General features: G+C 50.7%; 5 protein-coding genes across 11 annotated transcripts in view; 2 read left to right on the top strand and 3 right to left on the bottom strand.

Annotated features, from left to right (window-relative positions):
* The window catches only part of STX1B (syntaxin 1B), a 14,759-nt gene extending 5,607 nt beyond the window's left edge, over window positions 1-9,152 (bottom strand). For both annotated transcript variants that reach the window (XM_047087743.1, XM_047087745.1), the window contains exons 1-4: window positions 9,123-9,152; window positions 1,054-1,128; window positions 753-852; window positions 564-638 (exon numbers count right to left, since the gene is read on the bottom strand). In XM_047087743.1, coding sequence (XP_046943699.1) covers window positions 564-638; window positions 753-852; window positions 1,054-1,128; window positions 9,123-9,152 — 280 coding nt within the window. The remainder of the gene's footprint in view (window positions 1-563; window positions 639-752; window positions 853-1,053; window positions 1,129-9,122) is intronic.
* A 13,025-nt stretch (window positions 9,153-22,177) lies between these two features.
* On the top strand, window positions 22,178-29,191 carry STX4 (syntaxin 4). Its single transcript, XM_047087497.1, has 11 exons — window positions 22,178-22,570; window positions 22,760-22,861; window positions 22,974-23,073; window positions 23,209-23,283; window positions 23,800-23,870; window positions 25,635-25,743; window positions 25,816-25,892; window positions 26,128-26,265; window positions 27,482-27,592; window positions 27,687-27,785; window positions 27,881-29,191. The coding sequence occupies exons 1-10, from the start codon at window positions 22,541-22,543 to the stop codon at window positions 27,765-27,767; spliced, it is 894 nt and encodes a 297-aa protein (XP_046943453.1). The 5' UTR covers window positions 22,178-22,540; the 3' UTR covers window positions 27,768-27,785; window positions 27,881-29,191.
* Window positions 29,192-42,085: 12,894 nt separating this feature from the next.
* Window positions 42,086-52,188, bottom strand: ZNF668 (zinc finger protein 668). 5 transcript variants are annotated; one of them, XM_047087281.1, is made up of 4 exons: window positions 52,048-52,131; window positions 50,144-50,258; window positions 45,398-46,069; window positions 42,086-44,876 (listed from the first exon to the last, which is right to left on the bottom strand). In XM_047087281.1, exons 3-4 carry the CDS (start codon window positions 46,045-46,047, stop codon window positions 43,664-43,666), a joined length of 1,863 nt encoding a protein of 620 aa, XP_046943237.1. In that variant the 5' UTR covers window positions 46,048-46,069; window positions 50,144-50,258; window positions 52,048-52,131; the 3' UTR covers window positions 42,086-43,663. The 5 variants fall into 5 exon arrangements, with proteins under 5 accessions (XP_046943237.1, XP_046943240.1, XP_046943239.1 ...); XM_047087284.1 differs by lacking the exon at window positions 50,144-50,258 and having other exon boundaries at window positions 52,048-52,188; XM_047087283.1 differs by lacking the exon at window positions 50,144-50,258 and having other exon boundaries at window positions 45,398-46,064; window positions 52,048-52,094.
* A 48-nt stretch (window positions 52,189-52,236) lies between these two features.
* On the top strand, window positions 52,237-61,650 carry ZNF646 (zinc finger protein 646). Of its 2 annotated transcripts, XM_047087279.1 has the most exons (3): window positions 52,237-53,106; window positions 54,264-59,692; window positions 60,994-61,650. In XM_047087279.1, exons 2-3 carry the CDS (start codon window positions 54,346-54,348, stop codon window positions 61,113-61,115), a joined length of 5,469 nt encoding a protein of 1,822 aa, XP_046943235.1. In that variant the 5' UTR covers window positions 52,237-53,106; window positions 54,264-54,345; the 3' UTR covers window positions 61,116-61,650. The 2 variants fall into 2 exon arrangements, with proteins under 2 accessions (XP_046943235.1, XP_046943234.1); XM_047087278.1 differs by having other exon boundaries at window positions 52,237-59,692.
* Window positions 61,651-61,781: 131 nt separating this feature from the next.
* Window positions 61,782-66,884, bottom strand: PRSS53 (serine protease 53). Its single transcript, XM_047087285.1, has 10 exons — window positions 66,827-66,884; window positions 65,612-65,900; window positions 65,020-65,285; window positions 64,728-64,882; window positions 64,351-64,570; window positions 63,219-63,369; window positions 62,888-63,132; window positions 62,660-62,805; window positions 62,195-62,411; window positions 61,782-61,907 (listed from the first exon to the last, which is right to left on the bottom strand). Exons 1-10 carry the CDS (start codon window positions 66,882-66,884, stop codon window positions 61,888-61,890), a joined length of 1,767 nt encoding a protein of 588 aa, XP_046943241.1. The 3' UTR covers window positions 61,782-61,887.
* Between the last annotated feature and the right edge of the window lie 1,611 nt (window positions 66,885-68,495).

The raw sequence follows: 68,495 nt of genomic DNA, 5'->3' as shown, positions 1-68,495 counted from the left end.
ACGGTAACACTGCTATTCCCCTGGCACCAGCAGACAAGGAGGTTCCCAACCCACAATGCTTTGAGGGAAGGTGGTTATTACCAGCACCCAAGTCCTTAAATTAGAGCAAATACATAAGCATTTGGCAGGTCCCTCCTGAAAGCTTGCCAGCTCCTGATGTCAGCCACACAGTCCAATCTGTCCTGAGCCGACGATACCAATTCAGAAGCATTTGCTGAGCCCACCTACTGGGTGCTTAGCGCTAGGCCCGGCACCTGTTCTGGAGAAATAAGGATTTAATGAAACTAAAGCCACTCGGTAGACTGTATTTTCTGGTGGACCTTCATGCTGATGGATCCAGCAGAGTGCAGACGCAACTTGGACAAACACCCCCCCCCACTTCCTTGTCGTGTATCTTTCTCCAAAGAGTCTGGAGCAAGGAGGGGAATCTGGGGGTTTTGCGCTTTCTCACTGTTTAGGAATCTGGGTCCTGGAAATTTGTAGACGTTCCTTATAGAAAGGCATGTTTGGTCCAACGAGGGCACAGTTGTTTTCCTCCTTAGTCTGGGGATTGCATTCCTCACCTTTCAACTTGGACCGAACCTTGTTGGCAGTCTTCTTGATGTCTGCGGTGAGGTCCTCCAGCTCCTGTTTGGTCTCTGGGGACAGAGCCAGAGAGGATGACACGTATGGACGGGAGCCCAGACCCCCTACACCACTCCCCTACTTGTCTAACCCCATCCCCCTTACAGCCACCCAGAAGCAGCACTCACTCTCATCTGGGTTGGGGGCGGCCAGGATGGCACTGTGCTGTTTTTTCACTTGCTCCACATCCTCTGACAGCTTCTCAATGCAGCCCCGGATCTCTTCCACCTGGAGCAGCAAATCAGCTATACCCAGCCAAGTCGCTGAGCCAGGCAAGGGACCCCGGGGGCTCAGTCAGGGTTCAGGTAAATGGGCAAGATCTAAGGGCCAAGGGGGTGTAGAAGTGGAGAGCAGGGGCGGGAACAGGGCAAAGGAAGTTGTTGGCTGGGGGCCAGCTTCTGGGTCTGAGAGCATCGGAAGCTCAGTTACCTGTTCAAAGAACTCATCCATGAAGTGGTCCCGATCCACATGGACCACCTCCTCTTCATCATCACTGTCTTTCGCCTGGGAGGCAAGAGAGGCAGAATCCATGAACAGTCCCTACCCCGAGTCTGATGCTCCCAGCTCTAGGCTCAGAGCAGAGGTCTTAGGAGAGGTCATATGCGGGGAGGGGGGGGGGGGTAGGTCATATGCAGGTCATACGCAAGGGCACCAAGCAGTCAGAATGAACACTGGCTCTCTTGTGGAACGGGGTCCCGGAAGCCAGGTGGCCAACAGCCCAAAGGACAGGGTGGAGGGAATCAGAAAAAGGCACCCTCTCAAGGGTGGAATTGGCCCAGTCACCCTGGAGGTGGGTGACACTCAGGACAGCTGCTGTGAACCGGTATCATCTGAACTGGCTAAACGTCAGCCTTGCAACATCTGGGGTCTGGAATGGAGGCCCAGGATCCTGACCCTGTCCACCATCCCTCCCGGCCGCTCCTGCCCAGGCCTTACTTTGCTCCCCTCCAGCTTCCACCCGGCCAGCCACGTCCCCTGTGCAAGGTCACTTCACTGCCAGCTGCGGGCGCCAAGTTGAGCAAGCAGTCAAGTCCAGGGAGGGCTGGAGGAGAGCCACAGGCAGCACCCCCACCTCCCCGGCTCCCTGCGTCTTCCTCCCGCTGCCTGCGCTCACCCCCTCAGCTGCTCTGCCCCTCGTATTCACTTCTTTCATCCAGCCTCTCCCAACTTCACACCCACCTACTCTCACTTGCTTGGATTTCCCAGTTGCAACCTGCAGCTGCTCAGCCCTCCACCCCCAGGGCTCAGAGACACAAAGGGATTTACCCACCCACACCACCACCGCCACCGCCACCGTCAGACAGACCAGTGACACGGACAGAAGGGCTGACACACAAGACACACAGAAATAGGCCCACTGACACCCACACGGAGAGACGCTGACATGCTGACGTTCACCCACACACGGCAAAGCTGCCCTCTGACACGTGTGGCAACCCCAGGGACATTCGGGAGGGCCCTCTGTGCCTCTCTGACCCTCAGGTCGGCACACTCATTCAGAGCTGGGGAAGAAGAGAGGGGACAGGGTGGGCTCCCCAGTGCTACACACTCTGGGCTTGAGACTCTTCTCTGCTGGGGACAGAAGTCTGAGGACAAAAGCTGAGCCTGTCAAGCTTAATTACATGAGGAGCTCTAATCGGCCCCAGTAGAAAGTGAAACAGAGTTCACCCGGACCTCCAGAAAGAACCTAGCCAAAAGAATCTGACTACCAAAGCCTGAATGAAATCAAGACAGGATCCAAAAGTGTCCACTTGGGGTAGAGCCTGTTGGGATCTCAAGACAAGCACTCACACGGAACCTCAACAGGGTCCGAGCAGATCACAGACAGGATCTGACAGAAACCAGACAGGCTTCGACCGAACTAGACTCGGGGCAGACAGATCCCAGACAAGCTCAGATCGAACCTAGACAGAGCCAGATGGGACCTAGATGCAATCTAGGCAGCCAAGTGAACTCGGAATCAGCAGAGCCCCAGCAGCACCGGGAGGAGCCCTCCAGCTGCACACTCTCAATGCCACCCCAGCTTCCTGCCCAAATGGAACTCAAGGGATTCTCCCCACGGACGCTGGGCCCCACCCCATGTCAGAAAATGTGTTCAGCACTTACATTTAATTTCCAGACCATCCCAAACATCCCCTGGGAAAGGGAGGCTCCTCCGTCTGCCCACAGCTGCCCTCAGAAGGAGAGGTAATACCAGGCCGGGCTCGGGGACTCTCATAGGACGTCAGGCTTCTCAAGTCTCCACCAGACCAGGGCTATCCCGATAAACTTTGGCCCGGAGGGGCTCTGGGATGCTCATCTCATCTCTGAGGACCCACTGGCTTCCCCTGATACTGTGTCCTCAAGCCAGCTGCCCCACAAGGTCTCCCTCCCCTACAGCCAAAGCCATTCCTCTGCCACTTCTCTGACTTCGGCCCTCTGCCCAGCTGCCCACCGGTCATGAGGCGTGTCTCTGGCTCAGGTGCCTGGGAACTTTCCTGTTCTGTCCCTTTCCCACACTGACTTTTGATTTTCTAAAGTCTAAGTTCCCTCTCTACTGTTGTTCCCAGAGCCAGTTCCCTTAGGTTTTGCCCTGGGACATCCCTGGCTGCCTGTTTACTTGTCCTTGAGAGAGGAAGAAAGGTAGAGGCCCGAGAGCTAATAATCCTCTACAGGGTACAAACACTTTTCCATCTATAATCCCTTTTGATCCTCACCACACAGCCCTGAGAGAGAGGCTGAGCAAATATCAGTGTCCCCATTTCACAGATGAGGGAACAGGAGGTCAGAGGGGGAGAAGGGAAGTGACTTGTCCAAGGGCACCTGGGCTGAATGGGCTGGAAATCATAGGCATCTAAGACAGACCTCCCCCACAGCCCCTTCTAAGGCTTGAGACCAGGCCACCTCCTTCCACCAACTCTGCCACCACATGTTTTCTCGCTCAGGTCAGCTCCTGCTAAGGCCCAATCTGGGTGAGGCTCTGTGCCCCGAAATCCTAGGAAAATATTATCTTATAATAACACCTTCCACATAGGTCTTATATTCTTGTTATCTCATTTAATCTTTATGTAAAGTCTATAAAGATCACTGGCTAGCATAATTACAATTATGGCAAACATTTACAAAGCGTGTTAGAACGAGCTGGGCACCATTCTATGCCCTGTGTGTACACTTGTCCCTTTAATTCTCACAATAGCCTCCTGAGGTAGATATTATTATAGCCCCCTTTTATAGATGGGGAAACTGAGGCACAGAGAGGCTGAAGAACTTGCCCGGGTTAGCAGCTGCAAAGCCACATGATTTCTGCCTTCTGAGCTTCAGCCTCTGCATTCACTGAATGGCGATAACGTCTACTCCCAATGCTGGGCAGGTGGAGGCAATGAAACCAGGCAGGAAAAATGCCTAATGCTGCCAGAGAGAAGCAGTGTTTAGTGAGGGTTGGCTATTACCTGCTGCCCCTCCCATGTTATAGATGAAGAAACAGGCTCAGAGAGGTTGCCTGACCTGCCTAAGGCTTCACAGCAAATAAGGCCAGAGGTGAGACTTGACCTGCCTGGTGCTAATCCCAGGATCTGTCCCCGCAGTCCTGCTCTGCTGTGTCCCCAGTACTGCTGAACTCCTGTGGCCAGGGGAGATAACCAGTAAGGGGCCAGGCTGCAGGAAGAGCCCAGACAGGAAGCCAGGAGTTCTACCTTCCCTTGCCCTATTCTGTGATCCTAGGCAAATCTCAGCCCTTCTCTGAGCCCCAGTTCATTTGCAAAAAGGGCAGCCTGGTGCACCAAGGGCCCTCCCTGCTCTGCAGTGTGCATGTTCGCTAATGAGCATGGCCTCCATTTCTGGAAGAAGTTGGCCAGCCTAAAAGAATGCAGGCTATGGGCAGATGAGATTACCCAGAAAAAGACGATTGTATGCGCTCGATCTGCTTTACGGAGAACTCAAGCTTCAGTTTCCTCATATGCAAAATGAAGAAGATAAGAAATCTAACACATGTTTACAGATTGCAGTGAGCTGGGCCCTGTCCAAAGTGCCTTGAGTGTCTCTTATAACCACTCCATGAAGTAGATACGATTCTTATACCCATTTGACAGATGAGGAAACTGAGGCACAGAGAGATTAAGTGACTTGCTCAAGATTATCCAGTGGGTGCTGTATGGGGTGCTGACAGGGCGGCACCTGGGTTTAAACTCACAGTCGCTGCTCTTCCTACTCACCAATTCCTCAAGTGCTTGAAAGGATGAAGTGACAGAGTGCAGAGGTCCTGGGCACCTTCTGGAACCGCCTTGGGAATAGGGGGCATCAGATCCAAGTCTCTAGCTTCAGTCTTTCCCCATCAGAGATACAAGGGCCCTCGTGTACGTTGGTGTGGGGAGACCACATAGACAGATGCGTGGATGGAAGGAGGGGGACAGAGTGAGCTAGCAGGCCAGAGATCAGAGATCAGAGACAGATGGTAAGAAGGTGACTAACACAGAGGCAGAAAGAGCCTGGTGTTGGGTGACAGACAAGTCAGAGTGCGCGTGTGTGTATGTAAACACACGTGTGCCAACACGCACCGCACACACATGCTCACAGGTGCTCCTCAGGGGTGCAAACATCATTTGATCTAGAGGCAGCAGCCTCTCTCCACCGCACCCCCACTCCTGTCCATCTGTCTCCCTGACTGGGCCTCTCTGCCCTCCCAGCACCCAGCATCGCCCTCCCTCCCCCAACCTTGCCGCTCTGCCCTCCCTCCTTACCCACCTACTCCCTTCCTCATCCTCCCTGTGCCCCACTGAATCATTCATTCACCTGGCAGCTATGTATGAGCAGAGCCAAGTTCTCTAGCTGCTGCTGAGAACACAGAGGTGGACAAGACAGGAAGAAGGTCCTAGCTCCAAGGAGCTGACGTTCTATTGGAGGGAGACGAAGAATGAACAAGACGATTTCAGACTACGCTAACTGGCAAGGAGGGAGATGAACCCAGTGAGAGGGAGAAACGGCTATCAGGGGTGGCCCAGGATGGTCAGGGAGGGCCTTTCTGGGGGTGGGTGACATTTGATGACACAGAATTCAAGTCAGAGGGAATAGTGGTCCAGGCAGAGGGAAGAGCGTTCAAAACAGGGGGACCAACAGAAGGAACAGCAAGTGCAAAAGCCCTGAGGCAGGGGTGAACTTGCTGTGCTTGCACAGCAGAAATGCGCCCTGTGCAGCTGGGGGGCAGTGGTCCATCACCAGGGTTCTCCTGATCCCTGCCCTCTCACACTGGGCTGCTCTTTCACTATTTCAGGTCTACCACTGAAAGTCCTCCCTGTGCCTATCCCATACCTAAGTACTACATAGATGACTCAGTTCCTGTCCTTAGAGTGTGTGACTTGTCCTTTAACGGCCCCCATTCCCACCCGGCCTCAAATTTGAGCCTCCTTCCCTACAGGCCTCATCTTCCCCACCCCCCAGGCCTCCTGCCTTCCCACTCCACAGTCCACCATGCAACCCCACAGGCTTCTCTCCCTCCCCAATCTTCCTCTCCAACTCACTTGCTCCCGTTCTCTCCTCTTGAGCCCTGGCCCTGACCCTGGCCCTGCTCCTTGGACCCTGGGACAACAATCCAGCGGATTAACTCCCCATCATAGCCTCCACTCCAGTCCAGCACCTCCCAACTCATGCCCAAAGGTGCTTGGTGAACGGGAAAACAGAAAACCCTGGTTCAACACTAGCTCTGCCATTAACAGCTGTTTGACCTTGGTCCGGTTGCCTCTCTGGCCCTCAATCTACTCCAAAATAAATTAGGGGTCACATCCTGCCCATCCCAGGGGGCTGATATGAGGTTCAAGGGAAACAAGCAAGTCAAATGTGGAATAATAAACACTCACAGGGCCCTGCTGTGCCCAGGCCCCTTCTTGGTACTTTTTGATATTACCTAATTTCAATCCTTGGGACAATCCTGCAAACGGGTACTATTATTACTCCCAATTCAAACATGAAGAAACTGAGGACCAGAGAGGTTAAGAAACTTAACCCAAGGTGACACAGGAAGTAGCAAAGCTAGGATTTGAACCCAGACAGTCTGACTCCCAAATCTGTGCCCTCACAGGGTATTTGATAAACAGATCTGAGTTCCCAGGGGAACTCGAAAGTATTGTTGGGAAGATGATCAGGTCCCCTGAGCTGACATCCCCTCCCACTACTGCCCCCCACTACTCTCAGCATCTCAGAGACCTCTTAACCAGGCCTCCAACACCCTGCCCGGTCTCTCCTGCTTCCCAGTCTCCTCGCTCTCAACTCTGATGGGGAGACCCTTGCACTCCTTACATCTGGCAGCTTCTCCCCACCCCACCCACCCCCTCCCAAATCTCTAGTCTCTCTGAGCTGTGACTAACACCAGAGCCACCAGCACTTACCCAACTCCTTTTACCCCTCCATGCCACCCCCCCCCAACACTGCCTACCCCCTGCAGCCCCAGCAGACAGGCCTCCTTGCCTCCCTCACCTATGTGGAAGAGGACTCCATGCCCTGCCTCCCCTTCCATCCTTGTCTTGGAGCTTCCCCCCCCCACCCCTCTAATTATACCATGATTTCACCACTACCTCACCTCAACGGCTTTCCATTTCTCTGGGTTTTAGAGTGATAGAATTGTCCTGGCAGCAGGGGATCTGGGTTCAAATTCACATTCCTCACTTGATGGCTGTGTGACCTTGGGCAAGTTATTTACCCACTCTGGGCATCAGTTTCCTCAGCTTTAAAATGAGGTAGTCTCTTAGTCCACATACCTTACCAGGAGGTCAGTGAGGGTCCAATGAGGTTACAAACAGCAACCTGCTTTGAAAAGTGCATGGCGAGAGAAAGGGAGTTTAGAGCACCAGTGATGGAGCCAGCTGCTTGCCTGCCTTTTACTAGCTATGTGACTCTGATCCAGAACGCTGATCCCTGATACTTAATGTCTCTGGGCTTCAATTTCCTTATCTGTAAAATGGAATCAGACTAGTACCAGGGTTGAGGTGAGGATCAAAATGAGTAAATATGAATAAAACACTCAAAACAATATCTGGCACTAGGGGGTTAGTTGTTTTTATTATTGCCATTTTCTAGATGCCTGACCCTTACATTCAGTGGAAGTTTAATAAAGAAAACTTCAAAATTCCCTATTCAACCACCAGTTTCTTCTTCCTTCTCATTTGCCAACCCGTCCTTCCCCAGAGATGACAGTCACTTATCTTCAAGCCCCTTCCTCTTGTTTTCTGTAATCTGGTTTCCCACCCCCATATCCAGGGGCTCTCCAAAGACAGAGCTTTTTACCCCCAGTGTTCAGACTTCTGTTTCAAAGACCAAAAAAGCAGAGACACATGTCAACTTGCCAGACTGGAAACCCAGATTCCAGTCTGATCCTCCCACCCACTTGCTTGGTGACCTTGGACAAGTTCCTGCTACCTCCAAACCTCAGTCTCCTCATCTGTCAAATGGGGTAACAACCCTGGGAGCAGGGAACCACCAACAGGCTCCTCCTGAGAAAGACCCAGTGCATCAGGATACATCATGGCCGGGGCTAGTACTTTAGTAACATCACACCACAGGCCTGGAGCACAGAGTAAGCTGTCAGCTTTGCCTTCTGGGCCCCCAGGTCATTTCTACAAATCCCCCAGCATTCTCCCTACCCTAGAAACCATTCTCATCAAGCCCCCACTCCCCAGCCCCTCCAAATAGCAGCCTTCACTGCGGACATCAGTGCCGCCCTCCTCCCCCTGTCACCCAAACACATACTGCCTGGCCAGACTCCTGGAGCTAGGCCTCTTCAGGCCTGCAGACCAGGGGTCCACATCAACCTGCCCCTGACTGTTCAGAATGCCCCAATTCCCCCCAGCAAAGCAGTCCATGTCACAAAACCCAGTTCCGTGGCCCTGTGCATGGAACCTCCTCCCCCTCTCCTCTGCAGCCCCAACTCCCACCTCTGGGGTCACCCAATCTCAGGCCTTGGCCCTCTGGCTGTCTCCTGAGGCCACCACTTCCCTCCCTGCCTCTGAGAGGTGCCCCCTCCCCACAGGGAGCAACACACGCGTGCACACACAAACATCCACTTCATTCACTGCCAGGTGTTGGCATCTCTGGCCCAACCTGTGTCCTTCCCCAGAGCACCCCTCAAATCTGGGTCCCGCTAGACTCAGCCTGGCCCAGTAACCGCCCCCATCTTTCTCATTCCGCAAATCTGCCCAGGGGATGACAGACAGTACCCTCCAATTCTCTCCTGATGTTCACTCTCTCCCATCCCCAGATTTGACCCCAGGGCTCTCCTGGGAATGTGGGTATCCAAGGCCCCTGAAATCTCTCCTGCCCCCTTGAGTCTTAATGGCCTCCAACCTCTTCCAGCCGCTGTCCCCAAAATGCAGGTTCATTGGAGACATCAGGTGCCTCCAGATACTGGGGTGCCCCTACTACCAACCTCCAGTCCCATCATTTGCCCCCATGTCCCAGCACCTCCCCCACTCCACCCCCACGCGCTCCCCCAATATTGGGGTCCCGCCCCCCCATTTCCCCACCCCCAAGCTCACACTCCGCAGCTCCTGAGTCCGATCCTTCATCCTGCGACGGCTCCTCCTCCTCCTCCTCCTCGTCCTCCTGCCTCTGCTGCTGCTCCCTGCCTCCTGCCTCGGTGCTGGAGGCCGGAGTCTGGGGGCGCCGGGGGGCACCGGAGCCGCTGGGGGGGGGCCCGCGGACGGGGGCGGGGCCGGGGGTGGCGAGCCGAGGGCCGGGCAGGGGCAGGGGCCTGGGCCGGGCTCGGCTCTGCCGGGGCTGCGGTGGCGATGCGGCTGCGGCACAGGCTCGGATGGAGGGATGCGGGAGCCGAAGCGCGGGGGAGGGGGGCGGAGGGAGGTAAGGAGGAAGGGAGGGAGGGGGGAACCGGGAGGGGGCGGGGAGCAGGGGGCATGCGCAGCGCCCGGGGCTGGGGGCGCCTGGGGGTTGTAGTCCGGGGGAGGGGGACCCAGGGAGAGGGGGAGTGGAGAGGCCTAGAGGGGGGTGGGGAAGGGCAGAACCAGAGAAGCAGGGAGAGATTCGGAGAGAGGCAGAGGAGATGCGGCGGGAGGCAGCGAGCTGCTGGGTTGGGGGGGGGGGCGGTGGTGATGGCAGAAAGGGGGTAAAGGAATGAATTAAGGGAATAACCCAGGGAAGGGTTGCTGTGCATCCCTTTACACCAGGAGATATAGATAGATTTTATGTTTGGTATCTGTGAGTATCTGTGCGAGCGTGTGCACGACCACCTCTGTGTATGTGTCCCTGCAGGAGGTTCTTTGGACACTAGAAATAGCAAAACCGACCCTCTAGGTGGCTTTTGTGATGCAAGGAATCAGCCAAGCCTGGAAGGACAGGGACTTGTTTGTTTTGGGATTTATTTTGCACAGCCTTGCCTGCTCTGTGACAGCGATGGGTCTCAGAGCTCTGCTTGTCTACCTGCAAGGACAGGGGGCTCACTACCTTACCAGAACTCTTGGCCTATCTTTACATGGCTCTGAATGTTGAAAACGAAATTTGTCCTCATTGGGAGGGGAATGAAGGTACACCTGAAGGTCCAAGTACCCTGTGTCCTTCTCCTTGATGCCCACCTCTCTTCTCCCCTTCTCCATATTTTAACATCACACCAATTGTTCCACCCCTGCAGTGGAGCTTTGGCCCCTGACAGGCCTTAAACCTGCTTTTGCCAAGTTACCTGATCACCTCCTTGATGCCAAATCCATCGACCACTAGTCAGGGGCCTTACCCTTCATGATCTTTCAGTGACATAGGACCCTTATGACCTCTCTCTCTCTCTCTCTCTTTTTTAAACTTAAATCCAAGTTAGTTAACAGGAGTAGAATTTGTTGATTCATCACTTACACATAACAGCCAGTGCTCATCCCAACAGACGCCCTCCTTAATGCCCATCACCCTTTTAGCCCATCCCCCCACCCACCTCCCCTCCAGCAACCCTTAGTTTGTTCTCTGTTTTTAAGAGTCTCTTATGGTTTCCCTCCCTCTCTGGTTTTATCTTATTTTTCCTTCCCTTCCCCTATGTTCATCTGTTTTGTTTCTTAAATTCCACATGTGAGTGAAATCATATGATATTTATGTTTCTCTGACTGACTTATTTCGCTTAGGATAATACATTTGAGTTCCATCCACATTGTTGCAAATGGCAAGATTTCATTCTTTTTGATCACCGAGTAATAGCCCATCGTATATACATACCACATCTTCTCTATCCATTCATCAGTCAATGGACATTTGGGCTCTTTCCATAATTTGCCTAGACCTCTCTCTTCCTGAAACCCTCTCCTCCCTGGCTCCCAGCCTGCCTCCTGCCTCTCATGCCCAGTCCCCCCGCCCCCCAACTCTGAATATTGTTTCCCAGCCTCCTTCCAGATCCTTCCTTTCTCCCACAACCCCTCTACATCAGGGTTTCCTGGGCCCTGCTCTGGGTTCTCTTCTCTTCTTTACTCTCTTACTTCCCAGGGTCAGCGGCACCTACTTGCCTACAGTACCCACATCTATACCTGCAAGCCAGGTCCTCCTCCTCAAAGGCGGCACCTACTACAAGGCTGAGCACTGAGCTGGGCACCAAGAACACAGAGGTGAAAGATGTCATCAGAAACATGAGTAGATCCATAACTATAGTGAGTGAGGCCAGGGCTTTGATAGAACTTCCAACGCTGTGGTGGCCTTGCCTTCTCCTCCCAAAGTGCCGCTTCCTGTATTCTCCATCAGAGATGGCATCTCCATCAGCCAGTTACTCAAAGCAGACTAAAAGCTGACCTTAGTTCCCTCCCCTGTCCTTATAATGCTGCTGTGTTCTGAGCATGCACTATGTCCTAGGTGCCACGCTTAGTAGCTCCTAGAATCTTCCCAACCAGGTAGTTGCTACTGCCATTATTCCAAGTGTACAGATCAGGAAACTGAGGCTCAGATGTTAAATAATGGATCTAAGTTCACAAGGTTCGTAAAGGACAGAGCTGGGGCTCTTGCATGCTGGGGCTTTGGATTACAAAGCCTATTCTTGTAAAACCACAATGTTACAGCTCCTCCCTCAACTGCCAAACCCAGAGCTGTCTCCTGGGTCCTTTCCCTCCTCACTCCTTCCACCTCCTCAGGTCAGTCTAGGCCCTCATTGGCTTTCACCTGGACCATCCTAACACCCCCTCTCTGGTCTTCCCACCTGTAGCCCCTTCCCTGCATATCCAATTTTCTCCCCAGGTGTTAGTGCAATTATCCCCTAAACAAATGTGATAGTATCAGTCTCCTGCACCAACAACTCCACCACCCATCATGGCCTCCCGGATTTCACTTAGTAGCTACCCTGGCATTTGAATCCCACCACCATCACCTCATCTCTCCTACCACTTCCCTCCCTGGGCCACAGACCCCAAGCCTTAATCACGCAAAGGGATCAGGGACCCCAGGCACCCTGGAGTCTTTCACTGTGCCACTTCCTCTGCCCAGTACTCTGTTTTGTCCCTTCCTGAATAGTCAGACTTCCCATCCTTCCAAGCCTCTCCCAGAAGTCTAGGCAAACAACCTCATGAGGTGTGGGCTGAGTCAGCTTCCCCACTAGACCAGACTGGGCCTGACTCATGTCTACTTCTCCCCGGCAACCAAGGTCAGGCACAAAGCAGATGTTCACTAAAAATTTGAATGAATGAATGAATGAATGAATGGTATATGCCTTCACTCCCTTACCTGGGCATAAAGACAAAGAAAGTAAGTTCCATGAAGGCAGGGACTTTTGTTTGTTTTGTTCATTGCTGGTTCTCCAGTGGCACTATGGCACCCAGCACATAAAAAGGTGCCCAAGTATTTAAGTAAATGAAGGGGTGAAAGGTGTTCATCTCAAATCTGGCTGTGGCACTAAAGATGGACACAGGAATATGTGATGTGATAACAGTTGTAGTTCTTCTTATTGTTCAGTGATTCTTAAAGTCATCCCAATATCCCAGGTGAGGTGGGTCACGTGCACCATGCCCCAGCCTCCTATGCAGTCTCCCTGCCTGACTGGCCTTTCTAAAGTATCGGTATAAGCCGGCCATCCCCTGCTTCCCCACTGTTGGTGAGATAAAGCTCAGACTTCCTCACCTGACTTCCCACTTCAGCACATACCATCGTGGCTCATGTACCTGATTCCAGTCCCAAGCCATCCCCTGCATTTTTCCCACCTCATGCTTTTCCTCATGTTCCTCCTAACCTCTGGAACACCCTTCCCTTTCATATGCCCAAGCCCCACTCCTATCCTTCCTTGGACTTTAGCTGCTCAGTCTTTCTTGACCCTTCTGAAGATGAAGGGAAAGCCTGTTAAATATGCAGATTACCAGGATGCGTCCCTGGAAATTCTGATTCAGTAGATCTGTGTGGCGGCCCAGGAATCTGGGTTTTTAGCCACTACCTCTAGAAATGCTTATTTTTAGTCAAGTTTGGGAACAATAGTATATCTAGGCAACGCCAAGGCTAGGTTAGGCTATGTAACAAACTTCCCCCAAATCTCAGTGATTTAATACAACAAAGGCTTATTTTTGCAGTGGGCTTGGGTTACTTCCTGTCCTTCAAGGCTCAGTACTTCAGGTGGAGAAATTTATTCATAGCTTATCAACCCACTGGACTCTGAGTGCATGTTTAAAGACCCCATCTTGGGGCGCCTGGGTGGCGCAGTCGGTTAAGCGTCCGACTTCAGCCAGGTCACGATCTCGCGGTCCGTGAGTTCGAGCCCCGCGTCGGGCTCTGGGCTGATGGCTCAGAGCCTGGAGCCTGTTTCCGATTCTGTCTCCCTCTCTCTCTGCCCCTCCCCCGTTCATGCTCTGTCTCTCTCTGTCCCAAAAATAAATAAACGTTGAAAAAAAAAATAAAGACCCCATCTGATTAATCTCTGCCTCCCCATGGTAACTGGCACAGGGCCTGTCTATCACACCTGCTGTGCTTAGCATCAAAAGAATGAATATCCATTTGACTTATTCATCTATTAACCAGTAGGTATTTTTTGAGGCCCTACTCTGTGCCAGGACTATGCTGTGGTGCTAGATGTACCGTGGCAAGCAAAATAAACATCAACCTGCCCATTTCCCTGGAGGTAATTTCTCTAAGCCCTAGGTCCAAAACTCTGTAAAATGGACTGTAATACTCACCCCCCCCCCCCGGGCACAGTGAGGATTTACTGAGAAAACAAGCATAGGAGCCATTTGTAACTAAAAAATCTCAATTCCAGGGGCACCTGACTGGCTCAGCCGGTTAAGTGTCTGACTTCAGCTCAGGTCATGATCCAGTGGTTCATGAGCTTGAGCCCGGCATCAGACTCTACTGTCAGCACAGAGCTTGCTTTGGATCTCTGTCCCTCTCTCTCTGCCCCTCCCCCCTTGCACTCTCGGTCTCTTTCACAATAAGCTTAAAAAAAAAAAAAGAAAATCTCAGTTCAGGCAGATGCGAAAGAGCATTGTTATCCTGTTCTTCCATCCCTCACATCCAACTTTCAGGTCTTATGCATTAGGCCCCTGGAATTTAGTTGCACATCCCTCTCCCTCACTATTTCCACTGCCCATTCAAACCATCATGAACCTGTAAAGTGAATATAATGTTAATAACCTTGATAATAGTAGTGATAGTAATAGCTAATTCTTACATAGTGCTTATCATGTGTCAAGCTCTGTTTTAAGTGTTTTATTTGTATTATTCAATCTTCACAACAACCATCCGAGGCTACTGCTATTATCTCTATTTACAGACAAGGAAACACAAGCACAAAGAGTTTAAGTAATTTATTCAAGGCAAGAGCTGGGATCCAATCCAGGAAGAAATTTTTGACTATCGAAACATTCCCTTAGCCAATTGGTATCTGGCTCCCCACTGAGTCACGCCAGCCCTTCTGTCCTTCAAAACCAGAGTCAACGTCATGCAGCAGAGACACTGGATCATGGTGCTGACTTTGTAGATATATTTTGGAAGAACTGATGTCATTACAGTATTGAGTCTTCCTATTCATTTACATGGTATATCTATCCATCGGTTTTGGATTTCTTTAAAATCTGATAAAATTTTAAATGTTCTGTCACAAAAAATATTAACATATTTTAAAAAGGTTTACTTAGGCACTATATATTTCTATAAATGGTACTTTTACATGTTCTAATAGTCTATTGCTGTGATTTATAAAGGTAATTTATTTGAAATACTTTCTCTTATTCCAAAAAACTTGTCTCCACATACAGCAAGAGCCAAATATCCAGAAGTGATCTAGGACCCTCCTACTCCCTCACCAATTTTCCCAATCTGCAACCATGTCTGATAGACTCTGTTAATGGAGGTTCCATCCCCACTTCCAGGCCTCATTATTTTTGGCCTGAGGTGATTCCTGATTTCCCAATCAACCTTCACGTAACCAGGACTATTGCCAACCCTTACTGCACCTGTGTGCAAATAGAAACAGGTTTGCCTTCCTCATGACACTCTACTTCCATCTGTCAGACAACTGTAATAAACATTGATATCTACGATGTGGTTGGTGCCTCTCTCATGTGATAGCTCCCATAGTGCCCACAGGCACAGCCATCTGTGGTGGCCACCAGCAGGACCCTTGTAAAATGAAAGTTTGATCAGAGTATTCTGTTACGGGCTGAATGTCTGAAATCCCCCCCCCCCCCGCGTTCATTTGTTGAAGCCATAACCTCCACTGTAATGGTATCAGGAGGTGGGGCCTTTGGGAGGTAATTAGGTTCAGATAAGGTCACAAGGGTAGAGACCCTGATCGGATTAGCGCCCTTTTAAGAAAAGGAAGAGACACCAGAGCTTCTTCTTTCTTCCATGCTGAAGATGGAGAGAGGCAGGAAGAGACCCCTCACCAAGAACCAAATCTGCTGGCACCTTGATCTTGCACTTCCAGCCTCCAGAAATGTGAGAAATAAATGTCTATTGTTTAAGCTGGCCAGTCTATGGTGTTTTGTTAGATCAGCCCAAGCTGACTAAGACAGATATATTCCTTCATTTGAAATTATTCAAAGGTACCTTCTTTCTTTGATACAATTATTTAAAATAGGTAATACTTCCATATGGTTCAAAAAATCTAAATAATATAAAAGGTTTACAGTGAAAATTCTTACTCTTGACATTGGTGCTTACCACCTTGTTCTCAAGAAACATCCGTAGGGAACAACTTTTATTAGTTTCTTATGTAACTTTCCAGGATTTCTCTGAGGATATAAGTATACACACACATACACACACACATACATGCACACACACATTTTTTTCTTATACCACGTTAGCATGATATCCTCATTCTACACCTTGATATCTGACTAACATAATGAGCATCCTCATCCTTTTTGACAGCTGCTTACCCACTGATGGACAAACCCACAAACAATATCCAATGAATAACACTGACGTATATGTCATTTCATACATGGTAGATAGAGTGAAATAAAATTCCATTTCTCCCCCCTTTGCAGCTGGCATGGACTTGTGACTTGCTTGGACTAACTGGATATGCCACAATGTTGCACAACTTCTGAACTGGGCCTCAAGAGACTCTGAAGCTTCTATTCCCACCCTTTTGGAACCATGAGGACACTATGCTATGAAGAAACTCAAGATGGGGGCACCTGGTGGGCTCAGTCAGTAGAACATGCAACTCTTGATCTCGGGGTTGTGAGTTTAGGCTGTATGTTGGGTGTAGAACTTACTTAGAACACACACACACACACACACACACACACACACACACACACTCAGGGTGAAGTACTACAAGGAGAGAGTGGCTCAGCCATCCCAGCTGACCAAGCCATCAGAGCTAAGGTCTCAGACTAGTGTGATAGCCATCACAGGCCATCCAGCCCCAGCTGTGGTGTCAGCTGACTGCCACCACTTGAGTAATCTAAGGTAAGATCAGCAGAAAAACCACCTGACCATCCTTAGAATCTGGAGAAACAATAAATCGTTGTTGTTTGATGCCAGTAAATATTAAGGTGATTTCTTCAGAAGCAATAGCTAACTGATACAGGTAGATTTTCAGATAGATTTTCAAAAGTGAGAATGCTGGTTCAAAGTGTATGTACATTTAGAATTTTGATAAATATTGTCTGGGTTGTATCATTTTTCATTCCTACCAACAATGGGTGAAAGTCCCTGTTTCCTCACAGTCTTGCCAAAAAAGTGTTTTTGTTTGTTTTTGTGGGTTTTTTTTGTTTGTTTGTTTTTTTGGTCAGACATATGGGTTATTGCTAATGCAATAAAAGAACAAAATGGTTTTTCATTGTCTTTTCATTTTCCTCATTACGTGTGAAGTTGAACATCTGCATGTGTTTAAGGCCTTATGTATTTTCTTTTTTGTGATCTGTCATGTTCTTCGACCATTTTTTTATTGAACTGTTGGGCTTTCTTATCAACATGTGGAAGCTCTTTAAACAGTAGAGAGAAAAAATATGTTACCTGTTGTATATGATAAGAATTACAAATACTTTTCCTAGTTTATTGTCTTTTGATTTTGCTTTGATGTGTTTTTTTTTTTTTGCCATGCAGAATTTTTTCCATGTAAACAAATGTATTAATCTTTTATAGCTTCTAAATTTTGAGTTGGAGTTGGAAAGGCCTTCCTCACTCCTAGAGTTATAAAGGATTTTTGCCCGTATTTTCTTCTAGTATTTTTAGGGAGCTTAATTGTGTGATCCATCACTTTTAGAATGAAGTTCAAGACGAGGATTATGGCACACGTGACCATGTGTAACCCACAAGGAGAGGAAACAGGAGGAATAGAAGCTAGTTTAGGAGATTTCCAAGGGGAGACAATGCATCCTGTTTGGAACACGTTGAATTTAAGGTATCTATGTTCCTTAAATCCAGGAGGGGATGTTCTGGAGGGGACCTCTAGAAGTGGATTCAGAGATCTGGCACTCAGGAGAAAATTTGGGGCTGGAGACATGGATCTGGGAGCCAGCATATCCATGCCAGTTAAAGCCACAAGAGTGTGTGTAGCATCTGAAGAGAGGTTCTCAGATGGAACTCTAGGGAGTGGTCAAGGTCAGACCACAAACACACTCATGAAGAGAGAGCTGTGGGGGCTTCATCTCTGGGGGCCTTGGCACAAAAACAGCCTCAGAGACATTGGCAGGATAAACAGAAGCCCTTTATGTGAAACAGGCATGGATATCTTTGGCTCCTGGGGACACAGCAAACAGGGAGATGGAAGAGGACAAACAACCTCCCCAGCAGTCAGCCCCACCCAGCAGGTGTGGAAGAGAGACCCTGTGACAGAGGAGTGGAGAAGGCTCAGTCTTGCAGGCAAAGTCAGCCCCCCTCTCCCTACAGATGATCTAAAACAGGGCATCTGTAGGTGGCAGCAAGTTCCCAAAGGTAGATGGAACCCAAGGAGCCTCCCCTGGCCCGCATCTTCCTTGGATCATAGTGGAGTGGATAAGAGCACAGAACCTAGACCTCCACTCTCTGGCTTCAAATCTTGACTCTCTCATGCACTAGTGAGCAAACCTGGGCACCTAATACCTCTTTGTCTCAGTTTCCTCCTCTGTAAAATGAGGACAAGAACAGTTACCTATCTCATAGAACTGCTATGAAGATTGAGTTAATATTTACAAAGTGCTTATATTGGTGCCTGGCACATAGTAAATGCTATATAAATATTACATTAAAAATAATAATTTCATTCATTCATGAATATTCCTTGACCAGCTACCACATGCCAGGCACTGTGCTGTTGTAGGTGCTGGGGACACAGCAGTGAATACAGCAGGTGAAAATCCTTGCCCTCATGGAGCTTACATTCTGGTAGATGGAGAGGAGGGGTGAAGACAGACAATATATAGAATAAATGGAAACAATGTAAATAATATCAAATGAAATATATGTTATGTCAGAGCCAAGTGGAGACATGAGAGATGTGCAGAAGCTGGTAAGGCTGCTAGCCTAGTACCTGATGCAGAGTGGGCACAGGAGATGGAAAGCAGGAGGATACCCTGGAAGAGCAGCAGAGTGGAATCCCCGGCAGAGACACTAGGGCTGCTGACCCCCTCAGGGTAACAATCATCATCATCACTGTCATATAATAGCAGCAAGCATTTATATAGCACTTATTCCATACCAGGCCCTGTTCTATTCACTTTTCATATATCATCTCATTTAATCCTTTTGGCAGTCCTATGAGGTTGGTACTGTTATCGTTTCCATTTTTCAAGTGAGGGAACTGAGGCATAGCAGGGTTATGTAACTTGGCTTAGAGCGTTGTACAGTAGGTGAATGAGCTGGGATTCCAGCCCAGGTCATCTGGCTTCAGTGTAGGTAGGATGTTGGTAGGATGGACCTGCAGGTGGAGGGGACAGGACAGTCTGCCACGCCTCAGGACTGGGCAGGGACTGACCTTCACACAGACTGGAAGGAACACACACATCCCTAATACCTACACAGCCAAGACCCCATATACTTAACACACACTTCAAGACTGTTCAGGGGCCCCTGGGTGGTTCAGTAGGTTAAGCATCTGACTTCAGCTCAGGTCATGATCTCGTGGTCCGTGAGTTCGAGCCCCATGTCGGGCTCTGTGCTGACAGCTCAGAGCCTGGAGCCTGCGTCAGATTCTGTGTCTCCCTCTTTCTCTGCCCCTCATCTGCTCATGCTCTCTCTCTCTTGTCTCTCAAAAATAAACAAAACAAAAAAGACTGTTCAGAGGGCCCAGAAGGAATAACCCAAAAACCATGAAATAGAGATAAAGGCTCAGCTTTAGAGAGTTCCAACCCCAGAGCTATTTTCCCTATATGGCCCCTGCTCCCCACCCCCTCCACATTCCACTCCATGAGGCTCTGAGCCCAGCCTCCTGTGACCTTAAGTCACCATTCCAAAGCCCTGTGATCCCACCCAGAGACCACAAATAAAATAATGAGTATCACAATCCTGGGAAGTTTAACAAAGGCACCAACAACTACAGATCACAGCAGGAACCAAGAAGGCAAACCATCAAGAGGCTAACAAACAGACAGGTGGGACCGGTGGTCCTAGAAAGAGCTGGAACCTGTGGTCATAAAAGCCCACAGAGGAGGGGCACCTGGGTGGCTCAGTTGGTTAAGCGTCTGGTTCTTTTTGTTTTGTTTTTTTTCAATTTTTTAGTGTTTATTTATTATTGAGAGAGAGAGAGAGAGAGACAGAGCATGAGTGGGGAGGGGCAGAGAGAGAGGGAGACACAGAATCTGAAACAGGCTCTAGGCTCTGAGCTGTCAGCACAGAACCCAAAGCGGGGCTCGAACTCACGGACAGTGAGATCATGACCTGCGCCGAAGTCGGATGCTTAACCGACTGAGCCACCCAGGCAGCCTAAGTGTCTGATTCTTGATTTCAGCTCAGGTCATGATCTCACAGTTCATGAGTTTGAGCCCTACATCAGGCTCCATGCTGACAGTGTGGAACCTGCTTGGGATTCTTTCTCTCTCTGCTCATCCCCTGCTCTCTCTCTCTCAAAATACATAAATAAACTTAAAAAAATAAAACCCCACAAAGGGGCAACTCTCAACAGTTCACAAGACCCCTCCATAGTCTTTCTAACCTAACAGTCTTTCTAACTGTTCAATTCTTACCTTAGGCAAGACAAAAATTACCAGACCAATTTGTCAAATGGAGAAATTAAGTCCCAGAGAGGAGCAATGAGTTATCCCAGATCACATGCAGGACTAGGAGTCAGGTGTCCAAAAGCCCTTCCACTGTCGCACTGAGAGAGAGAGAGAGAGAGAGAGAGAGAGAGAGAGAGAGAAGGGAAGGGGAGGGAAGGGAGGCAGAGGATGACACAGAAGACCTAAGAGTGGAGAAATCCTTCCTCATGATCTCCAGGGGACCCCATGGGACAAGGCTTCGCCTCCTGAAAAATTCTCCAATGCTTCATTCCTCCTGTCAGTTGATTAGTGCAGCACCATCTTCACTCCTTCATTCCCAGCCCCAGGTGAGCTGGGTTCTGAAGGGAAGAGAAGGATCAAAGCCCTTCCAGTAGAATCAGAGCGTATTTTACAGTTTCCAACCTCATAATCAATGAACTTTAGAGCAGGGAATACCCATAGAGATTATCTCCCCATCCCTCTATGCCACCCATTGTACAGATGGGAGACTGAAGCCCAGAGACAAGAAGTGACTTTCCAGAACTCCGCACAACTCGGTCACAGGACTCTAGATTTCCTTACCAGGGCATACTAGAGAGAGGTCATTCTTCCTTTGCTTGAACCTTCATGTCAATTGCCTGTAAAGAGGGGCACCTGGGTGGCTCAGTCGGTTGAGTGTCTGACTTCAGCTCAGGTCATGATCTCACGGTTCACGAGTTCGAGCCCCGTGTCGGGCTCTGTGCTGACAGCTCAGAGCCTGGAGCCTGCTTCTGATCCTGTGCCTCCCTCTCTCTCTGTCCCTCTCCCCCTCACACTCTCTCTAAAAAATAAACGTTAAAAAGATTAAATTCCCTGGAATCCAGGAGACCTGACTTTTATTCTGGCTATGCTGAGACTCACTGAATAGCCCTGCGGACGACTCCTACATAATATAAGGTCCACAAGTGAAAGGATTTTTGTCTGTTAGGCCCTGATTTATCTCCAGCCCCTAGAACAGTCTCTGGCCCATAAGTGCCCAATAAATATGCATTGCATGAATACCGTCTAGAGGGTTAGGTAAGTGTCATCATGAGAGGCTAAAGTCTGAAACACAAGAACCACCAGCTTTATCTTTAGGTTCATGAAAGGCTAAAGGTCTGTCCACAGATATTTACTGAGGGCCCATACCGAACTAGGCACTGGAGATTCACGTACGAACAAGACTGTCATGCCCTGACCTCAAGAGCTCACAGTCCACTATAATGTGGAATGAGTGCAGATTTTTTTGTGGGCTTCAGAGGGTAGACCCTGATGAGAGAGATGTAAATGGCAGACTGCTCAATATAATACAGACACTTTTCTCAGCTTTAGTTGCCCTGAAATGGTCTCATGCTCGGAAGGTGGTGAGTGCAGCGGAACTGCAGTGTTCAAGCAGGGCGCCAGCCGCCCACCTGTGAGGCTGAGCCAGGAGCATGCGGGAGATTTGTCTTGGGTGAGGTCACTTTCCACCCCCAGATTCTCTGTCTACAAAACCCTGCAATTCTCTGACGCTGGATCTTATTATTTCCTGAATTTCAAGGTCCCATGATGCTAACAGCTCCGAATTTTAAGTTCTCTGCCCACGCCCCTGGGCGCAAAAGAAAGAATTCAGCAAGGGTCCTACCACCCACTGCCTCAAAGGGTCTCTGAGGATAGTCAGCAGACCCCTCCCCGCCTCGTGGAGGCTGGAGGGGCGTAGTTTCGGCGCCGGGGTGCCGAGGACTTCGTAGGGAGGAAGGGTATTCCAGCGATGGAGCCTACAGCGCCGAGACACGTGACAACCAAAGCGTCACGTTCTGTGGTCTTCGAGGGTGGGACCGAGCCGGTCATGTGACGCGGGGGGGGGGAGGGGCACCATGGCGTGATATGAGATGCAGGGCCTCTCAGATTACGTACCAATGACGCATTCCCACCCGGTTTGGCAACTAGATTTCCGTTGGAAGATGCGACGGTTCCGGCAAAGGGGGAGGGTTCTCACGTCCGGGCAGCTTTGCTTCCGTTCGGGGCGCTACAGCTTCCGACCTCCGCCTCTCCCTCTGGCGAGGAAGAGACGCGACCCCACGCGCATGCCCCGATCATCCCAGAGGGGCGGGGCCGAGGCTAAGGGAGAGGGAGGGGGGGAAAGAAAAGGGAATTCCAACCTGTGGAATCTTGGGGGTACCCAAGGTCGGCTTCTTCGCATTGACTGTGGATGGTACCTGGCACAGAGCCTCTGGTGGCTCGTGGGGAGCTTGGGGGTCCGCAGGGTGAGGGCGGAGGGGAGTGTCAGTGTCAGAGTGTGAGTGGGGTACGGGAGTTCTAAACTTAGTCTTGAGGCCCTCGGGTCTCCCGTGCCGGGGAAGGGAGCTCGGGCCGCCATGCGCGACAGGACCCACGAACTGAGGCAGGTGAGAAGTAGCGGCTGCAGAGTTGGGGACGGGCGGACGGGATGGGGTCTGGCTGGAATACAGGACTCCTGGTCTTAGGGGTAGGGAGGGGTGGCTGAGGGCTAGGAAAGGAAAGACCCGGAAGTCCGTGAGTCCTGCGGGGAGAGAGCAACAGCAGGGAACTGATGCCAGCAACCCCGGCCCTGGCAGGGGGATGACAGTTCGGACGATGAGGACAAGGAGCGGGTCGCGCTGGTGGTACACCCGGGCACAGTACGGCTGGGGAGCCCGGACGATGAGTTCTTCCAAAAGGTAAGAGGCTGGGGTCTCGGCCTGTCTTCACGAGGGGGCTGGATGACCCAAGGAGCAGCGCAGTCTGGAGTACCCCCGTATCTCCTTCAGCCCTCTTGGTCACCTTCCCCAGGTCCGGACAATTCGACAGACTATTGTCAAGCTGGAGAATAAAGTCCGAGAGTTGGAGAAGCAGCAGGTCACCATCCTGGCCACGCCCCTTCCCGAGGAGAGTGAGTGAAACCCGAAGCGCCAACGCATGTTCAGCCAGAGGGATTGTGGGGATTGTAGTATGATGCAGGTGGTGGCTAGGGAGGTTTGTTGAGATGGGGGCTACTGTTTGGGAGTCATGGCTTTCTCTTGTTCAGGTATGAAGCAGGACCTGCAGAACCTGCGTGATGAGATCAAACAGCTGGGGAGGGAGATTCGAGCGCAGCTGAAGGGTGAGCTCCTAAGACCTCAGACATCCTTCCCTGTGGTCCTGCCCAGCTCCTGGTATATCTGGGGAGTATGTGGCCCAGAGAGGCCAGTGATGTATCCAGGTCACACAGCAGGCCTAGGCCTAGAATCTTTGTCTCTTGGCTTCCAGTCCATAGTACTTTCCACAGCACATGCCTGCCTCTTGAGCTCCTTTATTTATAAGGAAACCACTTACTCCTACAATTCTTGCTGCCCAATGTGCACTCTTTGGACAGGCAGATGGGAGTTTGTCAAGAGGCCTCTGCATACCTGTGGGAATTCTCTGATGTATTGTGAAGAAAAATATGCTTTCTCCCATCAGAGGCTCAGAATTAGTCATTTATGATAAATTATAATTCCCAAAAGAATCTTGTAGAGATAAGCACCTTTCTATTGTATGGATGGGGTATGGTCCTGGCCCTGTGTCCTGGTCCCCACATGATTTTCCGAAGCTACAGGTCAAACCCCCTTCCCCACCAATACCCTGTGTCTTCCCACAGCCATAGAGCCCCAGAAGGAGGAAGCTGATGAGAATTATAACTCAGTCAACACAAGGATGAAAAAAACCCAGGTAGGTTTGTTATTCCCAGAGCTCAGACACTTTGCAAGTGTTCCTAGATCATTCGGTGGCAGAAATAAGAAGGAAGGACCCTTAGAGATCATCAAGTTCAACCTGATGACTTTCAAATGGGGAAACTGAGACTAAGAGAAAGAAAAAATTCACCCAAGGTCAAGACCCAAGGTCTCCTGACTCCCAATCTATCTAATATCCTGCTCTGGCTTCTCCATTCAAGTTTCAGGGTCCCCAGATCATGCCCAAGGACATGTTGGCTGCAGAAGCCATGCTTTCTAGAAACCAAGATGGGGAGTCAAACTTGAATAGGTGGCAAAGACATTATTCAGGTAGGGTTTGGTAGCTAATATCCCTGCCCAGGGAAGAAGAGGATATAGTCATAAATGAGTGGGAGGTTTCCTGCCCACGGGGCAGAGGATATCCCTGTCACATGGGACATCCTCTGCCCCATGGACAGAATTCAAGAAGTCAGGAAGAGGAACTTCCTTGGAAGGGGAAAGTCACTGAATCAATATCTTATTAACTCCTAAGATTTGAGGCGATCTAGCTGCCTCCCTCTGGGTACCCAATGAGGAGTGGTTTGGAGTTCCTGGAGGTCAGAGTTGGAGTAGGTGGGCCCAGAGCTCAGCACGGACCCCAGATTGAAGATAGAGTGGTTTGGGCATCTTGCAAGGGTGCAGCTGAAGGTTGGAGAGCAGATATGTTTCTGAGGAAGGAGCTCCAAGGAATGAGCACATGGAAGACAGCAGGGGAATGGACAAGGTGAGAGGACATTTCAGGAGGAGGCTGTGGTGGTCATTAGTGTGAGAGGCTGAGGGCCCAGCTGGACCTGTAAAGTCTGGGCCATAGGCTGACTTCCAGGTATACCAGCACACCTTTAGTCTAAGCAGTCAGGCTGGTGTTCAGCAAGCATTCACAGGTATGTATTGAGTGTCTACTGTGTGCTAGACTCTTTTCTAGCTGTTTGAGATGTAGCAGTGAGCCAAAGATCCCTATCCTCCGGGGCGCCTGGGTGGCGCAGTCGGTTAAGCATCCGACTTCAGCCAGGTCACGATCTCGCAGTCCGTGAATTCGAGCCCCGCGTCAGGCTCTGGGCTGATGGCTCAGAGCCTGGAGCCTGCTTCCAATTCTGTGTCTCCCTCTCTCTCTGCCCCTCCCCCGTTCATGCTCTGTCTCTCTCTGTCCCAAAAATAAATAAAACGTTGAAAAAAAAAAAATTAAAAAAAAAAAAAAAAAAAAAAAGATCCCTATCCTCCTGGAGCTCACATTCTGGTGGGGAGAGACAAACATCATAATAAAGCAGTACACTATTTTAGAATATAGTTAAGGGAAAAATTGAGGAGAAAAGGGATTGAGAGTGCCGGCAGAAAGCAGGTTGGTTTTAATAAGGTAAGAAAACTTTGTTCAGAAGGTGATACTGGAACAAAGATTTAAAGGCTCCTGTGGGGCACAAACATTCTAGGACCAAGGAGCAGTGAGTGCAAAGGCCTGAGGTAGAAGTGGCTTTGGTGGGAGAGGGTAAAGAGCCCACTGTGGTTGGAGGGAGTGAGTGAGGGAACAGCTGGGAAGATAAGGTCAGAGGGGAAATGGGGGAAGGGAAGGTCATATAGGGCCTTATAAGCCCTGGTAAGGGTTTTGGCTTTTGAGAGAAGGGTGGTTAAGGGGGCAGGCACTTGTACTTATGCTGTTTGCTCACTCTACCCGTGGGGATGCTGAGGCCAAATCCTCCTGGGGTGCCCAGCCTATATTCTCCATCCTTAGCATGGGGTCCTGTCCCAGCAATTCGTGGAGCTCATCAACAAGTGCAACTTGATGCAGTCGGAATATCGGGAGAAGAATGTGGAGCGGATTCGGAGGCAGCTGAAGATCAGTGAGTTGTGGTGTCTGGCCCACAGGGTCAGGTAACCTGACCCAGCTCTGAGCCTGGCCTTTTCCTTCGCAGCAAATGCTGGAATGGTGTCTGACGAAGAGCTGGAGCAGATGCTGGACAGTGGGCAGAGTGAGGTGTTTGTATCCAATGTGAGTGGCCACAGCCCGCTCCCTCTTCTGGGATTCCCATCTTCTCTGAGGCCTGGCCCTTTTTGATTGAGGGAATACTGAGGCCCAGAGGGGAGTGAATTAGCATGCCTAGAGTCACTCATCAGGGCCCTAGCCCCACTTCTAATCCCAAGGGCTGCCTGAAAGCTCAACTGGAACTTCTCACTTGCTGCTGATTTCCCTGTGACCCATCTGTCCATTCCTGTCCACTCCCCAGATACTGAAGGACACACAAGTGACTCGACAGGCCCTAAATGAGATCTCAGCCCGGCACAGTGAGATCCAGCAGCTTGAACGCAGTATCCGTGAACTTCATGAGATCTTCACTTTTCTGGCTACTGAAGTGGAGGTGCAGGTGGGCACCCAGGATAGCTGGCTGGGCTTGACCTAGCCCCGGGATGTGAGACCATGTTCAGTCAGAACCCCAGCTGTGGGGGCGCCTGGGTGGCTCAGTCAGTTAAGCATCTGACTTCACCTTGGGTTATGATCTCATAGTTCGGGAGTTCAAGTCCTGCATCAGGCTCTGTGCTGACAGCTCAGAGCCTGTGCTTCAGATGCTGTGTGTGTGTGTGTGTGTGTGTGTGTGTGTGTGTGCCCCTCCCCCACTTGTGTTCTTTCTCTCTCTGTCTGAAAAATAAATGGATAAACATTAAAAAAATAATAATAAAGAAAAGAACCCCAGCTGTGACTGTCAGCCCATCTCCACCCTTAAGCCTTTCTCCCTGAGGTTTTTATCTTCCTCCAGGCTGGGCCATGCCCCCAGGCTGGCCCTTATTTCCATCCTTAGCCATGCCCCAGAATTCCTTCTACCTCCACAGTTACCCAGGTGGCCACTCCTCTATATGCAGCATCTCACCCTATCCACCAGTTTAGCCCACCCCAGGTATAGCCCCAACCCTGGCTCCTCCTTCACCAATACAATCCACCCTTATACCTCTAACAGCTCTAGTCAAAGTTGTCTCACAGTGGGCCTTTGTCCTCAAATCTGTATGAGGTCGGGGTGGGAGGTAGCGTTCTTCTCCTGGCCCTGGTTGTATGGGGTGAGGTAAGCTTCCAGCGCTGTTGTGGAGGAGCTGACTCACTAGTGCTGCAGCCAATGCCCTTGTGTAGCTGGGAGTCATGGGGAAGGGATTTCACTCAGTAGGAGCACCAGGACCTGAAGGCTGGCCGGGATGAGGAGGCAGGGATGGGGAGGGCTTCACAGCTGTTGAGAGGCAGGCCTTAGAAGAATGGGCAAATTCAGACAGATTTACAAGGGGACAAAAGTTCACCCTCTGTGAAAAGGTGTGAGCCTCTTAAGGCACTTGGCTCCAAGCCACCACTGCAAATGAAGGTTTTACGGGTAAGGGAGCAGAGCAGGAGGGACCACATGATAAAAGGGGTCCTGGAAGCCACCCTCAAGAGTGTGGACTTTTGTCAGATGTGGTCCTGCCCCCGCATCTTTGTCAGTGCAGTGTTTTCTGCCAGAAAATGTCCTTCAGGCACCTGAACTAGGGTGAGCAAACAGGAGCCACTGGGCCCTCTACCCCCAGTTATCCCCACCTGCCTGAACCATCCTCTCTTCTGAGCAGGGGGAGATGATCAACCGGATTGAGAAAAACATCCTGAGCTCAGCAGACTATGTGGAACGGGGGCAAGAACATGTCAAGATGGCCCTGGAGAACCAGAAGAAGGCACGGAAGGTGAGCTTCCCTGTCCCCCTCGTCCCATCCCAGGCCCTGGGTGGCCTTCCCTTCCTTCCTGAGTGAGTTTCTCTGAACTCCTCCTCTCCCACAGAAAAAAGTTTTGATCGCCATCTGTCTGTCTGTCACTGTCCTCATTGTGGCAGTGATCATTGGTGTCTCCATATTGGTTTGAGAACATCGCACGTTCTTGGTGAGCTATTGTGGGCCTGCCCCCTGGCCTGCCTCATCCTGGGCCCCAGGCTTTCCTCCTCCCCTCAGACCCTGTTCTCCCTCCTTCCCTTGCAGGCACTAAGAGCACCAGGGACCCAGGTCTGCCTTCTCTCCCAGCAGCTGAGGGGGGAGGGCAGGACAGAGCCTCCAGCTGGACCCCCTTCCTCACATTGGCCCTGTGCAGAGGGGCAGACAGTTCTTCTGGGGTTGACAGCCACTCATTCATGGGGGCTTTCCCACTCAAACTGCAATGCCTGGGAGAGGGCCTGCAGTGTCCTCTTTGGCTGGAACACATGGTTTTGTAAGAAATTAAAAAAAAAAAAAAAGAGCTTGGAGACTCCCCTGTGCATGTGTGTTCCTGGAAGGGCTGTCCCAGGACCTCCAGGTATCCAGCCTCCCCTTTTCCTGGCCATCCTTGGGGCTAGACCCAGCCCAGGCAGACTCAGATCAGACTGTTCCAGGTGCTATGACCACAGCAAGCTGGTACTGCCCTCCTACTATCCCATAGGAACAGGTGGGGCAGGGAGGGGGTAACACCCACATCTGGCTCAGTATTGTTCCTGGGGAAAGACTACTGTGAGTACCTAATGCCAAAGCAGTGAAGCTGGGCCAGGCCACGCTGGGATACAGGTGAGATTGTGGGGCATCGGTGGGCATTCCTGAGGCTAAGAAGAAGCACTGTGAGTAAGCACCGTGTATCTGAGCTGTTGCTTCACATACAGTGAACAGGGAAAGGCTTGTCTCAGAAGGAGCGACATTTGAGTGGAACATTAAATGAGGAGGAGCCAGTTACAGGAAGAAGCAGGGGAAAGGTTGCCAGGCAGAAGGAGCAGCCCTGTGCCCAGAAAAAAGGATAGGCTTTGACATAGGAGTTCAGCTTAGAGAGCCAGTGACTCTAGATCAGCACACTTGGTTTCTATGTGGTTATGTGGCTAAAGCAGTAGAAGAGACAGAAGAGCCTGACACCTGGTTTCTAGGAGGCACCTAAACTCCAGACCCCAACTCTAAATTTCTAAGAGTTCCGAATCCCAAGCCTAGTTTCCGAAGCTGGGCATGGCACCCGTCCTCAGACACCTAGTTTCGTGGGTAAGCTGGCTTCTGGCTCTGAAGCCTGGTTGGAATGGGGCGGTGCCTGTCCCCAACCAAGGTCTGGGGGGTGGGTTCCAGCCGCCCTGTCCTATCCCATTTTCGATCCCACAGGTCCCTGCTGCTGATGACGCTGCTGCTCCAAGCCGCCCTTGCCCAGCCCATCTGGCCACAGTACCGCTTGCTTCGGCTACACACATATAGTTGCTGGGGTGACACGAGTCATGGAAGGGCTGGACGTGTGTCCCTCGGTGCAGTCTCATTCTCCGCCCCTGGGCCTGGCCTGGGGGAAGGAGCCGGGGGGGGGGTGGGGGGGTGGAGTGGGGGTGGGGTTAGGCCCCGATGATCCCTGCCTGCTCTGCCTCCATCCATCTGGGCTCCCGCCTGCAGCGCCTCCCGGTGGCCCTCAAGTGACCCTGGCGCGGCTGTTGCAAGGCGCCTGCGCCAGGTCCAGGTCCAAGCGTAAGCTTGGCTCTGAGTCTAGGAGGCGTGGCCTTGTGGGAATTGGAAGATGATTGGCCAGCGGAACTAAATGTTGTTCCTAAAGCGCATCGGGATTGGCCTGTTAGACGTCCTGGGGAAGTGAACACTGGGTATTAAACCACAATTAACCAAATGCTGATATGGGAGGGGCCTCAGCGAGTCCTCAGTTGCACCCAAAAGTGATTGGATCACAGGGCGTCGGGGGCATGATCAAAACTCTAACAGGCGGAGGGGCACGAACTAGTGAGTCTGGCTGGGGTAGTGAGTCTGGGACTTCTCCCAAGAAGGCGTGGCTGGGTCCCTCTCCCTCTTCGCTGAACTGGGCAGCTGTGCAAGTCTTGGAGGGTACCCATGCCTCCGTCCTGCCTGAGATCGTGTATCCCGTGTACAGATGAAGCCCTAGACATCTACAGGAAAGGTGTGCAAACACAATCTGGATGTCGGCTCAATGGGAAAACTGCGAGGTAGGACGGATCCTGCCCCAGTAGAAGACTGATTTGAATACGGGGCCTCTGGGTTTCCCTAATTCTCCCTCTCTTCCCCTGCGGCCTGCATCTTCAGCGGAACTCTGTCCTGTTGTTCGCCTTTGCCCACGCACTCACCTTTCTGCCTTCAGAGGAAAACTGCACGACCTGTGGCACCTACTGGGATCTGATAGGAGACTATCAGACCAAGGCAAAGACTGTGTCACATCTACGCAGCTGGGTAATGCAGCTGGGTATCCGTGTGGGGTATGTGACTTCTGATCGGTTTTGCTAGACGGCGTCACCCCTGAAAGCCTGTTTACCTCTCTGTCTCACCCAGGAAGCTGTGCAGAACCTCCTGAAAGAGGTAGCTAGATGGCCCAGTGAGGTCTCGGATGCTGGCCCGGTAGTTTGAACTTTTCCTGTGGGCTAGGGGACACATGGAAGGGTTTTGAACAGGTGAGTGGCAAGTTTGGGGCAAATCTCGCAGTCAGGTGGACCCATGCACTGGAGATTTCACTCCAGTGAAAATCCACAAGGTGGCTCTCTTGTCGATACCCTCTCCTGGGGAAAACTGAGCTCAGTGAGGAGGTAGGGGCAGATTTTGCGCTGAAGTCCTGTCTTGGCTGCTGTTCAGGGAACAGGGTCTTGGTTGAGTGCAGCTTTTCCAAATCCATCTTGCAGCATAGCTTTTCATCTATAGCTCTCCCCACTTATTGCCTCATTCACTCATCACTCAATATTTCATGGTTCAAATTACTAGGAAAAGAAACCTGACTGGTCTGGGTCAGGCTACTTTGACCAGCCTATATAAATTATCTACCTCGAGGGGTGCCTGGGTGGTTCAGTCGGTTGAGCTTCTGACTTTGGCCCAGGTCATGGTCTCATGGTTTGTGGGTTCGAGTCCCAGGTCAGGCTCTGTGCTGACAGCTCAGAGCCTGGAGCCTGCTTCGGATTCTGTGTCTCTCTTTCTGCCCCTCCCCAGCTCATACTCACACTCTGTCTCTGTCAAAAATAAATAAACTTAAAAACGTTAAAAAAAAATAAATTGTCTACCTCGAATCAAGACTTTGTCTTTGACCAAGATGTATGTGAAGTCTTACTTGGTACAAAACTGTGCAGCAGAGTGTGTATGAAGGAGTGGATGAACTCAGTGATTGACATTTCCGCAGCCCTGTGATAGATTGTATTATTGTTCTGAATATATACTGTCCTTCCTGTAGACTACTCACTGTAGGACTGTAGACATTCATATCCCACTTACAATAGGCTTAGGTGTAGCACTTGCTTTGGCCAATGGGATATGAGTAGAAATGTAAAGTATCACTTCCAGTAGAAGCTTTAAGTACCAGCAAGTAGTCTGGCATCTTGCCTTTTCTTTTCCCACTTGTGAACCACTGATATTTGGAGGCTAGTTGTTGTTATGTCAGAATAAGTCTAAAAAAAAAAAAAAGAACAAGTCTAAACCAACTGTCACAGAACTAGTACCCAGAGGTAGGGTATTACCACATTAAAAATGAACCTGAATTATATGGCATTGGCTTTGGAGCTGGGCAGTGGCTGATGAGGAAACCATCAGTGAAAGTTGGAAAGATGGTGACATGTGTTAGGCAGTGGTGAAGCATTTGGTTAAACTCTAAGCTGGAAATAACTAAGAATGTAAATGATGTCCAAATGAGCTTGGGGCTTTGGGGGGAAATTTTGAGAAAGAATACTAGTAGCATACTTTGATTGCCTTTGGATGCATTTGACAAGTTATTGTAAGAAAGAGATGACCTAGAAAATAATTGGCCAGTTTTTAAGCAGAAATGGAAGAGAATATAGAAACTTCTGGGCAGGTGGTCTACATTTTTAGCCAGTGAAAGATACGACTGATAAGGCCCTTAAACCACAAAGTGATTAAAACTCATCTTTGTGGCAAGGGTATGGCTCTCGTGCCTTTTGTAAAAACCTCTGACTTGGTCAAAGTGGTTCCCAATAAAGCCTTTCAGTTAGTCAAGATGATTCAGAGAAGAGAGTTTAAGAGTGTAATTCTCCCAAAGGAGTGAGTAGGCTCCATTTGCTTACAATTAAGTCTAAAGAGAGAGGCATGTCTGAAAAGAATTGGTGGGTTTGGCAGTTGGCCCACAAGTGACTGGAATCCAATAGATAAGAAGCCTCTTTCCCTCCTCACAAAAAGGCACTATCATGGATTTTTAAAAGACCATGAGTGTTTAAGACCTTGAGGGCTCCCAAATTTCTATGGGCATGAAGGAGGCAGAAAGCTGCTTTGCCTCAGAAGGGCATAACTTCCAGTGTTTTCTCAAATGTGGCCAAGGAGAATAAATGGGAACGGATGAGCTACTTAATGGGAACTAGGGAATTAATCCCAGAGAGCAGTCCCACTCTCAGGAAAAGTGGGGGGCCTTTGCAACATCTGCTCAGCAAGGTATTAGAATTACTCTGGGCCAGTAAGTGCTGTGTGTCTTTGTCCTTCTAATTTTCTTTTTTTTTTTTTTTTAATTTGAGAGAAAAAGAGTGCCTGCATGCAGGGGGTGGAGGGAGGGTCAGAGGGAGACTGAGCGAATCTCAAGCATGCTCCACACCAGCATGGAGCCCAACATGAGGCTCAATACCACGACTCTGGGATCATGACCTGAGCGAAAATCAAGAGTTAGATGCCATCCAACTGAGCTATCCAGGTGCCCCTCTCATTCTTCTTTCTAAATGGGAGTGTTTACTGCCATTATCCTGTCTCTGTTCCACTTCATATGTTGAATGTGTGTGAGGGGGTGGGGGCAGAGATAACTTGTGAGGAGGGGGAGAAGGAGGAAGGGGGTGAGGATTTTTGGTTTATAGGTCTCTGGATCAAGAGAAGCCACCTCTGGACCTGATATAGAGACTATTAGAGGTCCTGCTCTTGATTCTGATGCCATGATTAGATGGGTCATTTGGGTGGTCTCCTCTGGGAAGGATGCATATTTATTTTGCATGTGGAAGAAACACAAAGGTCATATTTGTGACAAAGAAGGCAGACTAAGAAGATTCCACAATTGTTCAAAAACATTCATTAACCCTCTTTATGGGGTCCCACCATATGAAGAGATTATATATACCTACTCTGCTGACATCAGCTTTGGGTATGTGGGGCTTGCTTTTGGCAACGGAACTTGAGTAGGAGCAACATGTACCACTTCCAAGAAGAAGCTTTAAGAGCCATCAAGACATCTGCCACCTTTCTCCTCTTCTTTGTCTTAAAATTCCAGATTGAGGCTGTTCCTCCAGACTGGATTCTGGAAGGAAGATGATATAGAACAGAACCACAGCTGTCCCATGGAAGATGTTGTACAACATCCTCCGGCGCTTCCCAAGTGAAATTGGAAATTGGCCCCTGTACACAGAGGGCAGGGGAAATCAAACAAAAAGACAGGGCCACTGCAGATTGGTAAGTGGGAGGTTTAATAAGGAAGGGGACTTAGGGGCACCTGGCTGGCTCAGTCAGTGGAGCATGACTCCACTTGATCTTGGGGTTGTGGGGTTGATCTTGATCTTGGGATTGTGGGGTTGATCTTGATCTTGGGGTTGTGGGTTTGAGCCCCATGTTGGGTGTGGAGATTACTTAAAATCTTCAAATAATAATATTATTATTAAAATAAGCAAGGGAAGTTACATGCAAGTTGGTCTTGGGCAGCCACCAAATGAGTAGATCTCTGCACCTCCCACCAAATATGTTTTTTTGTACCTCCCACCGAATCTTAACCTTTTTTTAAATGTTTTTATTTATTTTTGAGAAAGAGTGAAGAAGGGAAGGGGGAGAGAGAGAGGTAGGCAGAGGATCTGAGGCAGGCTCTGTGCTGACAGCACTCATGGACCGTGAGATCATGACCTGAGGTGAAGTTGGATGCTTCACTGATTGAGCCACCTAGGTATCCCCAAATCTTAAAAATTTATATAGAGGCATTGGGGCACCTGGCTGGCTCAGTTGGTAGAGCATATGACCCTTGATCTCAGGGTCATGGGTTCAAGCCCCACATTGGGTGTAGAGCCTACTTAAAAAAAATGTTTATATAGAGGCCTTAAGTGGATTCAGTCATGTGTACCATCCACATGGTCTCAACAACACAGTGCTTTCTCAGGGCTGTGTCCTTGGGGCAGCCTCTAGGGGCAGGGAAGGCAAGCTGAATGTACACTCCAAGGAAGGGGAGCCTTTGATTGTGAAGGCGCAACTCATCAGTCAATTGACAGTCACATCCTCTTGATGACCTCCCCCAACAGAGGACATGGAATATGAGTGAGAAAACACATTTGTTGTGCGCCACTGAAATTTTGGGATAGTTGTTACTGCAGCATAATTTGATCCTAGATGACTGATAGAAGCTCCCTCAATTTTGCAGAGACTCTCTATTCAGTTCTCCTTTCCTATCTCCAAGACAACTGGCATACCAAAATGAGCGTGGTGGTGCTACAAGGTCTGAGGCTTTGCCCCACAAATGGCACTATTACAAAGGACTTGTTCAAAAGGAAAAAAGAGAAAGTAAAACCCAAACTTCCCTTAAGTGTATGGATGTCTGCCCTCCCAAGAAGCCCCAACATAACGGATAGTAAGTGGAAATTCTGTGTTTGTGAATGGGTACAGCTGCATGAAACAGAGACGCAAACTAACCATGGCATGACGTCATCAGTACCCATGAACAACAACAACAAAATAGTAAATTATTTTATTTATCTTGTTATTCCTTCTCTGGGATATTGCCCTCACCCACATGATCTAAGATGGTCCACCACCACTTTCACAGTTTAGTCCTTGTGAAGGAGGAAAGTGGAGGGGGCAGCTTGCCCTTCACCCTTAATTGCAGAAGTCGTACCAATAATTTCTGCTCTAATCCTATTGGCCAGAATGTAGTCACATGGCCAAGAAATATAATCTTCATCCTGGGCAAGCTTTTTGTCCAGATTAAAGTTCTAGGGGAACTGGGGAACTATTGCCAGGAAACAAGCTAACTTTAGAAGGATGAATATTGGGGGGGGGGGCGTCAGCAGTTACAGCCACACACTATGAGAGTTAACCCATCCCAACTATATTAATTTCCTATTACTCCTGTTACAAATTACCACAAACATAGTGGCTTAAAGCAACACACATTTATTGTTTTATGGTTCCAGAGATCAGAAATCCAAAATCAGTTTCACTGGGCTAAAGTCAAGGAGTTGGCAGGGCTGGCTCCTTCTGGAGGAACCTGTTACTTGCCTTTTTCAGCTTCTATTGGATGCCTGTATTCCTTGACTTGTGGCCTCATACTCCATTTCAAAGAATATTATTCCCTTCTTACCTTCCATTGTTACATCACCTTTTCCTCTGATTCTGACCACCCTGTCTCCCTCTTATAAGGATACTTACGATTATTTTGAGCCCACCCAGATGCCCCAAGATAATCTTCCATTTTACAATTTTTAATTACATCTGCAAAGTCCCTTTGGCATATAAAGTGACATTCTCAGGTTCCAGGGATTAGGACGTGGACATGGTTAGGGGGACACTGTTTAGCCTACCATACCACCTTGTTCCACATTTAAATCATTCATTCATTTAGTCATAAAATATTTATTGAGCAAGAGTTATGTACCTGATACTGTGGAAGGTGGTGGAGAAATAGAGGTGAAAATACAGACAAGACCTCTGCCTTTCATGGGGTTTATACTTTAGTGGAGAGGACAAGAAAAGAAATAGCTAAGGTATTCCAAAACCATGACATATATTATTAAAAATTAAGCAGCATGCTATGACAAAAAATGACAAGGGGTTGGAGATGGCTGTGCTAATAAGTAGTCAAGAATGGCTTCTTAGGGAAGGTGACTAATCCAAAGGGCAACCTGAGAGCTTAGGGCAGAACAGAGCCATGAAGGATTCTTTCTTGGCCTAGAAACCTAAGGGAATTCGCTTAACTGGATTTTGGAATTCCAGTGACTCCCCATTTTGAGCCAGAATGTTTATTATCCTATGCACGTCCACCATTGCACGTTGGGAGTACATGACTTGTTTCTTTCTCTCTCTCTCTCTCTTTTTTTTTTTTTTTTTTTGAGAGAGAGAGAGAGCGCACATAAGCAGGGGAGGGGCAGAGGAAGGGGGATAGAGTGAGAATCTCAAGCAGTCTTCATGCCTGGCAGAGTCCGACATGGGGCTAGATCCCATGACCTTAAGATCATGACATGAGGTGAAATCAAGACTCTGACACCCAACTAACTGAGCCCCCCAGGTGCCCTTTGTTTCTTTAGTTTCATAGGTCCACAGATGGCAGGAATTGTGCTCCAGGAAGGATTATACCCATAGCTTCATCTGCATCGGCTTTTAGATAATGGGATTTAGGACTTTGGGTTTGATAAGATTTGTATGAGATTTTTTTTTTTATTCTGAATTGATGCTATAATGGGATGAGACTTTTTGGACAGTGGTGAGACTTTTAAGAACCTTGGGAGGAAATGAATGTATTTTGCACGTGGACCAGACATAAATCTTTGAGGGCTAGAGGGTGAACTGAATAATGGCCTCCAAAGATTCCACGCCCTAATCTCTATGAATATGTTACCTTACATGGCAAAAAGGGCTTTGCAGGTGTAATTAAGTTTAGTAATTGGTTGAGTTTTTTTTTAAGTTTATTTATTTATTTTGAGAGAATGAGAGAGAGGGTGTGTGTGTGTGTGCGTGCACACACATGCACCAGTAGGGAAGGGGCAGAGAGGAGAGACAGAATCCCAAGCAGGCTCTGCACCATCAGCACAGAACCCAATGCGGGGCTTGAGCCCACGAACCTTGAGATCATGATCTGAGCCAAAATCAAGAGTCAGATGCTTAACCAACTGCACCATCCAGGTATCCCATGTTTACTAATTGGTTGACTTTAAGATAGGGAGAGTATACTGAGTTATTCAGGTAGACCCAATGTAATAACATTAACTCTTAAAAGCAGAGAAGCTTTTCCAGCTAGCAATAGAAGAGGAAAAGTCAGAAAATTTGAAAAAGGAGGACTCGATGTGCCATTGCCAGTTCTGAAGGGCCCCCAGCCAAGGAATATAGATAGCCTTGAGACGCTGAGAACCACCTCTGACTGACAGCCAGCAAAGAAACAGAGACCTCAGTCCTACAGCCAAATGGAACTGAATTCTGTTAATAACCTGGATGAGTCTGGAAGTGGACTCTATGGCAGAGCCTCCAGATAAGAGCCCAGACTGGCCAAAACCTTGACTTCAGCTTTGTGAGACCCTTAGTAGAGGACCCAGATGGGTCCACCTGGACTTCTGGCTCACAGAACTATGAAATAAGAAATAAGTGTTATTTTAAGATGCTAAGTTGATGGTTATTTAATATGCAGGAACAGAAACCTAATACCTGTATGGCTGGAGCTGAGACTTGAATAAAGAGAAAGTATCACAGATGGGCAAATCTGGGGAGTGTGTTCCATCACCAGGGAAGAGCAAGTGCAAAAGCCCAAAGACTGGGAAAAGGAAGAAACAAATCAATAGAAGGTCCTCTTGGTTGAAGCCTGCTGACTAGGAGTAGGTACATGAGGTCAGAGCAGGGATAGGGACTGAAAGGAAGGTAGGCTCCAGCTGGAGGGATTTATGTTGAGAGTGGACTGTGTGTAGATAATTGAGAACTGGTCTGCAAATCTCCTTTGTTGAATCCAGAATGATTGCCCCAGCTACAAAGCTTGCTGCCTTCCCCTATCTCCTCACCCTCTTCCTGGAGCATACTCCTGTGAGGAGCCCCTAATTTCTCCAGCCATTTGGCTGGGAAGGGAATGATGACTGTAGTCTGTAGTACAGAGTGAGGAGTGATACCAGCTGCTGCATATGGCATATGGCATCAGCAGCAGGGCATATGATTTTGCACTCCCAAGATGGACCCATTACCTGGGACAGTCCTGGTAGAGAGCCAGGGAGGTAAAGGAAGTTAGGGCAGAAGAAAACTGAAGGCCAGAAGTCAGACTGGGCATTATCCAGATAATAAAACTGGACAAAGACATCACAAGAAAACTACAGATCAATATTTCTTATAAGAATCTGCAACAAAATACTAACAAACTGAATCTAGCAATGTATAAAAATTATCATACAGCATGACCAAGTGGGATTTATTGCACGAATGCAAGGTTGGTTTAACATCCAGAAATCAATTAATGTAATTCTGAATATTAATAAAGAACAAAAACCATATAATCATCTCAATAGAAAATACATTTGACAAAATCCAACACCCTTTAATTACAATAATAAAAAAGCTTAAGAAACTAGGAATAAAAGGAAACTTCCTTAACTTGCTAAGTATCAAAGGGCATCTATAAAAAAATTCACAGTTAACATCATACTTAAATGGTGAAAGACTGCATGTTTTCCCCCCTGAGATCAGGATGACTGCTCCCTTTAACACTGTACTGAAAGTTCTAGCTGGGGCAATTAGGCAAGAAAAAGAAATAAAAGGCATCCAGATTGGAAAAGAAGAAGTAAACTATCTCTATTTTCCAGGTGAGATCTTGTATACGGAAAAATCCTAAAGAATACACACATAAAAACTATTAGAGTTAATAAACTAGTTTAGCCAGGTTGCAGAATATAAGAATAATGTACAAAAATCTATTATATTTCTCATCACTAGCAAAGAAACAATCCAAAAATGAAATAAAAACAATTCCATTTATAATAGAAACAAAGGAAGTAAAAATACTTACGTATAAATTTAACAAAAGATGACTAAGATTTAAAAAAAAATTTTTTTTTCAACGTTTATTTATTTTTGGGACAGAGAGAGACAGAGCATGAACGGGGGAGGCGCAGAGAGAGAGGGAGACACAGAATCGGAAACAGGCTCCAGGCTCTGAGCCATCAGCCCAGAGCCCGACGCAGGGCTCGAACTCATGGACCGCGAGATCGTGACCTGGCTGAAGTCGGACGCTTAACCGACTGCGCCACCCAGGCGCCCCAAGATGAGTAAGATTTATATACTGAAAACTACAATATACTGTGGAAAGAAATTTAAAATCCAAATGGATTTTTAAAATCCTAAATTCATGGGGCAGAAGATTTAATATTGTTAAGATGGCAATACTCTTCAAATCGATCTACAGAATTCAGTGCAGTCCCTATCAAAATCCCAGCTTTTTTTTGCAAAAATTGGCAAGCTGATCCTAAAATTCATATAGAAATGCAAGGAATCCAGAAAAATTAATCTTGAAATATAAGTTGGAGGAATCACAGGTCTTGATAAAACTTATTACAAAGCTATAGTAAGCAAAATAGTGTGATACTAGCATAAAGAAAGTAAAGATAGTAGATAGATAGATAGATATGTATATCTTCATGGAATACAATTGAGATTCCAGAAATAAACCTGTGTACAGTTAATTTTCTTTTTTTTTTTTAATTTTTTTTCAACGTTTATTTATTTTTGGGACAGAGAGAGACAGAGCATGAACGGGGGAGGGGCAGAGAGAGAGGGAGACACAGAATCGGAAACAGGCTCCAGGCTCTGAGCCATCAGCCCAGAGCCTGACGCGGGGCTCGAACTCCCTGACCGCGAGATCGTGACCTGGCTGAAGTCGGACGCTTAACCGACTGCGACTGCGCCACCCAGGCGCCCCTATACAGTTAATTTTCAACAAGGATATCAAGCCACTTCAATGGAAAAATAAGTCTTTATTATTTTATTTTATTATTATTTTTAATGTTTATTTTTGAGAGAGAGTGAAAGAGCGCAAGCGGGGGAGAGGCAGAGAAAGAGGGAGACACAGAATCCAAAGCAGGCTCCGGGCTCTGAGCTGTCAGCATGAAACCCGACATGGGGCTTGAACTTACAAACCACAAGATCATGACCTGAGCTGAAGTCAGATGTTTAACCAACTGAGCCACCCAGGCGCCCTAGTTCTGGGACAATTGAATATCCATGTGCAAACGAATGAAATTGAACCCCTATCTCAAACATACACAAAAATTAACCCAATATGGATCAAAGACCCAAATGTGAGAGCTTTGAGCTATAAAACTTTTAGTTTACCAAAAATGAACTTTTATAAAGTTTAAGCTTGTAAGTTTATAACTAGGTTGTAAACTTTATAAACATGTGTAACACTCTTAGATAAAAACATAGGCATAAATCTTCATGACCTTGAATTAGGGAATGGTTTCTTACATATGGCTCTGCAAAGCACAAGCAACAAAAGAAAAAAATAGATAAATGAGATGTCATCAAAATTAAAAACTTTCGTGCTTCAAAGGGCACCAAGAAATAAAAGGACAACCCACACAATGAGAGAAATTTTGCAAATCATAGGAAACTTCTATCTAGAATACATAAAAAGCTTTTATTACCGCTCAACAGCAAAAAGTCAAACAGCCCAATTAAAAAATGGGCAAAGAACTTGAACAGACATTTATCCAAAGATGACATACAAATGGCCAATAAATACACACAAAAAAATGCCCAACATCATTTGCCATCAGGGAAATGCAAATCATAACCACAAATTCACACCCACAAGGATGGCTATAATAAAAAGGCAGATAATAACAGCTGTTGGTAAAGGTGTGGAGAAATTGGAACATTCATATCCTGTTGGTGGGAATGTAAAATGGTGCAGCCATTTGGAAAACATTCTGACAGTTCCTCAAGTGGTAGATACGCAAACAAGAGAATTAAAAGACATGTCCACATAAAAACTTGTTCATAGAATGTTCATATGAATGTTCCTAGCTGCATTATTCACAATAGACAAAGGAAACCCAAATGTCCATCAATTGTGAATGGATTAAAAAAAGTATCTCCATACAATGGAATATTATTCGACAATAAAAAGGAATGCAGTACTGACAAATGCTACAGCATGGATGAACCTTGAGAACAGTGTGCTAAGTGAAAGAGGCCAGTTACATATTGTATGATTCCATTTACATGAAACATCCACAGGAGGCAACTCGGACAGAAAGTAGATTGGTGATTGACTAGGGCTAAGGGAAAGGAGTTGGGAATTGGGGTTGGGGGCAATAGGGAGTGACAGCTAATGGGTATGGAGTTTCTTTTAAGGGGATGAAACTATTCTAAAATTAGATTCAGATGGTTGCATAACCCTGTGAATATACTAAAAACCACTGAATTGGATACTTCAAATGGGTTAGTTGTATGGCATGTAAATTATTTCTTTTTTTTTTTTTTTTTTTTTTTTTGTAAATTATTTCTTAATAAAGCTGTTAAAATAATTTTTAAAAAAAAGTCAGACCATCTGAGTCCTCAGGGAGCAGGAACTGGGATGTGGGATGCCTGGGGTGTCAGAGAGGGGGACCAAGGTATGGGTGTGCTATCTGGTCCCAGAAAGGGAGCAGAAGTTGTGGATTTCTTCTAAACCTCCACAGGACCCACTTCATCCTTCATTGTAGATAGATACCCGTGGGTGTCTGTTGATTAGGGTCTATGGTATCTTTGTACCAATTTTTAAAAGGTGCCTCGTCATCTCCAAGATAAATCATCTTGCTCAAGTTCACAAGTCAGTAGTAACAAAAATCTCCATTTCCAATACCCTAGTCCAGTTTGTTTCTTCCTTGGATTCTGTCAGACTTTGATGCCAGCCTGTACAGGCAGAAGGCCTGGAGTCAGTGCTTGTCTTTGCGAATGGCAACAGGCAGTGAGTGTCCTTGGCCAAACTGGTGTCTCTTCCCGCAGCTATGACATCCTGGTCCCTGCTGCTACCATGTGGCCCCCTTGTGCTGCTATGGAGAACAGGGATAAGAACCTCTTCTAAAGCTACTGTCTGAGGACCTGGGCATGACAACTCTTGAGTGAAGTCCCTGACATCAAGGGGATACTTGCTATTTCTGTTCCTGGAGCTACCTGGTGTTAACAGTCCTGACTTTACCAGCTACTGCAAAGTCCCCTATGACTGGCATGTGGGCCTGGAGAGGGGGTGCACATGGGTCACTTCCTGAGGCTGCCAACTTGGTCTAGTGTTGATAAGAGCAAGTCTAGAGATGATAAGAGCATGGTAAGGAGGAACTAGTTCACTCTGACCTTTGGTTTCATTTTGGCTTATAAATTGGGAAGGCCCTAGTGGCTGGACTTTATAATCCAAAGTCTGTTCTTGAGTGTCCTTCTAAAAATATTCAAGGGGCGCCAGGGTGGCTCAGTCAGTTAAGTGTCTGACTTTGGCTCAGGTCAGGATCTAAAGGCTCGTGGATTTGAGCCTCGCATCAGATTCTGTGCTGACAGCTCACAGCCTGGAGCCTTCTTTGGATTCTGTGTCTCCCTCTCTCTCTGCCCCTCCCTTGCTTGTGCTCTCTCTGTCTCAAAAATAAATAAATAAACTTAATGGGAACATGCTAACCACACTGCTTTGTACCTTATTTTTTTCACTTGACATATTTTCAAGATATCTTTCAACAAAATAAGTTAATAAGCCTCATTTTTTAAAAACAGCTGCATAATATATTTTATAGTGGCTAGCTTTATGTAATTAGTCCTTTGCTAATGGACATTTAGGGTATTCCCGGTTATCACAAATTTTGCTGCACCGAGCATTCTTGTCTTCAACTTTGCCACGGAAGTGGAAAAAGAACTCTGTGGTGTAAATTTTTTGACATGTGCTTGCCAAGTCAAAGGGTATATGCATTTGAATTTTTTAATAAACATGCCCAAATCATCTCCCCCCAAAATTATATCAATTTATACTAAATGTGAGGTTTCTTTTTTTTTTTTTTTTTTTTTTGGTCTTTAAAAAGTTGTGTAGTCTTCCAGATTATGGATAGGACTGTAATTTAACAGCCATCCTTTCCCCACTGATTTGAATAATCATATTTACCATAAACTAAATTCTCAGAAATAGGGCTGTTTCTAAACCCTCCCACCCCCAACTCCATTGGCTGATTTATTCTTGTGCCAATAATAACCTATTTTAACTTCAGTGCTTTGGTGTTTATCTAGTATGTCAAATACATCACCTCCATTAAATGTATTACAGGAGTTTTGGGGTTTCAAGTTGTGTTAATAAATCTTTTTGGGTGACAGTGAATCTAAGGATTAGACTAGGGAGAATGTCTTTCCATGCAGGTACATGGTATGTCTCCATTTAGTTAGGTCTTAAAACCTTCAGGACAGTGATACCATTTTCTTCATATAGGTTTTGCATATTTCTTGTGAGGTTTATTCTTTCGTAGTTTATGGGTTTTGTTTGTCCCTCTTTGTCCCCCAAGTAGTTTTTCTAATTTATTACTGTAGTATACAGGAAATATACTAATTTAGGACCTCTGTGTATTATCTGTAAAAGGACAGAACTAGTCAGTAAAAGGTTTCCAGGATGAAATAACTATGGGCAGAGCTAAACAGATGTTCATTGTAGGATTTATCAATGACTTTAGTACACTCTTGATCACCAACAATCCCCAAGAGGGGCACAGGAAATTCCTGGTACTTCCTTGACCAGGGAACCCTTTTTCAAAAGACATTCTGAAAACATATGTTGGGAAACAATGCATCCAAAGACCCTTCTAGTTTCTTATCTGTCAATCCAGGGGTCTCCACTGAACCTTATCTGATGTCCAAACTCCCACTCCCTTTCCACCCAACCAAAACACAGAAGACAACTCAGTGTCAAAGTGAATGCTTTAATGAGTGTTACTCAGAGAGAGACACACATCTCTCAATAGCTGCTGCCCACCTCCATAGTCCCCAGCTCTTTGTTGGCAAGGAGAGCTAGCTGCCCGGGGGTGGGGCAGGGATCTGGAGTCTAAAGAGTGAGCCGGGGCAAAGAGAGGTTCAGGACGCACCCCGTGAGGCCTGGGCTCCTGGGAGTGAGGTGGCGGGGCATGGGCTTCACGCTGGTCCCTCTTCAGGCATTCCCAGCAAAGCCACAAGGGGCTCGAGGGGCGTGGGGGTCCCGATGGGAACGGGGTGGGTACGCTCATGCTTGCGCAGGTCGCTCGCACTCAAGAAGGCCTTGGGGCAGTGGGGGCAGGTGTAGGGGCGCACAGAGCTGTGGGTGCGGCTGTGTTTGCGCAGCCCAGCCCGGTCAGAGAAGCTCTTGCCACACTGGGTGCAGGGAAAGGGCCGGAGCTCTGGGTGTGAGCGCTCATGCCGTCGCAGCAGCGTCAGCGTGGAGAACGTCTCCTTACACTCCCGGCACACAAACTGCGGTGGCTTCTCGTCAACTTCCTCACCTCCCACCTCGCCCGCCCCTGCCAAGGGACCAGGAGCCTCCCCAACCCCAGCATCTTGGCACTCCACATGTTCCACCGTCATGCCTACTACTTGCCACTGGGTGGCCATCACACCACCTGATTCGGGGGGCAGCCCTAGCAGCCCTGCTGGAGGGTCCCCTAGCCCTGCACCTGCTGCCGGGGCCGTGGAGCCCTCGCCTGCCACACTGACAGGCAGTGCCAGCCCTACTACCAGCTCCTGTTGAGGGGGAGCCCCTGCGGCCTCACTACTCCGATGGGTCCGCTCATGCTTCCTCAGGCTGGACGATACCACGAAGGATTTTCCACAGGCGTTACAGTGGAAGGGGCGCTCACCTGAGTGCACCCGGCTGTGCTTAGTAAGGCTGGCTCGCTCCGCGAAGGCTCGCCCACACTCCTCACAGCGAAAAGGCCGTTGGCCTGAGTGGACCAACGCATGGCGCTTGAGGTCCCAAGACGCCACGAACGTCTTGTCACACTGCAAGCACTTGAACGGCCGGTCGCCTGTGTGCACCCGCCTGTGCATGGCCAGGTCTGCGGGCTGCCGAAAGTCTTTGCCGCACTTCTCGCAGCGATAAGGCTTTACCCCCTCGTGGGCCCGCTGGTGGCGCCGGAAGCTTGAGGGGTCGGAGAACATGCGGCCACAACGCGGGCACAGGAAGGGCTTCTCGCCCGAGTGAGTGCGCTCATGGCTCTGGTAGGAGCTGAGCTGCGTGAAGCCCTTGCCACAGGCTGGGCAGCGATAGGGCTTCTGTGCCGCATGGATCCGCTGGTGGCACGTGAGAGAGGACGAGCGGGAGAAGCTCTTCCCACACTCCGAGCAGAGGAAGGGGCGCTCACCGGTGTGGGACCTGTGGAGTGTGGAGGATGGGTCATGAAGGTGGCAGGTCCCTCACCTGACCACTGCTGCCTGTCTGCTGTGAGTTAGGGGCTCCTAACATCCCGGGGGTAGGGGTACATAGGGCTGCACCCCAGAGTAGGGAATCTTCAGGCTAGGTGTCTAGATCCCAGATAAGACCCCACCAAGAGCCAGACCCCACTCCCACCTACTAACCTCCAGCAGAGACCCTCCGGGTGGCCCAACTTCCAGCGGGTCCCCTTTCCAGTTGGACCCAGGCCAATCAGATCCCAACGGAATCCTCCAGGGCTCCCTCCCAACACAGTCTGCCCCGCCCCTGCCCAACCAGGGGCACCAGCTTCTCCCCATGGCCCAGCCCCACTCACCTTCCCATTGGCTCTTTTCCCTCTTTGAGCCTCAACCCCACGCCCGGTTGGTCACAGGGCCACCGCTGTTGCGCCATATCCCTCCCTCCTCCGCCCCTGGTCGGTTCTTCCCAACCCCGGCTCCCTCACCACAGCACCGCACCCTCACCGCTCATGGTTGCGTAGGTCCTTGAGCTCAGCGTAGGCCTTGCCGCAGCGCTCGCAGCCGTAGGGCCGCAGGCCCGCGTGGGTGCGCCGGTGCTTGCGGAACACGGAAGGGTCGGCGAAGCTCTTGCCGCAATCGGAGCAAGCATAGGGCCGCTCGCCCGTGTGACCACGCTGGTGAATCTTGAGCTTGGAGAGCGCGCCATAGGCCTTGGGGCAGTGAGCACAGCGGAAGGGCAGCTCGCCAGCATGTGAGGCCAGGTGCACACGCAGGCACACTGGCTGCATAAAGCGGCGGCCACACTCGGGGCAAGGGAAGGGCTTTTCACCAGTGTGGCTGCGACCGTGACTGCGCAGCTCAGGTGCCGTTTTATAGGCCTTGGGGCACAGCGGGCATGCATAAGGCCGAGGCTTTGCCGATGCACTTGACACCTTGTCCCCGCTGGCGTCCTCTGCTTTGGGTTCTGTCTCCGGCTTCAGCTTCGTTTCCGCCACCTCCTCTGTGTAGTCTACAGGACCATGGGTGGCAGCATGACGCGCTGCCCTGGGCGCATTTGGAAATGTCTTAGTACAGGACAGGCACTTGTAGCGACGGCCGGATCGCTTGTAGCCGAGGGTGGAGGATGACCGGGCCTCCGTAGACTCCACCTCCATGGCCTCAGAGGGCGGAGCTTCTCTAGGAAAGAAGCAAAGTTAGACACAAGCCACATCCTTCTGCCATTCTCTAAGGCCTCTATCCTTAACAAGGCCTCAGAGAGGAGTTCTGTCTTACCAGCATTTCCCATGGGGGATGGCCACATCCTTCTTTCCAAACACCCCTGGGTCTAACACTCTGCACTCAAGTTTCCTGTCTGGTCTGTTCATTGAGGAAGGAAGTTGGACCAGGTAACCTCTGAGGGTCTAAGAGAGGAGTCTGGAGTTACCAAAATGTGCACCTGCACTTCTCTCCCCAGCCTCTGGGCTTTTCCAAACCCTGCACATTCCCAGAAGGCCCAAGTTCCGTCCATCTCACCATCTTCCTTTTCCAGCTCAGCATCTAAGGCCTGTGCCAGGACACAGAGTCCTATGCATGCCTGCAGACACAGAGGCTACGTAGATGTGGGTCAGACCTGAAGGTTGCCAAGTGCCCAGAGAAGACAGAGGTAGGTTCAGAAGAAGGCAGAACTAGTGGGCTAACTGGTGATTGGCACCGTCTGTCTGGAAGAAGTAGGTCCCCAGTGTATGTATTTTGTCTTTCCCTTCTGGTTAGTTAGCTTTCAGAGGCAGCAACTGTTCACACAGAATTCTGGCCTTGCACAGCTGTAAGGTACTCCACCCTAGACAGGAATCCTGGTCCACCCTCTGCTCTGGAATTGCTGTTGAGCTCCTGCTCCCATAGCTCTGGTAATGGGGAGCTCAGTTACTCTCAAGGTGGCTTGAGCCATTGCTAGCAATTACATGTGTCTCAGTATAATCAATATATCTGATTTAGCCTGGCCTCCTGGGACACCTGCTCTGGATAAGCCCCCTTCTTTCTCATTCATAGCCCAGACACCCTCCATCCAGCTGCTCCTGGGGATCAAGGCTGGGAGGAAATAGGATTAATGGCTGCATTAGTCTTAACACCAGCTCATCCTCCCTAGGGGATGAAAAGAAGAGGATTATGGGCAGATCCACTTAGGAAGGGCTCAGCAGCAGCTGCTGGGGGTGGCCAGGGGGAGGGAGGATGCTGCTATAGACAGGGCAGGGGAGCCAGGTGTGTGCAGAATCCAGTCTGGGAGGTAAGAAGCCTGAGTTCTACTGCTCCTTTCTAGGAGCATTTCCTCATCTGTATACCTCAGGGTTTGGTGGCTTTGAAGTTCTGACCCAGGGAGGAAGTTCTGACCCAGCCAGGGCTGCATCTTTATAGTCAGCACCCTTCTGCCTAGTGGCCCTGCCTCAGTCCCCACCCCTACACACATCATCTGCTATGTGCACAGACAGCTTCTTCATAAAGTATCATGTGACACTTTGTCCCCTGCTCAATAATTTTCCATGACTTCCATCATACCACGCAAACTCTCAGGTCCTTCCTGGCTGTTACAAATCCCACCAATCCTTCCTTTGAGCCCCACTCCCCCCAGGAAGCTCTTCCTGCATTTCCCCTCTGGTTTTTGGCCCCAATCCCACACAACTCTGTTCCACCCTCAGCTTGGTTCTTTTCACTTTTCCCACTAAGTGCTGGCGCTGGAAGGTGAGTTAAAGGGCTTGAGGACCAACCTTCCCCGTGGTTTGAATTTCCCCCTACAGTTCCCAGGGGATCCTTCCCTGTCTCTGGATGAGGCAGTCACTACCTCCTTTCCAGACCATCTCTGGACAGACTGCCTGATAAAGTTTCTCTTTAATAAAAAAGATAGCTCACATTTACTGAGCACTTGCTAAATAAAAGGCAGTTTCCTAAGCTCTTTACATATATTAACTCAAACTTCGCATCAACATCGCAATAAAAGTTCTATTATATAGATTCCTTTTTTACAGATATGGGAACGGAGGCCCAGAGAAACAATGTAGCATTGTGGTTAAGTGTCCCGTCTCTGAAACCAGACTGCCTGGCTTTGAATCTTGTCTCACTCACTTCCTAGCAGTGACCTTGTGACATTTACTTTATGCCACAGGACCTCAATTTTCTCATCTGAAAAATGGAGGTAATAGTACTTACCTCACAGGGTTGGATGAAGACTGAATGGAAGTGATATGATATGAATAAATGCCCTCAATTACTGAGAGTCTTCTGAGAGCCAGACACTTTGCTGAGCACGCTACCTTATTTAGTTCTCTTACAGCTTCCTGAGACAGAGATCTTATCCTCGTTTTACAAACAAATGAACTGAGGTTCCAAGGGATTTAGTGACTAGCCCATGGTCACAAAGCTAGACTCAACAGCTGGGACTTGAATCAGATGTTTAACTTGCCTTGAGTTGCTGGGCCCTTGATCAGTCGTCTGGGCCCTCCCAGACTTGTCTGCTGCTGGGCCAACCTTACAGTGACCAGAACCCTGAATTCAGGCCACATCTTCATCTTCTCTCATCCCTGTAGAACTGCCTTGAGACCAGAACCAGCACCCTTTATGTCTGTTTCCCTCTCAGAGGGCTTGACCCCTGCGTTCTGAGCTCTGGGCCTCAGTGTTCCCACCTGTGAACCAGAAATCAGAGAGCTGGAGGTATACATCTCTCCTCCTGAAGCACTTCCCTGGGGAAAAGGTAGGGACGCACTGTCCTGGGGAAAAGGTAGGGAAGTAGGCTGGTCCCAACAGGTGCCCAGCTCCATAAAGAGCAGAGGGCCATGTGGGCTAGGCCCCCATCTAAATCCCACCATTAACTCCTCACTTCATTGTTCACTGAGGACTCTTCCACTCATCACTCCCTAGAGTTATGTTTCTCCAAGTCAGGTCTGTGAAACCCGTCCCCTGCATGAGAATAATCATCCAGGGAGCATGAGGATGGACTCAGAAAGCTGTACTTTATTTATTTATTTTTTTAACGTCTGTTTATTTTTGAGACAGAGAGAGACAGAGCATGAACGGGGGAGGGTCAGAGAGAGGGAGTCACAGATCTGAAACAGGCTCCAGGCTCTGAGCTGTCAGCACAGAGCCCGACGCGGGGCTTGAACTCACTGACCGCGAGATCATGACCTGAGCCGAAGTCGGCCGCTTAACCGACTGAGCCACCCAGGCGCCCCAGAAAGCTGTACTTTAAACATCCTCTCAGGGCCATGCCAACCAACACTTAAGAAGCAAAGACGCATCTTTGGGTCTTCACAAAGCTTCTAGGAGAGGCACTACGACGCCTCTTTTTCATATGCGGAGGTTATGGCCCCAGTAAGGAAAAACACTTTACAAGCACACCTAACTAGTCAAGAGGCACAGACTCAATCCAAGTCTTCAGGCCCCTGGGTTCTTTCTCTACCAGTCTTCATTTACTTCAGGTTTATGAGACAAATCAGGGGACTTTCCACTGCTCCTAAGACAAAGACCAGTATCTTTTCCATGGCTAGCAAGGCCCCGAATGATCTAACTCCTGCCTACCTCACCTTCCCCTCCATTTCATGGTATCACTAGGCTCCATTCACACAGGCTGTCTTTCTTTTCCAAAAATAGCTAAATTCCTTCCCACCTCAGGGCCTTTGTACTAGTAGTCCCCTCTGCCAGAACCACTATTCCCCAAGGATCATTGTGTAGCTATCTCTTTGATTTCATTTGGGCCTCAGCTCCCTGTCACCTCCTCAAAGAAGGCTTTCCTGACTACCTTTCTTTTTCTTTTTAAGTTTATGTATTCTGAGAGAGACAGAGACCGTGTGAGTGCAGGGGGAGGTGGGCGGAGAGAGAAGGAGAGACAGAATCCCAAGCAGATTCCATGCTGCCAGTGCAGAGCCCAACTTGGGGCTTGAACTCATGAAACTCTGAGATCATGACCTGAGCTAAAACCAAGAGTCTGACGCTCAACCGCTCAACCGACTGAGCCACCCAGGTGCTCCTCCTGACCGCCTTTCTTATTGCTATCTGCATTCTTGCTCCTCCTCTTTAGTTCCCCTTACGATGCTCATCTGGATAACATTCCTTGCAAGGTTACCATGGGCCAGGTATCATTCTATGCATTTTTGTGTGTACTACTCAAGTTAAGCCTCACAACTGCCTAGAAGTTTCCTATAGACTGAATGCACACATGTATGGAGAAAGCCATGTGAGGACATAACAAGAAGGTGGACATCTACAAGTCAGGAAAAGAGTCCTCACCAGGAACTGAATTGGCCAGCATCTTGATCTTGGACTTCCCAGCCTCCAGAACTGTGAGAAATAAATTTCTGTTGTTTAAGCCCTTCAGTCTTGTGGGGTTTTTGTCATGGTTAGCCTGAACGGATTAAGTTAAACAGTATTATTTTCCCCATTTTACAGACAAGGATACTGAGGCACACATAAATGAAGTAACCGGTCATGGTTACAGCCAGTATTCAAAGTCAAGTGGTCTGCCTCCCAAATTTCTGCTCTCTGTCCTGACTGTTGCTTTGGTAGCACTTACACATTTTATAGCTTGATTGTTAACTTTCTGTCTCCAACACCAGAGTCTAGGCTGGCAAAGAGCCAGGAACCTTTATTATTTTATATCCTCTACACCTAAAACTGTGATTGGTGCTCCAAAACAAAGTGAATGAATCAACCTCTGAGACAGAATTCAAACCCAGGCCTATTGCTTCTGCCTCCCCTATAGTAGGTGTTTGTGAGAATGTCTGCCAGCAGCTATTTATTAACTGAATTTCTCTGCCTTTCCAATTTCACAAGTTCCAAAAATCGCCCCATTATCCCATAGTGGGTTCATTGCTCTGGTGAGGGAGGTTTCTCTTTGCTTCACTACTGGCTTAGGAGGGGGATGCGGGCCTGCTGCCTGACCAGGCTGTAAAATGCCAGAGATGCAGGGATTTAATTCCCAGACAGCTTAGGCTATGACGCTGTGAGCAAGGATGAGGTTTAAAAAAAAAAAAAAAAAAAAAAAAAAGGAGCTGCTTTTTCTCTTCTCTGCATTTTGGTCTCCCCCATGTGTAAACAAGTAGATGCCAGTAAGGCCTTTGAGCCATTGAGATCTGGTGAGATGATGGATGGGGAACTGAGAACTGTGCAGAAGTGAAAGCTAATCATCTCCTAGGCCTCCAAACTGGTCAGTTCACAACCTAATCCTAACCTACTTTTTCAGCCTCAGCTCCAGCCGCAGTGTGTCCCCCTCCCAACAGCGAACTAAGCTCCAGCCTCAATTCTCAAACTTTTTCACCTAAATGCATCTCCACTTGCAGTTCTCTCTGCCTCAGCAGCCCTTGCTCGCCTTCTCCCATGGGAAAATTCTTTTGCATCCTTCAAATACCTGCTTTCTCAGTGCCCTCAAAAATACTTAAAAGGCAGTAGAGGTAAGGGCGCCACGGTGCTCTGGGCCTCAGTTTTCTCATTAGTTAAATGGGGTCTCTGAGGTTCGTCCGAGTTCGAAGGGCGTTAGGGCCTAGGAGACGTGGTGAGAAGGGGCCGAGAGCGGCAGAAACCCGGCGCTTCTCGCTCTCTGCAACAGTCTATCTGTCGGCGCTCCCACTAGACAGACAACCCCGCAGGGCAGGACCCTAGGCTGACTCGTCTCCGAAGGCTGGGAAAACGGGGCCTCGGAGAACGAGGCAAGAAGGAGCGAACGAAGAATGAGAGAATGAACAAATGAATGGGCCAAGGACTGGACGCTGGACAAAGGCCTGCAAGATGGCGTTCTCTAGGACCGCGGGAGGGGCGGCCAGGACCTCGGCCGGGGAGGGGTGCCGTAGGCGCTGGGGACCTTATTAGGCGGGCCGCGCGCCTGGGACAAAAGCCCGCAACATGGCGGGCTCTAGGACCCCCAAGGCCCGCACCGCGCAAGGCGGGCAGCTGTGCCAGCCGAGCCCAGAAGTCCACAGCAGCCGGCCCGCGGGGACAGCCGGCGGGTTCTAGGACCCGCTGGGCCGGAGCCCGACTGCGCCCTCCCGGGGCCGCACTCCTCCCGCCCCGCCCGCGCTTCTCGCGCCAGGCCAACCCCATCCGCCCTCTGCACCCACAGGGAAACTGAGGCCTCTCGGACTGCGTCTGCGCTGGGGCGGCCCGGAGCGTCCCTGCGGCTTCCCGCCGACGTTTCCTACCTCAACGAACTTGGGCTGGCTCCGTGGCGTCTGCGGCAGCTGCTCTGACCGACGGAGCCCGGACACTGCCAGGGAGGGGCAGGCGCTAGGACCCAGCGGGGGGGGGGGAAGGAGGGGAGGGAGAGGCGGGGCCAGAAAGCGGAAGTGGGAGGGAGCTTTCCCAGCTAGGGAGGAAGGCAAAGTTTACCCGAGCACTGCAGGTGAAAGTGGCGGAGCAACATCTTGAAAGGGGTCTATGTGGGTGCTAACGACAGAGGACGCCAGACAGGTTTACGGCATATACCGGATTATTGCTATCCTGTGGCCAGATCACCAAGAACTGGAAGGCGGGAATACAGAAGGACCATGCGCAAGCTTTGTAGCACCGAAATCCACTTATATTCCACCACATCTCCCTCAGTAGCGAGGAGTGAATGAAGCTCCCTCCATCTGTCTTGGGAAGTTGTTTTCAGGGAGCCCCACGAAAAGTGTCGCCAAAGTACTAAGGCCAGAACAGAACCCTTTTTTTTCCCTCTTCTGCTTTCAGCCAATATGCACCGGAACGATTTTCGCAGCTCTTGCCGGAAGTGTGGCTTAGACTAATGCAAAGCAACGCAGAATTTTGACCCTCGTGGGCGGAGTCAGAGTCGCGTTTCAGCTACCTCTCCCTTAGCCCCGGAAGTGTGTCTGTGTACAACTGCTGCTTGCAGGCGGCACAGGAAGTGTTCTCCAGGCAGAGGTTTCGGGGGGAACCTTTTGCGGCTAGGACACTTCCTGTTTCCTAGTAACAATAGGAAGTGTCCGCGGAGCTGGGGGTAGACTCCTGGCTCGAGCCAGCTGCGCCTTCATTCCTCTACCTTCTTCCTTCTCCGTTTTCCCCTTTCCCTTTTCCCCTCCCTTCCCACCTCCCAGGAGCCCTGGCGGAGTGTGCGTCTGTGGGAGCGCGAGAGCCCCCCACAGCCACCCCTTGGGGCGCGCGGCTGCAGTTAGGGTGAGGGTCCCAGTGCGCAGGCGCGCTCCCGTTCGCGGTCCCCAACGGACTCATCCGCGGCGGGAACGAAAAGGGGCCACCCGAGTGAGGTAGGGGTCCTGAGAAGAAATTGGCCAAGGAGATGAGTGAGGCGAGAAGACCTGGTTGGTGGTTGATCAGGAGAAGGGGCTCAAGCGAAGGGGCTTTGTGAGTTGAGAAGTCGAGGAGCAGGTTTGGAGGGGCTTTAGATCCGGAGATATGAGTTGTACATATAGGGATCCCATGGGAGTGAAGAATCAAGAGTCAGCGAAGGCCAATGTGATATAGGAGACATGGGGGCCTGCTATGGAAAGAGTAAGGGCTTTGGAAAGAAAATTGCTTGAGTCAGTGGGTTTGCCTCTGTAAACTGGACTAAGGAGGCACTGCAGGGTGTTGTGAGGATTAAGTGACACAACGAACGTTCTTTACTTAGCACAGTGCTCTGCACATGGTAATGCTCAGCATGCGTTGTTGTCATAAGTATTTTGAGAGAAGATAGAAAAAATAAGGGATGGTGAGGGTATAGTGAGGAGGTGTAGGAAAGAAAAAAGGTAGGGGGTGAAGAGCAACCAGAAATGGGTTGGAATTTCCAAGGTAGAAGATGATTTGGACTCAGGGGAAGTAGGTGAAGGAAGTGGCCAAGAGAGTCTTTTAGAAAAGAGACTTTGTGACCCTGAAAGGAATAGGGGAGGTGAGGGAACAGGCCAGCCCATTCTCTGAAGAGGGCTTTAAGCCCCCACCTCTCACATCCTCAGCTGTCAACTGGAGAAAAAGGCTGCTTTTCAATGTCTCTAGGCTACTCTGTCTAGCTGAGGGATCAAGGAGAGAGAATTAGACTTCTCACATTGAAGGTCCTAGAAAAGTTTCAGGTTTCCTTTGAATATGTCACAGGAGGTAGGTTGGTTGGTTGCTCCAGAATTATAGAGAGGAGAAGGTTAGATTTTGTGGATTTGGTCTGATGAACAGAGGTAGGTTGGTAGGTCTGTGGTAGGTTGCATCCCTCTAGACTTTAGTTTTCTTATCTATACCTCTAGGATGAGTTAGGCCTAGGGGAGCTTTCATATTTGGGGAGCTTATGTGCAGGAGGCCTTAAATCCAAGAGAAAGCAAGTTCCTGGGCATTACTGCTTGGGGAACATTTCTGTGACCTCTGATGATCTTGCTGCTTATAGAGCCAAGAGGCAAAGTTAATTCAGGTCTTCCTTCTGACCACCACCCCCTCTTCCTAGGCCTTGGCCCCTCCACCAGAGGAAGATGCTGCTGCCACCTGCCTGCTCTTCCTGAACCTCCAGGTTTCTGCCACACTGCCCCATGGAGGACGTGCCCACCTCACTCAGCTGCTCTGACTGTCAGCGCCACTTTCCTAGTCTTCCGGAACTGTCCCGGCACCGTGAGCTGCTCCATCCATCTTCTAAGCAGGACAGTGAGGAGGCAGACAGCATCCCTCGGCCCTACCGCTGTCAGCAGTGTGGGCGGGGCTACCGTCACCCAGGGAGCTTGGTCAACCACCGCCGGACCCACGAGACTGGACTTTTCCCCTGTACCACCTGTGGCAAGGACTTTACCAATCCTGTGGCCCTCAAGAGCCACATGAGGACTCATGCTCCGGAGGGCCGCCGTAGGCGCCGGCCTCCCCGCTCCAAGGAAGTCATTCCACATCTTCAAGGGGAGACAGCATCCTCTGACTCCAGGGACCACAGGCTCAGCCCTGGGGAAAGCTGGACAAGCCAGAAAAAACATGAGGAAGAGACCTTTGGCTGTGAGTCTGGGCCTGACCCCAAGGCAGCTTTGAGCACTTGGGAAGATCCACCCATCCGACAAAGAGAAGGCTGGGAAAGCCAGCCAGATTCAGAGGAGGGTGCAGAGCGCTGGGGGCCCACTACCAATTCTACCAGAGCCACCCCGCTCCCCACCCCAGCCAGCACCCTCCTTAGCAATTTGGAACAGTATTTGGCTGAATCGGTAGTGAATTTCACAGGGGGCCAGGAGCCCACTCAGTCCCCTCCTGCTGAGGAAGAACGGCGGTACAAGTGCAGTCAATGTGGCAAGACATACAAGCATGCTGGGAGCCTCACGAACCACCGCCAGAGCCACACCTTGGGCATCTACCCTTGTGCCATCTGCTTCAAAGAGTTCTCTAACCTCATGGCTCTGAAGAACCACTCCCGACTCCATGCCCAGTATCAGCCTTACCAGTGTCCCCACTGTCCCCGTGCCTTTAGGATCCCCCGAGAGCTGCTGGAACACCAACAGTCCCATGAGGGTGAAAGGCAAGAGCGGCTATGGGAAGAGAAAGAGATGCCCACAACCAATGGGCACACAGATGAGAGCAGCCAGGATCAGCTCCCTAGTACACAGACGCTGAACTGCTCTGGGGAGCTCAGCACCTCTGGGGAGCTAGAGGACAGTGGCCTAGAGGAGTATCGGCCTTTCCGTTGTGGAGACTGTGGCCGTACTTACCGCCATGCTGGGAGCCTCATCAACCATCGCAAGAGCCACCAGACTGGTGTCTACCCCTGCTCCATCTGTTCCAAGCAGCTGTTCAATGCAGCTGCCCTCAAAAACCATGTGCGGGCTCATCACAGACCCCGGCAAGGAGCTGGGGAGGACGGGCAGCCATCAGTGCCACCAGCTCCCCTGCCTCTGGCTGATACCACCCACAAAGATGAAGAGGTCCCCACCACCACCCTGGACCACCGCCCCTATAAGTGTGATGAGTGTGGTCGGGCTTACCGCCACCGGGGGAGCCTGGTGAACCACCGCCACAGCCATCGGACAGGAGAGTACCAGTGCTCACTCTGTCCCCGCAAGTATCCTAACCTTATGGCCCTGCGGAACCATGTGCGGGTACATTGCAAAGCTGCTCGCCGCAGCGCAGGCCCAGGGGCTGAGGGTCCCCCCAGCCACCTCAAGGTAGACCTCCCGCCTGACCCCATGGAAGCAGAGGCAGCCCCACCCACTGATCAGGGGCATGGGTGCAAACACAAAGAGGAGACCACTGATGTCCCCCCAGCAGCTGATAGGACAGCACCACAGATATGTAGCATGTGTGGGATGCTCTTTGAAGACGCTGAGAGCCTTGAACATCATGGCCGGACCCATGGGGAAAGGGAAGACAGCAAGACAGAGACTAGGGTCTCCCCTCCTCGGGCTTTCGCATGCCAAGATTGTGGAAAGAGCTATCGTCACTCAGGCAGCCTTATCAACCACAGGCAGACCCACCAGACGGGGGACTTCAGTTGTGGGGCCTGTGCCAAGCACTTCCACACTATGGCCGCCATGAAGAACCATTTGCGACGCCACAGTGGGCGGTGGAGCAAGCAGCACCGGAGGCGAGCTAGCAGTGCTGGCAGTGGGGGAGAAGCCAAAATCCCATCCGGCGGGAGCTGGGCCCAGGAGTTGGTGGAAAACAGTGAGGGCCTGCACTGTCCGCAAGACCCTTCAGGGGGAAGTCCTAATGTAGCCCAAGGCAACTTGGAAAGTGATGGGGGCTGTTTGCAGGCTGACACTGAAAGGGATAGATGTGGGCTTGAGAGGGATGAGGCCTGTTTCCAGGGTGATAAAGAGAGCAGAGGTACTGAGGAAGGACTGGAAAAGAAGGAGGCTTGTTTCCTTGACAACTTGGACATCCCAGATGATGAGGAAAGCGATGGGACTCGCTTCTGTGATGATCTCAGTGGGGTGGGTGAAGGCCAGAAACTAGCCACTGACCAGCCCAGCTCCTCTTGCCACTCTCCTGAAGCTGTCACTAGCTGGCCGGCTGAGGTCTCCCACACGTGTTCTGACTGTGGGCATTCTTTCCCTCATGTCACTGGCCTGCTGAGCCATAGGCCCTGCCACCCCCCAGGCATCTATCAGTGCTCTCTCTGCCCGAAGGAGTTTGACTCACTGCCTGCCCTGCGCAGCCACTTCCAGAACCATGGGCCCGGGGAGGCAGCCCCTGCACAGCCTTTCCTCTGCTGCCTTTGTGGCATGATCTTCCCAGGACGGGCCGGTTACAGGCTTCACCGGCGCCAAGCTCATGACTCCTCTGGCATGACTGAGGGTTCAGAGGAGGAGGGGGAAGAGGAAGGAGCATCAGGGGCAGCCTCCACTCGTAGCCCTCCACTGCAGCTCTCAGAAGCAGAGCTGTTGAATCAGCTGCAGCGGGAGGTGGAGGCACTGGATGGAGCTGGCTATGGGCACATCTGTGGCTGCTGTGGTCAGACCTATGATGACCTAGGGAGCTTGGAGCGTCACCACCAAAGTCAGAGTTCTGGGAACACCATAGACAAGTCTCCCAGCCACTTAGAGTCAGGTGATGCTATGGGAAGGGTTGCAGACCATGACCATGTCTTTGAGGACGCAGTGGCCTGCCTCTCTGGGGAGGGTGGGGACACAAAGTCTGGAGAGGGAGTAGGTGCCGTGGTTGTAGACAACCTTTGCGTGCAAGGTGGGGAAAGTTCGCTGGAGGCCCAACCCCGCCCCTTCCGCTGCAACCAGTGTGGCAAGACCTACCGCCATGGGGGCAGCCTGGTGAACCACCGCAAGATCCATCAGACTGGAGACTTCATCTGCCCTGTCTGCTCCCGCTGCTACCCCAACCTGGCTGCCTACCGTAATCATCTGCGAAACCACCCCCGCTGCAAAGGCTCTGAGCCCCAAGTGGGGCCCGTGCCAGAGGCAGGAGGCAGCAGCGAGCCCCAGAACATGGCAGAAGAAGGGCTGGGGCAGGCAGATGTGGGAAAGTTTCAGGAGGAACTTAAAGTGGAACCCTTGGAGGAGGTGGCAAGGGTGAAAGAGGAGGAGTGGGAGGAGGCCGCTGTGAAGGGGGAGGAGGTGGAGCCCAGGTTGGAGACCGCAGAGAAGAGCTGCCAGACTGAGGCCAGCTCTGAGCGGCCCTTCAGCTGTGAGGTGTGCGGCCGGTCGTACAAGCATGCTGGCAGCCTCATCAATCACCGGCAGAGCCACCAGACTGGACACTTTGGCTGCCAGGCCTGCTCCAAAGGCTTCTCAAACCTCATGTCTCTCAAAAACCACCGGCGCATCCATGCAGATCCCCGGCGTTTCCGCTGCAGCGAATGTGGGAAGGCCTTCCGCCTGCGGAAACAGCTGGCCAGCCACCAGCGGGTGCATGTTGAGCGGGGTGGGAGCGGGGGCACTCGGAAGCTGATTCGGGAAGATCGGCCCTTCCGGTGTGGGCAGTGTGGACGGACCTACCGCCATGCTGGCAGCCTCCTAAACCACCGGCGCAGCCACGACACGGGCCAGTACAGCTGTCCCACCTGCCCCAAGACCTACTCCAACAGCATGGCCCTAAAGGACCACCAGAGGCTGCACTCAGAGAGCCGGCGGCGGCGAGCAGGGCTATCTCGGCGAGCAGCTGTGCGCTGTGCCCTCTGTGGCCGAGGCTTCCCTGGCCGGGGATCTTTGGAGCAGCACTTGCGAGAGCATGAGGAGGATACCAAAAGTGGTCTGAGAGGTCCAACTGGCACAGAGGGCAGTGAGGGGAACCTGGCTAATGACCAGGGACTAGAGGACACATCAGGTGGTACTGAGTCAGTTCTCCAGCTGGAGGATGGAGCCAGGAGGCTGGGGGGGCAGAGTCTGAGCCCCATCAGGGCAACAGGTTCAGAAGCCACAGAACTGGTATCCTGGGACATGGGGAATGCAGAAGGGAGGCAAGGAGATGGGGGACCAGTGGATCACGGTGGAGATTGGGTTCCTCAGGGTCATATACTGACCAAGCCAGAAGATGAGTCAGGGAACAGCATCCCCAAGAGTCCTTGCCACCTTGGCAACAGCCAGTCCAATGGACCTAGTCTGAGTCCAGTGGATAGCTGGGACGATGGAGACAGCCGACCTGAGCTCCGTCAAGACAGTCACACCTTTTCCTGCAGCCACTGTGGCAAGACATACTGCCACTCGGAAGACCCTTTGAACTGCCATAGCACTTCCAAGACAGACCGCCACTATTGCCTGCTCTGCTCCAAGGAGTTCTTGAATCCTGGGGTCACTAAGACCCACAGCCACAACCACATAGATGCCCAGACCTTTGCCTGCCCTGAGTGTGGTATGGCCTTTCAGTCCCATCATGAACTAGCCAGCCACCTACACACACATGCCAGCGGCCTCAGTCAGATGCCACCCCTGAGAGAGGAGGCCAGAGGTCCTGAAGGTGGGGCTGTGAAGGATGAGGTGGATCTCCCTGGCCAAGGGGAAATCCAAAAGGCCGCATCAGAACCCCCCAGGACCCCAGGAGAGAATACTGGGAGTGCTAATGGGGGGCAAGGAGTAAGGTCCACAGTGGCTGAAGACGAGGAACGGCCCTTCCGTTGTGCCCAGTGTGGGCGTTCCTACCGCCATGCCGGTAGCCTGCTGAACCATCAGAAGGCCCACACCACTGGACTCTATCCCTGTTCCCTCTGCCCCAAACTTCTACCCAACCTGCTGTCCCTTAAGAACCATGGCAGGACCCACACAGACCCCAAGCGCCACCGCTGTAGCATCTGTGGCAAGGCCTTCCGGACAGCTGCCCGGCTGGAGGGTCATGGACGAGTCCATGCACCCCGGGAGGGGCCCTTCACCTGCCCTCATTGTCCCCGCCACTTCCGCCGCCGAATCAGCTTCCAGCAGCACCAGCAGCAGCACCAGGAGGAATGGACAGTGGCCAGCTCTGGTACGGGGACATGAATGGCTTGGGCAGAGGACGGAAGGGCTCCAGAGTAGGTGGGCAGAGTGGGGGTGGGGGGACAAGGAGTGAGAGGAGAGGGTCACATGGCTTCCAAGAGGTTGTGCAGGAGTGGAGGGCGGGGAATTGGATATGGAGGAAACTGGTCTGAGGATGCTGCCTGGTGAGGGCAGAGATCAGAACTCCTGAGTCAGGTAAACAGCATGGTGGGTTGGACAGTGGGCTGGGGGGAGGGGGTGGTTGTGGGCAGGGGCAGAGGCAGCTGCCGTGCAGGAACCAAAGAAGAATGGGCTTTTTGTTTGGGGAGGGGAGGCAGCCATGTGTCTACTATATCTGGAAACTCCTGATCCAGCCAGTAAAGGAATGATTTCCAGAGAAAAATGGCCTAGGTGGTGCTCTTTCCCTAAGTAGGCAGGGAGCAAGAGGGTGAAGAATGGGGTTGGGAGGCACCCCCAGATTGGACTGCTTTGTGTTTTGTGCTGACCTGGTCAGGGAAACTGGTCACTGGTTGGCCCCCAGCTCCCTGTCCCTCTTTCTCTGAATTTCGTCTCTGGTCCCCCTCCTCTCTTCTTGGAAACTAGACCTTTGGTCCTTAGGTACTGATACTGCCTCATGTCTCTTCCCTATATTGAACCCTTTACCCTTTCTTCTCTCTGCTGTGCATCTCCTTTTTAGGAGCCAACCAAACCACTTTTTCCACCTGCATACCCCCATTCCCTCCAGCACACCTTTAACTGGAGGATTGAGTCACAGATAATTGTTTCTTTGAAGCCAGGCCCAGCTGAGGCAACAACAGTCATTAGCCCCTATCTCCCATCCTCTATCAGGGGGAATTTCCATGGAAAGTCACTCCACCCAGCCCGACTGAAGGATGAGGCTGTGTGGGAGTGGGGCAGCCTGTTTCCTCAGTCTGTTCTTGAGCCCTGGGCTCATGTCCTCTGCCTCCTCTAAGAGATCTGTAGGCCTTCTCCCAGGATCTATTCCATTTAGTGGCAACCAAGGGTGGGTATCCCCAAGATGGCGGGCCCTTGACCAGAAATGATCAGGGAAGGAGGGGATGGTGGGTGAGAGTATCGTGAGAGAGCTGACAAGATGGCTTTCAGGATAAAAGATTTCTTGTGACCTCAAGGGAATGAGTGAGGAGCCAGTTAGGCCTGGAAAAATCATTAGTTTACATGCAGGCCTCTGGGGTTGGGGGTAGCAGCAGAATGGCCTGCAGGCTAGGGAGGGGGTGCAAGCTGTGTGGGGTTTGCCGGCCTCAGTCAGTGACCTCCTCTCTTTCTCCCCAGGAGCCCCAAAGGCACCAGCAGCGGGCAGACGGGACCTGTCATTGCCCCCTCCACCTACCCCCACGACCCCACTTCTGGATCCTTCACCCCAGTGGCCTGCAGACCTCAGCTTCTCCCTCTGAACTTCAAGTCTCCAAAGATCAGAATACGGGCGGGGTGGGGTGGGCGGGTTGTAGGGAAAGGCTTGATCTCCATGTTTTGCTCAGGAGTAGTTAGGCATCCCCATCTCTTATTTCCCTCTCCTGCTGTGAAGAGGACCCAGATCTGGCCTCTTGCCCATGGAAGGGGTAAGGTGTTCCTCATATCCCTGTCCTTGAAGGCTCTCCTTTCCCCAGCCTTTGTCATTATGCTCTTCCCTATGACCAGCCCTGCAAGAAACCCGGTGCCAGGCTCTGCCACAATGTGGGGCCGCTGTCACCAGCCAGATTCCAACAAGAGGGAGAGAGGTGGATTCAGAGAGCCACAGGTGGGAATGTTGCCTATGGAAGGGGAGCCTTTTGCTACAATTTGTAACTTATTTTCTAAAGTCTATTTTGTAACAATTTATTTAAGTTTAAAAAAAAGGAAAATTGCTCCACCCCCAAAAAAGAAAATTTCAAAGTAAGCGGCTGGTGTGATCATATCTGAGGGGAGGAAGACTAGGGAAGGCTGGGGACGCCTGCATCGGACGGCGGAGCTGGGTGTAGGGAAGCATCCACAGGCGACATCTCCCTGGCCTGCAGGGTGGGGAGTAAGGGCAGTTGCTGGTCCAGGCGTGCTCCTTCCCAGAGCCCACGGGGCTGCTGGGCCTGCCCCAGTGCCTGGAATCATGCGTGGGTGGAGGGAATGGGGGAGGTACAGGGGCAGTGATGCAGGAATTGTCTCACTGCATCTGCAGCATCCCAGAGCCACCTGTCAACAGCCAGCTGGTTTGCCTGTCAGGAAGAGGAAGGAGGGTGGGGTTGGCCTCATCCTCAAAACTTTTCTTCCCTCCCTGGAAGGAAGAGGAAGAAGGTGCTACTTTAACCCCTATGACAGATGAGAAAACTGAGGTTTGAAGGAGTTGAGGCCTGCTCCAAGTCACAATGATGAGGAACCAGAATTATGTCCACTACCCCACCCAGGGCAGCAAGAGGTTGGGTCAGAACAGATCTTTCCCTGGATTGAGAGAGAATGGGTCTGGAGAGGGAAGTGTTAGCAGGGAGGCCCCAGAGCCACGTACTCATGTTAGCCAAGCAGCTTCCAGTCTCTGCCTCGGGCTCTGGCTCCTCAGCAAAATAGACCTGCCAGTCCAAACTGCTGACCCAGTTCTCATAGGCGGGAAGTGCCGCGAAGACTGCAGGCCTTGCAGGGCCTTGGCAGGCATCTCCAAAGCTGTGTAGCCCAGCCAGGAACCATGTGCCCCTCACCTCATGCACCAGTGGTGCCCCGGACAGGCCCTGTCAGGAGTCAGGTGACACTGGGTGACTTCCTCTTTTCCCTAGGCAGCTGTGGGGGCAGAAGGGGCTTGGGGCTGGGATGAGGCTCTGGCTCTTTGGGAGCCAGTTGGCAGAAAGGCCCAATTTCAAGTGCGAGGTGGGTCTGGAGGCCAAGCCTGGCAGGTCTGTGAGTTACAGGATAAAGATGCCAGGGGTCTGTGGAGTAAGGTTTGGAGGACTGGGGCTCATCTCACAGTGGGGGGGCTCACCTCACAGTGGGGCGGCTCACCCACAACACTGGTACACACCATTCCTGGCAGAATGGGGATACTGTCGCTCCCAAGAGCTGTATGCAGCCGGCTGCAGGCCCTGGGTCCCAAGAGGGTCACAGGCACTGTCTGAGGGGAGCTGGCACCTATAGGGCAAGGGAAAAGACCCAGCTGCCCCGACAGCCTCTAGGATGGATGGACAGCTGCTGATGGGCCTGTCCTACATACCTGCTTCTTGGCGGGGCAGCCCCAGGACCCAGCCATGTTCCCCATCAGGCAGGTGGTGGTCGGCATATGGCAGGCAGAGGGGCCGAAGGCTGGGGCCCAGTGTCACAGGTTGGGCCAGCAGCAGGAGTGCCACATCGTAGCCCCCCTCTGGGTGGGTATAAGCCCCATGTAGGATGAGCTGCTTCAGGCCCCGTTCCTCTGGTCCGGTCCCCAGCCCTATGCTCCATTCCTCTGGGGTCTGGCGCCTGTGCAGAGAGGCATCATTGACAGCATCGAGTGGCAGGCCTGCCAGCGAAGGCATGGGCATGAAGGCAAGAGAGGCATGGCTCACCCAATGAAGCAGTGGGCAGCAGTCAGCACTACCTCCTCTGACACCAGCGCTCCACCACAGGCCAGCTTCCCCTGGTGCTTCAGCCTGGCATCCCAGGGCCATGGGGAGGGGGCTCCTGCCTGGGGACCTCCTCTCCTCAAGGATCCACAGGCTGGAACAGACAGATTACATCATCTGCCTTCTTGCTAAGTGCTCACCGCATGCCTGGCCCTGTGCTAAGCGCTTCCCACGTACTATCAAATCCTCACAATATCCTCTTAAGTTGGATTTTGTTACCCTCATTACCAAAGTAACCAAAGTTCCAGAAAGGTTAAGTGACTTTCTAGCTCAGTAACCACAGGCAGGTAGCCGACTTAAGTCTCAAAAACCAGGGAGGGCCTAAGCTTTTAAACCCTGATGGTCTAGCCTCATGGGAGTGGCCCTGCTCATTATTCTCTGTCTGTGCCCCTCCGGGCTTGGACTGGCCCCAGAATTCCTGGCTCACTAGTACTTCTCTTAACCATCAAGATACAACTTCATTCCAGGAATAATTTTGCATGCAATTTACATGTTAGTTACTTAATGCCAGAATCCTGAGCGGGAGCCTGCCCTGTCCATTCTCACTGGGTCCCTGCTTGGAAACTTGCAGCTTACCCCCACAACCTTCAATCAGATCTCAGAGATCCCTCTTCATACCTAAACTCTAAATACACAAAGTTCTAGGGGTGCCGGGGTGGTTCAGTCGGTTAAGCATCTGACTTCAGCTCAGGTATGATCTCACCGTTCGTGAGTTCAAGCCCCGCATCAGGCTCTGTGTTGATAGCTTGGAGCCTGGAGCCTGTTTCGGATTCTGTGTCTCCCTCTCTCTCTGACTCTCTCCCACTCACACTCTTGTGTCTCACTCAAAAATAAATAAACATTAAAAAAATTTTTTTAAATGCACGAAGTTCTGAAGTATCTGTGCCCCTTCAGCCCTTAAATGGAATGGTTCCCATCTTAGAGGCTGAAAGGGGCCTTAAATGCCCCCCCTAGTTAGCCCCCAGCAATGTGTGACTGCCCTGTACCAATTCTCTGTTCTGAGCTGAAACTCGCTTCACTGTGCTTCTGTCTGCTGCCCAGAACACGTCCCACTCCTAACATCCCCTGCTCATACCTACACAGCTGTCCTCATCACTGATCTCTGGGGTCTCTGGGTTCTGGGACAGGAAGGCTGCCCCCTGAGCTCGAGCCTGCAGCCAGGAGCTGTGAGCAGCCATGTTGGTCAGCAGCACAGGAGTGTCTTCTTGGGCACAGCTTGATGCAAAGCTGATGATCCCAGCCTGAACCCAATGTCCATCAGGCTCACGGCACAGCACGGGGCCCCCAGAATCTCCCTGGAGCCAGGAAAAGGAGTCAAGTATAGACACTTCAGCCCCAGCCATGGACAGACACCCTTTAACAGCAGCAGGTCCACCCTCCCTGTGGATCAAGCACCCAGCTCAGGGCTAGGCCTCCTCCCCTTCTGCTCCCTTCTCATCTTCCCCATCAGACCTGACAGGGCCCCTGCACCCCAGGCTGGGCGCCCCCACACAGCATCCCAGGCCGAGCTGGGCTGGCCAGCAGCCGCTGGTGCAGCCGGTTGTAGAGACAGTTACACGTGGGGCGGCTGATTAGACGCAGACGCAGATTCCGTAGAGTCCTGGGAGCTGGCAAAAGAAAGGGAGTTGGCGGGGGGGTGGGGAGGTACGAATCTGACTGAGCACAGGGATGGTTGGCAGCTGAGGCTGCGTGACCTTGGGCAAGCATAGTGCCTCTCTGGGATTCAGTCTGGGACAGCACTTACCATCATTGGTGTCCTGATCCCAGCCAGTAGCCCAGCAGGAGGTCCCAAAAGGAAAGCGATGGGTAGACTGAGGCAAGCAGAGGGGTGTGCGGGCCATGGGGTGGGCGAGTCGGAGCAGGGCCAGATCTGAGCCTTGGCTGTAGTGGTTATAGGCCCTCGGCAGCTGCAGGGCGGTCACCCCCACCTCCTCGGCCCCTGGGCTCAGCCCCTCACGTTGCAGAGAACCCAGGACAACTGACCAGGAGTTCAGTTCTGTCACTGCTGCCCTGGAAGGGGAGGGATAAGGCCAAGGCATTGAATGCAAAGGTGGACAGTGACACCAACCGGGACACTTCCAGGTAGGTGGAAGATGGACAAAAATCAGCCCAGAGCTTTAAGCAAGGTCCTTCCCTCTCCCAACCTCAACTTTCTCATTTGTAAATCTTCTACCAAGGCTTAACTTAACTTGATAATGTGTACCTGGCACATGGCACACTTTCAGTAAATGATACATTGTGATTCTAGGGGCAGGAGACAGTTTTACAGAGTTTGGAGGACATATCACCCACCCCACCCCCAAAAGTCGGAAACTCTGACCCCAGCCATGACTCACTTTTCAAAGCAGTGGGCAGCAGTGAGGACCCAGGTATCTGCCACTAGGGATCCGCTGCAGATGTGGACCCCCCGCCTCCTCACACTGGCTTGCCAGGGCCACTCACCAGGTGCTGTGATGCCCTCCTGAGGCTCGGGGGGGCCAGGGCCACGCTGCCCACATACTGTGGAGAGGGGTGGATCAGAATGACAGAAGGTCTCTGTCCTTCCCTCATCACAGGCCCAAGCCAGACCTAAGGAAGGCCTGGCCGCATATCCCCAAAGCTTACCGTGCTGAGCTGCTTGAAGACCTGGGAAGAGAGAGACACAGATGAGACTTAGGGGAGCCTTACCTGCATGACCCAGCCTTGGTGGAAGGGATAGGTTTGGGGGGATGGGCCCTGGGTCCTTGCCTATGACTGTGTGGCTACCTTACCAGCCCCTCCCAGAATGAAAATATATGAGGCCAAGAAACAGCTTTTATTGGAACCTATTCAGAGCGTACACTCAGTAATTAATTCTCCTCCCTCAGCTGTGCTCAGCACTCCTGAGTCTGAGAAGCAGGGCCAGGGTTCATCTTGGGACTAGTCCAAACTTCCTCCAGGCTTCAGATCCCCTAACTCCAGCCCCCGCCACTGAGTCAGGGAGGCGGCCTGTATATGTGGAGAGCATTAGCTTAATTGTGCCCTCAGTCGTGAAGGCCTAAGAGGAAGGATTAGAGGCCGACGTCATGTCTGAGTGGGGGAGGGCTCCAAGAGATTGAGAGTCCCCACCCTTGTTCTGACAACTCAGACTCCCCCACCTTTCCACAAACCACCAGAGACTTTACCAAAGGATCCCCTACCCTGCCTCTTCCCCATCACAGGCACAGAAACATCTGGGCCAGGAAAGATGGGACATATGTAGAGACGGGGAGACTGAGGCCAAAGGGCCCCCAGAACTTGCCTAAGGTCATTCTGGAAGTAGATAGGCAGACGGGCACAGGGTACACACACAGGCATAATGACTGCAGACATAGATTGTAATCTAGCCCAAGAAAATCACACCCATTTTGACAAAGGTGGCCACGTACACCTCCTCTGATACACAGCCAGACATGGTTACATCGCCACAGGCAGACCATCGCTCCCCTAGGCATGCCCCCTCACATACACACCAGGCTGCAAGGCTGCTGGGGCAGAGGGTGGCCCCTGAACACCTACCATACCACTCCCCTACCCAAACATGGGTGGCTCACCCTCCATGAGAACCACTGCTCCCAGGATGAGCAGCTCTGGTCCCCAGCTCTGCTTCATGCTGCTCCAGGCCACTCTGCCGCCTGTAGTCTGGTTTTCAGAGAGGCCACCTGGGTCTCCCTAGCTCCACCTCTGCTCCGCCCCCCAGTTGGCTAGGAGTCAAGTGCCAGAAGGGAGCCAGCAGCTCCTAGCTCTGGGGTTGTGACTGTGTTACCCTGGGCCATTCACCACCCCTCTCTGCGCCTCAGCCATGGCCAGACTGCCTTGGTTCAAATCCCAGTTTCCCCATGTACTATGTGAGTGACCTTGGACAATTAGCCCCTACGTGCCTTGTCTGAAAAACTCAGAATTGTTGAATGTAAAAACCTTAGAGTCCAACATAGAGCAAACTTGCTCCCAGCATGGAAGTCATCCTCTGGGAACTGGGAAGGGCACTGTGGGCAGACCCTCCCAGTCCCTCTATTTTAGCTTCCCCACCTCTCCCCCAGACCCACGTGCAGGTGGGTTTCACATACCTTCTCCCATCTTGCTTCAGTGGCGGTGTGTGCAGGGCTGAGTATCGAGGGCTGGGGCTCTCTGCTACTTCCTGGCAATGAGACTGGAAAATCTCAGCACATCTCTGCTGCCTCCCCAGGAAACAGGGTTACAGTGGTGCCTACGTTTCTTACAGGTGGTGGAAGACTCAATCAGGAGGGAAGAACACTCAGTGTGCATTCTTTTTCTCTTTCTGACTTCTAACTCAGGCCAGCCCCAACTGTTCAGGAAACCTGACCCCAACACAGAGGAAGCTGTGTTAAGAGCATAGACACTGGTGGGGCACCTGGGTGGCTCAGTCGGTTAGGCATCCGACTTTGGCTCAGGTCATGATCTCACAGTTTGTGGGTTCAAGCCCCATGCTGGGCTCTGTACTGACAGATCAGAGCTTGGTGCCTGCTTTGGATTCTGTCTGCCTCTTTCTCTGCTCATCACCCCCCACCCCACTTGCACTCTGTCTCTGTCTCTCTCTCTCTCAAAAATACATAAAACATTTAAAAACATTAAAAAAAAAAAGAGGGGTGCCTGGGTGGATCAGTTGGTTAAGCGTCCAACTTCGACTCAGGTCATGATCTCACAGTTTGTGAGTTTGAGTCCCACGTTGGGCTCTGTGCTGACAGCTCAGAGCCTGGAGCCTGCTTCAGATGCTGTGTCTCCCTCTCTCTCTGCCCCTCCCCAGCCCATTCTCTGTCTCCTTCTCCTTCAAAAATAAATACACATTAAAAATTTTTTTTCTTTTTAATTAAAAAAAAAAGAGCATAGACACTGGAGCCAGATGGCCCTGGTGGAGTCAAATCCTGAGGGCTCCCTAACCCCCTCCCCAGTACTAGCTGTGTGATCTTACGCAAACTACTTACGCTCTCTACCTCAGTTTCCTCATCAAGATAGGGATAAGAGTACCTACCTCATACAGCTGGATATATAAAGATTATGAGTTAACACATGTCATATTGTGCTTGGCATGTAAATGCTTAGTATATATCATGAAAAATAAAAAATATTCGAAACATGTCCCTGGTCCTCCAGAGCTGCCAGGACTGGCTTGGGGTGGTAGATAAGGCAGCTGGCGAGGTTAAGGTCAGACTATAGAAGAACTTCCCAGCAAGCATGGACAGAACTTTGCCCTTGCAAGTGTGT

This window comes from Lynx rufus, unplaced genomic scaffold, assembly GCF_022079265.1.
Source record: "Lynx rufus isolate CCGP_SWC_20201006 ecotype Redwood Valley unplaced genomic scaffold, mLynRuf1.p SCAF_23, whole genome shotgun sequence".
Taxonomy (NCBI): Eukaryota; Metazoa; Chordata; class Mammalia; order Carnivora; family Felidae; genus Lynx; species Lynx rufus.
The sequence above is the reverse complement of the archived record's forward strand: the minus strand, read 5'-3'. Positions and strand labels throughout refer to the sequence as shown.

Excerpts from the sequence above, each read along its gene's own strand:
- STX4 (XM_047087497.1), top strand. The coding sequence starts at position 22,541 with ATGCGCGACAGGACCCACGAACTGAGGCAG. Across the intron at positions 25,893-26,127 it reads GTGAGGTGTTTGTATCCAAT|ATACTGAAGGACACACAAGT; the intron begins GTGAGTGGCCAC and ends TCCACTCCCCAG. Across the intron at positions 27,593-27,686 it reads ACCAGAAGAAGGCACGGAAG|AAAAAAGTTTTGATCGCCAT; the intron begins GTGAGCTTCCCT and ends CCTCTCCCACAG.
- ZNF668 (XM_047087284.1), bottom strand. The coding sequence starts at position 46,047 with ATGGAGGTGGAGTCTACGGAGGCCCGGTCATCCTCCACCCTCGGCTAC. Across the intron at positions 44,877-45,397 it reads GACCTACGCAACCATGAGCG|GTCCCACACCGGTGAGCGCC; the intron begins GTGAGGGTGCGG and ends CACACTCCACAG.
- ZNF646 (XM_047087279.1), top strand. The coding sequence starts at position 54,346 with ATGGAGGACGTGCCCACCTCACTCAGCTGCTCTGACTGTCAGCGCCAC. Across the intron at positions 59,693-60,993 it reads ATGGACAGTGGCCAGCTCTG|GAGCCCCAAAGGCACCAGCA; the intron begins GTACGGGGACAT and ends CTTTCTCCCCAG.
- PRSS53 (XM_047087285.1), bottom strand. The coding sequence starts at position 66,884 with ATGAAGCAGAGCTGGGGACCAGAGCTGCTCATCCTGGGAGCAGTGGTT. Across the intron at positions 65,286-65,611 it reads GCTGCCCACTGCTTTGAAAA|GGCAGCAGTGACAGAACTGA; the intron begins GTGAGTCATGGC and ends CTCCCCTTCCAG. Across the intron at positions 62,412-62,659 it reads GTGAGCCGCCCCACTGTGAG|GGCCTGTCCGGGGCACCACT; the intron begins GTGAGCCCCCCC and ends GACTCCTGACAG.